General features: G+C 45.3%; 5 protein-coding genes across 5 annotated transcripts; 3 read left to right on the top strand and 2 right to left on the bottom strand.

The window, feature by feature from the left end:
- The first annotated feature begins 8,985 nt into the window (after positions 1 to 8,985).
- On the top strand, positions 8,986 to 16,773 carry cbx1a (chromobox homolog 1a (HP1 beta homolog Drosophila)). Its single transcript, XM_080522547.1, has 6 exons — positions 8,986 to 9,178; positions 11,413 to 11,548; positions 13,416 to 13,590; positions 14,168 to 14,351; positions 14,479 to 14,573; positions 16,591 to 16,773. The coding sequence occupies exons 2-6, from the start codon at positions 11,470 to 11,472 to the stop codon at positions 16,751 to 16,753; spliced, it is 696 nt and encodes a 231-aa protein (XP_080378673.1). The 5' UTR covers positions 8,986 to 9,178; positions 11,413 to 11,469; the 3' UTR covers positions 16,754 to 16,773.
- A 3,422-nt stretch (positions 16,774 to 20,195) lies between these two features.
- Positions 20,196 to 21,447, bottom strand: LOC308150765 (endoplasmic reticulum membrane sensor NFE2L1-like; the record flags this gene model as incomplete). The annotated part of the gene is made up of 1 exon (XM_080523562.1): positions 20,196 to 21,447. One exon carries the CDS (start codon positions 21,445 to 21,447, stop codon positions 20,299 to 20,301), a length of 1,149 nt encoding a protein of 382 aa, XP_080379688.1. The 3' UTR covers positions 20,196 to 20,298.
- A 12,074-nt stretch (positions 21,448 to 33,521) lies between these two features.
- On the top strand, positions 33,522 to 42,070 carry LOC308150764 (uncharacterized protein; the record flags this gene model as incomplete). The annotated part of the gene is made up of 10 exons (XM_080523561.1): positions 33,522 to 33,600; positions 35,353 to 35,527; positions 36,113 to 36,296; positions 36,424 to 36,668; positions 37,254 to 37,437; positions 37,565 to 37,659; positions 39,687 to 39,944; positions 40,540 to 40,729; positions 40,857 to 40,954; positions 41,965 to 42,070. The coding sequence occupies 10 exons, from the start codon at positions 33,522 to 33,524 to the stop codon at positions 42,068 to 42,070; spliced, it is 1,614 nt and encodes a 537-aa protein (XP_080379687.1).
- Positions 42,071 to 43,668: 1,598 nt separating this feature from the next.
- On the bottom strand, positions 43,669 to 47,310 carry LOC308150763 (endoplasmic reticulum membrane sensor NFE2L1-like; the record flags this gene model as incomplete). The annotated part of the gene is made up of 4 exons (XM_080523560.1): positions 43,669 to 45,402; positions 45,576 to 46,197; positions 46,647 to 46,790; positions 47,248 to 47,310. 4 exons carry the CDS (start codon positions 47,308 to 47,310, stop codon positions 44,231 to 44,233), a joined length of 2,001 nt encoding a protein of 666 aa, XP_080379686.1. The 3' UTR covers positions 43,669 to 44,230.
- A 4,924-nt stretch (positions 47,311 to 52,234) lies between these two features.
- Positions 52,235 to 60,774, top strand: LOC308150762 (uncharacterized protein; the record flags this gene model as incomplete). Its single annotated transcript, XM_080523559.1, has 10 exons — positions 52,235 to 52,313; positions 54,069 to 54,243; positions 54,829 to 55,012; positions 55,140 to 55,384; positions 55,970 to 56,153; positions 56,281 to 56,375; positions 58,399 to 58,656; positions 59,244 to 59,433; positions 59,561 to 59,658; positions 60,669 to 60,774. 10 exons carry the CDS (start codon positions 52,235 to 52,237, stop codon positions 60,772 to 60,774), a joined length of 1,614 nt encoding a protein of 537 aa, XP_080379685.1.
- Positions 60,775 to 62,333: the final 1,559 nt, after the last annotated feature.

Genomic DNA, 62,333 nt, shown 5'->3' with positions numbered 1-62,333 from the left:
GGGGAGGCTGGTGGAGGTAGAACACCAGGGGAGGCTGGGGGAGGTAGAACACCAGGGGAGGCTGGTGGAGGTAGAACACCAGGGGAGGCTGGTGGAGGTAGTAATCGAACGCTCGTGTTTGATACCATTTCTCATTCCATTCCATGCATTACAATGAGCCCGTCCTCCGATTTCTACCTCCACCAGCCTCCCCTGGGCAGATTACACTACACTCCCAGGCAGGGCCGGTCCTAGGCATAGGCGAACTAGGCGGTCGCCTAGGGCGCCAAATGCCTGGGGGGCGCCAAATGCCCCCCCCCCCCAAAAAAAACATTTAAATAATTTTGTCTCTATGAATTTCATGTCTCTATGAAAATATGTCTCAGCCTACTGTCTATTTTTGTCTGGAAACCATATTTTTACTGTTGAATGTGTGGGTGGTGATGAGGCAGTAGGCTACTGGTGGCTTAATGTGGTGGTGGTGGTGGTGGCGCCCCTAAAGCATTTTTTTTTTGGGGTGGGGGGGCATCAAATCATACTCTGGCCTAGGGCACCTAAATGCCTAGGACCGGCCCTGCTCCCAGGGGTGCATAGGTTGAGTCAGGGGAGGCTGGTGGAGGTGGAAATCGGAGGACAGGCACATTGTAATACATCATACACACACGTCCTCCGATGTCTACCTCCAGCAGCCTCCCCTGGGCTGAGTGTACTACAGGGCAGGGGGCAGTGATGTACACTCCCAAGGGTGCATAGGCGGGGTATGCACTTCGCTGTGGTATTAAGACTATAACCCTAACCCTAACCCTTTTATCTATGAAAGCACTGATATGTACATTGGGAATTCAGTAACCCTAACCCTAACTCTACACTGTAAAAAAAAAATATGTAAAAAAAACTGTAAAAAGTCTGGCAGCAAAAGTTGCCAAACACTTACCGTCAAATTACAGTAAAATAGTGTAATTAAAATAAAGTGGAAAAGCAATTAATTTACAGAAAAATATGTTTATATTTTTTACAGAAAACCACTGTTATTTCACCCAAAAACATCCGTAAAATTCAGCAGTCAAACACTGTTATTTTACAGTTTTTTCCTAAATTATTACGATCAAACACCTTCAATAAAGTGACAGAACTTAAAGTTCAGCAGTCAAACACTGTTATTTTACAGGTTTTTCCTCAATTATTACGATCAAACACCTTCAATAAAGTGACAGTAACTTCTAACCCTAGCCCTAATCCCAACCCTAACCTTAGCTCCAGCCCTAACCTTAACCCTAACCCTAAACCTAACTTTGACCTTTTTTAGTTCTGCATTAGTGACATTGTAATTGTATTCATGAAAGCATAAATATGTACATCGGGAAACGTTAAGAGAGTGGGAATTCACAAACCCTAACCGTAACTCTAGTCCTAACCCTAGCCATAACCCTATCTCCAGCCTTAACCCTAACCCGATCCTTTAACTAAACCTATTTATCAGCTTCCTTCATGTCCTGTCATGTCTGTTTCTAGTTACCTTTCATGTATCTGAATGAATAATTATGACAGTCGTTTTTCCCATTGAAGTGCCGCCTGAGAGTACAAGTTATATTAATCCACAAGGTGGCAGCATTAGTCAACTTTTCTAACCTCCCCCTGCACAGACGCTAGTGATTATGAGAACGTTTAATGTTTTATAACATTATCATTTGCTTATGTCATGTCAGTCAAAATGAACTATACTTTTGGATGCTTAATAGTCATTCCCTATAAAACTAATAGTCCTCATTTCATTGCTTGAGTCATTACATCCAAAAATGTTGAACAAGTTGTCAAAATCTGTCAAGAAAATTCTATACATTTCTTTATCATTTTTTCCTGAAAAAACTATTTCTCTCAGCTTTCACTGATGAGGAGGAGTGTGTGAAGCATTGATTGTAACCAATGATAAGCCACTTCTCCACAGTCACTCAGAGCTGAGTCCCATGAACCCTCAATTGGCAAGCATATATGAACCGAGCAGGACATAGTGTGTACCATTTTGACAATACTGTGACACAGAAATAGAAGGTCAGCATCGTGGAAGAGGGGCGAGGATGCGGGGAGGAAGGGTAAGGGGACAAAACAGGGGAAGAGGAAGAAGAGGCCAAGTACATAGGCAGATTCCTGATGAAATTAGGGCAATTGTGGACCATGTTGTCAATCACGGCCTCACAATGGCTGAGGCTGGCCGAAGGGTGCAGCCAAATGTTGGGAGAACCACTGTAAATTCAATTATTCAAGCATTTTGTGAGGAGAACAGGTGTGTATATTGGACAGTAATTCAGCACTAAATCTGCACTACTGTCATTGTGTCATACATGAAGCTTACAGTGGGACAAGAACTTGTCACTTTTTACATTTTACATTTAGACTTACAGCGTTACTGCAGCACAGATTTACTGTACTGTAGTGTAAAGTAGTGTTACAGTAAAGAGTTGCCATATTTACCGTATGATACTGTACTGCAGCATTTTACAAGTGGGAAGCACTGTTATTGTACACTACAGTAATATGGGTTAAAGCAGTATATCTCATGTTTACTGTACATTACTGTCATTTTACTCTGCACCACATAGACAAGACAAGGCAAGACAACCTTGCAGAGGTGGAAAAGGGCCCCTTTTTACTCCACAACAAGAGGAAGCCATTTGTGCAATGGTGATTGCAAACAATGCCATACGGTTGAGAGAGATACAAAGCGCTGTTATAGAGGATGACAATATCTTTGGGAATATTGAATGTTTCAATCGCTACAATTGACAGAGTGCTCAGGAGAAATGAAATGCGCATGAAACAATTGTACAATGTGCCATTTGAACGGAACAGCGACAGAGTGAAGGAGATCCGTCACCAGTATGTACAGGTAAAACATTTATGTGTTCTATGCATACTCTAATGTCCAGTACTGTAAACTGGTTACTTTGTGTAGTGCCATGCAGTACACTTACATTACAATTCATACTGTACAATATGTTGTCCAAAATGCATTATGTTACACAGGATTAATAGTTTTTTTCTCTCTCTCTATTCTGGGATAAAGCATGTACTGGAGGTGGAGGCCAGGGAACCGCTGCACACATTCATATACGTTGATGAGGTGAGTTTCAATCTGGCAAAAGGTAGAAGGCGTGGAAGAAATCGCATTGGACAGAGAGCAACCATTGATGTCCCAGGCCAACGAGGAGGGAATATTACAATGTGTGCAGCCATCTCAGAAAACGGCGTCCTCACCCATATACCCTGTCTTGGTCCATACAACACACAACATCTGCTGACTTTTTTAGACATTCTTTACAGGGACATAATCCCTGAGAATGAGAGGGGTCTAAATGGAGACCATCTGAACAAGTATGTTGTTGGGATAATGTGCGTTTTCACCACTCAGATCTGGTCAGACAGTGGTTTGCAGCACATGAAAGGATGCTGGTGGAATATCTCCCTCCCTACTCCCCATTCCTGAATCCAATAGAGGTGTTTTTCTCTGCCTGGAGGTGGAAGGTATATGACCGGCATCCACATACCCAAATGGCCTTGCTAGCGGCCATGGATGCAGCATGTGATGACATCACAGCACAGCCCTGCAGAGGGTGGATTCGCCACTCAAGGAGATACTTTCCTCACTGCATTGTCAGGGATGATATTCGCTGTGATGTCGATGAAAATATTTGGCCAGACAGACAGGAACGTCTGGATGTGAATGAATGATTTACAGTACTGTGCATGTTGTATGTTCCAATTCAGTTCCAATATGTACTGCAATATTGTTTACAGTTGTGCATAGCTCTACCCAAAGGGTATTTCTTATGTTTGTGGTAAATAAGTTTGTATTTTTCTTTTGCACAATGCTGTGAACAAATTAGAATTGCAAAGAGCATATGCAGTAAAAATGTGAAACATAACTATTCAGTGTCTTGTACTCATTTACCTCACTAAATACAGTAATGTGTAACCCACTGTAGATTTCAAATGGCTGTGCAAATAGTGTATAGTACTGTCTTGAGCATTTTCAGGTAGTGTCACCAAGATCTGACTTTTTTGCATTGGAAAACACTTACAGAGTGAACTGTCATAATGAAAACATGACAAAGCCATTTGACTATCTTGTTCATAAACAATGGTGTCAGGACTTTTCATTTTGATGACACTGACACTTTCATTGACATGAATACTTGCTTTTGAGGAATGAACTATCCATTTTGAGCAAGTGACACGCTTTTGCAGGTTAACACCTAGGTTTTGCAGTTTGTACTAATTGTTCTGAGAAATGCACTAACTGTGGTGCAAATGTTAATAGTGATGTGAGAAATGCACCAAAGCGACTGAGAAAAACTGTAACAGGCACACTTCTTCCTGTGCTCAACCCGGTCTCTGCTAGGAACACGACTCCTCGCGACTTCTCCTCCGTCCTCCATTCATGTCCTGCTGAAAGCACATTGGAGGAGAAGCTCTCGGTCCCTCCCCTTACATATTCTCCTCCAATGCCGTTTGAGAACAAAGTGAGTTGGAGGACGGAGGAGGCCCTAGTCTCCTCCTCCCCCCATGCACCTATGGTAGGGGAGGCTGGTGGAGGTAGAAATCGGAGGACAGGGCTCATTGTAATTCACGGAATGGAATGAGGAATGATTTTCAAACGACTCATTCCATCCCATGCATTTACAAGGAGCCCGTCCTCCGATTTCTACCTCCACTAGCCTCCCCCTGGACCTATGGTAGGGAGAACTGACGGGAAAGTCTTGGTAGATTCAGAGCCTGTACTGTAGCGTTTTGCTCTGCTGTCTTGGAACAGCATGTCCTCTCTCAAGACTTAACACCGTACATCTGCGTCCCCCTGTTTAGGCAGGCCAAGGACGTTCGTTCTACGTCCATTCCTCTCCTCTTTTCTCTCGTCCTCTCTCTCTCTCTCTCTCTCTCGGCTGAGGCCGTGGCCTCTCTCTCTCTCTCTCTCGGCTGAGGCCGTGGCTGAGTGGAATACAGACAGAACATTTTTACATTTGGCATTTAGCAGACCACTTATTCCAAAGCCACTTACAACAAAGTACATTTGACTAAGTAAGTGAATCATCTATCCACCAGTCTTGGTAAGGAGGGAAAAAGTATTCTAAACTCAATCCAGGGGCCATTGTCAGTCGTCGTGGTAGAAGAAGGACATTTTCTTTCTTTCTTTCTTTCTTTTTCTCAGAAAACCATGATCAACCCTCAGTGAAGAAGATCACAGAAGTTTTCGAAAGGCTGTTTTCATTATAAACACTGTCAGTAGATGAGGCCAGGCCTCTAGACACTTGGCTACTCTGCCTGTCTCTCTCTCTCTCTCCTTATACCTCCCTCTACCCTTCTGCCCCATCTCTCTGCATCTCCTCCTCCACACTCTTATTGCTCTCTCTCTCTCTCTCTCTCAACTGTATCTCTCTCTCTCTCTCTGTCACCCAACTGTATCTCTCTCTCTCTCTGTCTCTCTCTGCCTTTGTCGTCCCCCCCCCTCCCCCCATCCCACCCTACTCCGCCGCTGTGAGTAATGGGGTAATTATCTCAATCACGCTGCAGAGACACCAGATGAATTGTGGGAACTTTTCTCCTTTGTTCTCCTCCAAGAGAAGATCAGGTTTCTTTCCTCAACATTACCCTACAGAGCCCCTCTCACCCCTCTCTCTCTCTCTCTCTCTCTCTCTCTCTCTCTCTCTCTCTCTCTCTCTCTCTCTCTCTCTCTCTCTCTCTCTCTCTCTCTCTCTCTCTCTCTATCTCTCTATCTCAAGCCTTTTTCTTTCATTCTGTTGAGAGACTTTTCTGCACTTCTCTCACTTTTCTCCCTTCTTCATTCACCACCATTGTCTCCTGGTCTCTGTCCTGGTTATGCCATGTCTCCTGGTCTGTCCTGGCTATGTCATGTCTCCTGGTCTGTCCTGGCTATACCATGTCTCCTGGTCTGTCCTGGCTATGTCATGTCTCCTGGTCTGTCCTGGCTATACCATGTCTCCTGGTCTGTCCTGGCTATGCCATGTCTCCTGGTCTCTGTCCTGGCTATGCCATGTCTCCTGGTCTCTGTCCTGGCTATGTCATGTCTCCTGGTCTCTGTCCTGGCTATGTCATGTCTCCTGGTCTGTCCTGGCTATGCCATGTCTCCTGGTCTGTCCTGGCTATGTCATGTCTCCTGGTCTCTGTCCTGGCTATGTCATGTCTCCTGGTCTGTCCTGACTATACCATGTCTCCTGGTCTCTGTCCTGGCTATACCATGTCTCCTGGTCTCTGTCCTGGCTATGTCATGTCTCCTGGTCTCTGTCCTGACTATACCATGTCTCCTGATCTCTGTCCTGGCTATGCCATGTCTCCTGGTCTCTGTCCTGACTATGCCATGTCTCCTGGTCTGTCCTGGCTATGTCATGTCTCCTGGTCTGTCCTGGCTATGTCATGTCTCCTGGTCTCTGTCCTGGTTATGTCATGTCTCCTGGTCTCTGTCCTGACTATGTCATGTCTCCTGGTTTCTGGTCTGGCTCTTCATGACTCGAGTCTGGTCTTCAGTCATCTCTGCCACCCAAGTGTGTCATGGATATAGGCCTCATACACCCTCATGGAAAATGAGAATATCTGTTTCTCTACTCTCTACTTCTCTCTATTTCTCTACTAGCACATCTTCAATGAAAAGGAAACGTATGTGCAAAATGAAACACAGGGTTCCTCTGAAGTTCCCTCCAAAGTCACCTCCACCTCCACCTCCACCTCCACCTCCACCTCCTAGTGACTTCTGTTGGGAGTGAAAAATGGGCCTCGTGTTGAAAGGGCTGCTATTGGCTAATGAAGCTGAACGTGTTGTTTGTCCCCATCCCGTCCCCCCTCCCTCCCTCCCCCATCTCCCTCCTCTCCCCACTTACTCATAACTTCTTAAGGCAGCCACTGTGTGTGTGTGTGTACTAATATTTGTGTGTGTGTGCATGCACACATGCTAATGTTTGTGTGTGTGTGCGTGTGTGTGTGTGCGTACATGCTAATATTTGTGTGTGTGTGTGTGTGTGTTTGTGTCAGACGACACGTACATTCCCCAGCCTCAGGAGACATCCAGCGTGATCACACCACTCGTCATTGTGCCCGACCTTCGTTGCTCTACCACACACACACACACACACACACACACACACACACACACACACACACACACACACACACACACACACTCAGATCTATTACCCATCTGCATATACAGGTACACATTACACTGTCCCACCTGTCCAGGTAGGCTGATGACATCATTCATCTACTCCAAACCAATCCTATTGGCTCAATCTGTGGTGTTTGTGATGACATCATTGAGGTGGATGACATCATTTGCCCACTTAAAAGGTACAGGTGGTGGTGTGTGTGTAGAACAGACTAGAAGGGTCAGTGAGGAGTGGAGGGTGGGTGTGTGTGTGTGTGTGTGTGTGTGTGTGTGTGTGTGTGTGTGTGTGTGTGTCAGTGAGGATTATAGGGGTGTGTGTGTGTGTGTGTGTGTGTGTGTGTGTGTATATGTGTGTTTCAGTGAGGAGTGGAGGGGGGTGTGTATGGGTGTGTGTGTGTATGTGTGTCAGTGAAGATTATAGGGGTGTGTGTGTGTGTGTCTGTGAGGAGTGGAGGGGGATGTGCATGGGTGAGTGTGTGTGTGTGTGTGTGTGTGTGTGTGTTTGTGTGTGTGTGTGTGTGTGTGTGTGTGTGTGCATGTGCATACGTGCTAATGTTTGTGTGTGTGTGTGTGTTCCGTTCTAATTTCATTCATTAATTTCACTCAGCTGTTGTCTTTCAAAAGCTTGTCTTAGGGACTAAGATCCTAGGGTCTTCTACCGAGGCATAACGGAGAGCATCCTGACAGGATGGAACACTGCCTGGTACAGGAACTGCACTCAGCACTCCAGTTGAGGGGGGATGGCATCCCCCCTGAAATAAAAATGGTCAAAATCATCCCCCTTCTAAAACTGCCATCCCCCCTGTCCATCCCGTATGTCATTTTATCAATGAAGGTGGTATTATATTATATTACTGGTATTTCAACTGTTAGTTTTGCACATATTGAGTAAAATACTGTGGGCGAGGAGGGGGCACGCACACATGCAATGACATTTTTACCAAGTCACTGACACTGAAGTCACTGATGCTGTAGGGATGCTAAAATTGTCCCCATATTATGATAAAAACCCTGATTTTCTTTTACAACTTGAGTACTGACTGCACTGACCAAGATCTCAAAACACTGCAAAGGGTAGTGTGGACAGCTGAGAGGATCAGCGGACATGAGCTTACCTCCAACCATGATGAATACAAGGACCGGTGTGTCAGAAAGGCCCTCAGGATTATTCGGGACCCCAGCCACCTCAATCAGAAACTGTTTGAGCTATAGCCGTCGGCGAAACGGTCCTGAAGCCTCGGGGCTGAAACCCAGAGCATGACAAACAGTTATTTCCCCCAAGCAATCAGGCTCCTAGAGAAATACACTGGTAAAAAAAATAAAACACTATTACCCTCAATCTAACCCCACGCATATTACAATAATACATATATTATATTACTTCTGGCATTGATTGTATTGTATTTTGCACAGCATTTTTTGCACTGATTAATCCACTGTAGTACAACGGGTACCACTATCACTTTATTACTTTATTTTACTTACTATTATTACTGTACTTTATTAGTGTGATCTGTATCTTGACAACGCACTGTTAATGTTGAGGAACCAAAGCCAAAGAATTGTCCTCTTGTGCACTCGTACATTGGGATGTAATAAAAGCGATTCTGATTTATCTGAACAGGAGACTGGGTTCAGATATTTCGTTTTCACAAAACGTATCACACGTTACAGTCACTATTTTAAAAAACGAAGATTGAGCAAAATATAGAAAGAAAGAAAAATAGATTTTTTTGCGACTTTTGTGCTAAAACTACAACTCCCATAAAGCCAACGCAATGACACGCTCATGTGTTATATGTCCACTGTGTCGCTGTTGGCGGGTAGGCTGTGAGGAAGACGCTGACTGGCTTTTGTCTGTTGCTAAGCTAACGGGAGAAATAGACGATTCCCTTTCAATCATTATTTACAAGTCGATATTGTACTTGCCAAGCCGCCGACTATTAACAGTTGATCTACAAACCCGCTTGCTGTTTTAAAACCGCCTCATTCCCGCGTCAGTAATCATTAAGAGCAATTCCTTTTCTCACGGTAAGTGTCGTTTTTTTAGCTCACCATATTGCTTCGGAAAGGGGCAGCGAGCAAAGTGATGCCGTGTTGAAAATGCAACATTGTATCTAACAGCGTTACAGTGTAACCTTCTACAATGTAACCTTCTACAACGACCATTAAGCCCCCCGTGTGTGTGTGTGTGTGTGTGTGTGTGTGTGTGTGTGTGTGTGTGTGTGTGTGTGTGTGTGATGCACGACGCTCGGGCTGTTTAGGACGCGGCGCGTTTGTGCAGCCTGCGGAATGGTTGCGTTCGGAGTGTTCTATTCTAGAGTGTTCTATCTAGACGAGTTCTATTCTAGACTAGTTCTATTCTAGAGTGTTCTAGGACGAATTATATTCTAGAGTGTTCTATCTAGACGAAAGAGTGTTCTATCTAGACGAGTTCTATTCTAGACGAGTTCTGTTCTAGAGTGTTCTAGACTAGAGTGTTTGTGTCGGAGGAAGATTCCAACTGCGGTGTTTTCGCGCGAGTCGTCGGTGCAGCTCGGTCGCTCGGTCGGTCGGTGCAGCTCGCGCTGCTGTGTGATCCGGGTCAACATGGAGGACTAGACGTTCTGTCTCGAGAGCCACCGGAGCTGCGAGAGACAGAGACAGAGGAGAGAAAAACAAACGTACGTCGACATCCTTTGGGATCAGAGCAGCTCTAATGTGCATCATGATTCACGACACGACAAATTGCGATCATGTTTAAACCACGGTCCCCGAAACGTGTATGTGTAGCCCCCTTTTGTTCGTTTGTAAGCAAAGAACGTAAAACCGATGTTGCACAGGACAACAGCTGCCTTGGTACACTTCTAACACGACTCCGGTGCACATAGACGTGTTACAGTACATAGCTTTGAAAAAATGGGTTTAATTAGGCTAGTTCGGTTCACAACCCATTTATGCACCCAGCAATTCTCCTCCATTTGCACGTGGTTGAAATGCACATTGGAGGATGTTGCTGTTGGTTTTTTATAGTAGTGCGTTCTGGCCACGGTGTGCACATTGTAAACAGTCGACGACCCTCAATATTACCATTAGTTAGATCCTCGCCATTGCCGTCCAATCCGATTAAACCCAATTGTTCAACGCACCTTTCCATGTGTCTCGTTTATTTGCATCTTAGAGATCTAAGCCCAGGCCAGCCAACTTTGTTTACTTTAGATATTTACCTTGTTTGTTTACACAGCAAGGCTAAATACTTTTTTCTCTCTCAAAACTTGTTTGTTATTATTAGATGTGGAAATATCTATCACCAGTTAAAATATGATAGTCTTTTGGGTCAGTATTGTGTAACCTGCTTCCCCAGTGGGAAGTGGGGGGGGCGGGGCAGGTCAGGCTTTCTGGGTAGTATGTCCTTCAGGCCCCGGCCGACCCCGCCCCCCTCCCCAAGCTATGAATAGGAGGATAACTAGTAGAAAATCGGAGGACCGGCTCATTGCATGCCTGTTTGTGTGATACCATTCCTCATTCCATTCCATTCCATGCTTTGCAAAGAGCACATCCTCCGATTTCTACCGTCACTAGCCTCTACCCCCTGGCCTGGACAACACCTAACCACCACGTGTATTGTTTATTGCGTTCTCCTGTACCCCTCCGGGTGTTTGTGTATTCAGTAGTGAAACTCCAGTAGGGAACCATCACAGTTGGCTTGACAGCATCTGGCATCACTGTGTCTAGGAACCTGCTTTTACCCAACCTCTCTTTCAGCTGACTCGTGTTCCATAGACCCACGCTGAGGTTTCTTCCTTCGTTGTAGTTTAGGGCTCTTTTTTTAGTTATTTGAGGGGGGGGGCTCCCTCAATTCACAGTACACAAGTCATTGTTCAAGCCACGTCCTCTAAAAGGTGATCACCCATGTCGCGGATGTGCCGTTTCCCTGTTGCATTATGGTTACTTTTAGTCATCATGATGTGTTAAGTCACGGCTGTTGTGAGTTCAGGTCTCAATGCTGCATACCAGGCTGAGTTAGCAAACCAGCAGCTACCAGCTGCTAGACGCTTACGAATTGCTCCGTAGACTTCAACACTGACCGCAAATTAGCCCAGCTGTAGTGGTATGTGTACTAGTATGTAGTAGTATTGACCAGTGACTAGTGACTGTGTACTATGTGTTTGTGCAATTGTCTCCTCCAGCCTTCTGTGATTTCTCCCAGGTGCCAGTTTTGATTAAATTCCTGAACCCCCCCCCCTCTTCCTCACCCGTTCCTCCCCCCCTCTCACCCTGTTTAGCCCGGGTGACGTTCGTACGTTGAGCGGGAACCGGTGTGTTCCTCGTCCAGCCTGACTATGAGTGACTCTGCCGCCACTGAAGCCCCTACTAGCGAAGCCCCCGTTGTTACGGCTACTGCTGCGGTGGCAGTTACAGGTGTTTTACTTGACTTGACTTCTACTAATATCCTCAACTGTGATCTGTGATCTATTGTTTCTGTCTCATGAATGTTGTTGTTGTTGTTGTTGTTGTTTTGGGGGTGGTGGCCATCTTAAAAAAAAAAAAAAAAAATCTTAGTTAATGGTGTTTCCATTGACTGGTGTTGTCAGTTTGAAAAAGAGAAGAGGGGTGGTAATGTACTATTTTTTGTGACTTGTTTGTTTTGATCTTTGTCTTTTTCTCCATTCTGATATTCATCAGAATGGAGGAATCAAATCAAATGTCGACTACAGTCTTCTGAGGTCAATCTAGCTGTTGGCTTTGGGGGGGGAACTATTGTGTTTTTAGAGGTCTCTGATTCACTGAGATCTGTCTCTTGAGCTCTCTGTGGTTTGACTGCAAAGGTAGTGTGCTCTTCACATCCTTTATTCATGAGTCTAGTCCCCTGAAATAGTCTGGACACACTCAGTTCCCTCTGACTGTGAAGTTTAACTTTGTAAAAAACAAAGGTTGAAAGGAGAGGAGAACCCTGTCAGAATAGTCATCCATGTCTGTGTCATGTGACTAGATCACAATTAGTTGCCTGTGTCATGTGACTAGGTCAGAATAGTTGCCTGTGTCATGTGACTAGGTCAGAATAGTTGCCTGTGTCATGTGACTAGGTCAGAATAGTCGTCTGTCATGTGACTAGGTCACAATAGTCGTCTGTCATGTGACTAGGTCACTATAGTCGTCTGTCATGTGACTAGGTCACAATAGTCGTCTGTGTCATGTAACTAGCTCACAATAGTCGTCTGTGTCATGTGACTAGGTCACAATAGTTGTCTCATGTGACTAGGTCAGAATAGTCATCTGTCATGTGACACGGTTAGAATAGTCGTCTGTGTCATGTGACTAGGTCATTATAGTCGTCTGTCATGTGACAGTCAGAATAGCCATCAACATCTCATGTGATTCTGTTTGGCCAAAGTAGTCGTGCGCATATACCATTAAAGGTAGGTGACCTCCCCGTGCAGCAGCATCCATAGGAGTGTGTTCTGTCATCTCCAGGTCTGCTCTGACAGTGGAAGAACAATGCTGCCTGACCCGAGCAGGCCACCGACTAAAATGCTTCTTCGTTTTTCTATTGAACATTTAGGGCCGGTTTCACAGACAAGGCTTAAGCCTAATCCTAGACTAAAAAACATCTTCAATGGAGATTTTACATTGAAAGTGTGATTTAGTCCAGGACTAGGCTTAAGCCTTGTCTCTGAAACCGGCCCATAGTTATTTACTCCAGGACTTGGCTTAAGCTGTGTACTGGAAACCGGCCCCAAGTGAGCTAACTTTAAAGTAGGAGTGGGCTATAAATGGGTCATTTTTTGTTTTGCATAGGTTTTCTTTTTTTTGCTATTCCATTTGCCCTATCTCGACATGAAATGAAAAAAAAATCGGCTTCAGGTCCAAGAAAACAGTGTGCAGGGCACAAATCCAAAATGACCGCCGTTTTCCTGGAAAATCTCATTTGTAGGTCTTTTTACTTGGTTGTAAAGTAAAATGTACCCTTTTTACCTCAATTCTGAATCATGCCCGTAGACCTAATATTTATTGGTAAATTCTAGAAAAAACAGCTAGACAACAGGTTACATGTGACATATGCTAATTAAGGTGAACAAATAGGTGAATTTGGTCAAAAAACATTAACTCAACATCTGAATGTCATTTTTCAGGCCGAAATGTTGTCATTTCATGTTGAGATAGGGCAAATAGAATACAAAAAAACTGAGACCTAATAAAAATAACTGGATAGCTCACTCCTATTTAAAGCTTTGAACCAGAGTAACACTGTCCCGTCCCCCCCCCCGCTTACTCCTGCTCTCCCCAGAGCCCCCCAAAGAAGAGGTCAAGCTGGTGCCCACTGCGGGGAAGAAGCAGAACAAGAAGAAGGTGGAGGAGGTGGCAGAGGAGGAGGAGGAAGAGTATGTGGTGGAGAAGGTTCTAGACCGCAGGGTGGTCAAGGGTCGGGTGGAGTTCCTGCTCAAGTGGAAAGGCTTCTCAGAGTGAGTACTGACATGAAGTGTGGGGACATGAGGAAGTGACCAAAAAAAGGAAGTTCTAAAAAATCAACCCCTGATAATGACTACAGTTTGTGGTTACCCACAGAAATAAGTCTTGAAGGAACCTATTTGCACAGGACTAGTATTATCTGGGGACCTCTAGTAATTTGTAATAATTACGGAGGTCGTCTGTGATCTTAATCCCGTGCGAATCTGCCATATCCGTAATTTGTAAAGAAAAAATTCCACCTCAAATTACCCTGTGAGAATAGGGCTTAGGTCTGTGAATGTCTGTTTGTCTGTGATTGTGTCTGTGTCTATGACTGTCTCTACAGCTTCTCTACTGTAAATAAAATATATTTTAAAAATGGTATATACCGTATATATAAAATAAAATCCTAATTCTTAGGATACATTTTTCTTGCGATGACTGTGGTGGATAGATGATTCGCTTACTTAGATATAGAACGTATTGGTTTTAAGTCGCTTTGGATAAAGGTGTCTGCTAAATGCCAAAAATGTAAATTATTCTGGCTCTGTCTGATTGTGACTGTCTGTCTGTCTGTCTGTCTGTGTGTAGCGATGACAACACGTGGGAGCCGCAGGACAACCTGGACTGCCCGGACCTCATCGCCGAGTACATGCAGAACCACAAGCCCACCGAGAGCGACAACAAGAAAGAGACCGCGGGAGGGAAGAGGAAGACGACGGACCCTGAGGAGGCGGGAGGAGAGGAGAGCCGGCCCAAGAAGAGGAAAGACGAGGTGAGGGAGGAGACCGCTTCTTGGTTTCATTGTATTTGATTGTATTTGATTGTATAATTATGCGCTTAAACTCGTACGTTTCCTCCCAGCGACCAAGCCCCTCTCTTCTCTCTGTCGTCTCCCTCAGGCAGAGAAACCGCGGGGCTTCGCCAGAGGCCTTAATCCGGAACGCATCATAGGAGCCACAGACTCCAGCGGAGAGCTCATGTTCCTCATGAAATGGTAAGTGATTCTGTTCTAGACCACCTCTGTGTTCTCGTCTTCTCGACTCTTTTGACTTCTGGACCCCTCTGTCTTCTTATTTTTTCGATTAATCGGATACAAAAAAAGCGGGGGGAAAAGATTTATTTTGCAAATTTTATTTTATGTTTTCTAAATCAGCCAGGCCTATACATATACATGTGCAAAATGAACAAGTATTAATAAAAAATAATAAATAATATAAATAAAAAAGGCTTTGCTACATCAAATAGGTTTAACAACAGGCCATGGACTATGGCGGTAGATTGTTTCAATAAAGTAGTTGAACTCTAGCTCAATACATGCATTGTTTTAGGTAATAACTTTGCTTAATGTAAAGGTCAGTAACCCAAAGTGCAATATAGGCTACAGACAAGACACTAATGTTTTTATATAACAGATATGCTCCAATGCAATGCGTCCTCTCACTCCATACAATAGGCTAGGCGACAGTCAGTGCCTCACTCTAACTCACGGGTAGCTTGGTAGGCTACCACTAGCTAGCCTTTAGCTTATCACCTCTGCTCTACCACTGACGTTAGCCAGCTAGCTAATACACTTGTCATGCAATATTGAATTCATGAATGCGAGCAAACACTCACTGGCTATCGCATCGCATTACATTACAGTCATTTAGCTGACGCTTCGCCAGAACTCACACTAACGCATTTGCATGGAGAGCAGGAGACCATGGAAGGGCTGAGCCCAGCAGGACTTGTATAATAAAACAATAGGAAGTCAGCTGTAACCTCCTCTATAGAAACATAGTTACTGCTCTGGTTCTCAGCACAGCTACGCAGACTACAGCTGGACGTGCAGCGTAGTGAAAGTCAGCTAGCGGCAGCAGCGAGCTAACCCTGCTAGCTAACTCACTAGCATGTCCTGACAGCAGACAGCAGACAGCTTCACTCTCAAGGCTTTTGAGTAGCATGATTTAAATGTAGCCGCCGCGCCGGTGTAGGTACCGGATTTTCCCACTTTTCCGGTTCCGGTCATAGGTTCTGCCCTTTCCGGCCATATGATTCGCTATGATTCACGATGCCTACACCGGCCGCAAGACAGCGTGGCGTGCGTCAACAGGAAGTAGGTTTGTTATGGAAACAAAACCCGAAAAGAAAAAAAAACGACGAATCGATAATGGCATTCGTCGCCAACGAATTTCATTATCGATTTTTAGCGATTTCATCTATTCGTTGTTGCAGGCCTAGCGGTTATACCGTAAACCAGGGTTTTTGAAAATAGCAACGGTATTTGTCATAAAACCATCATAAATTCCTATATATAATAAACGCCTTAGAGTGTTTGTCCACCACCTCTATCTGTGTGGTTGAAGATGCTATGAAAGTGATGACAGAACTTTTTGTAAACAATGTAATCTGTCAAATAAATAACCTGTCAAAAAAGACATCTGTCATATGACAGTTTCTCAGAACCGCCCCTAAGACAAAAAAGAAGAAGAAAAAAAAGCAACTACTGCAATTTGGAAACATCTTGTCAAATCTTGACATGGCTGTGTGTAAGATTTGCATGAAGAAGGTGACAGCTAAAGTGGAGCGACCAGAATCAGAGATGTCTGTAGATAGATATATATATATATATATATATATATATATATATATCTATATATGTGTGCGCCTCTGTGTGTGTGTGTGTATGCGTGTATCAGAATCAGAAGACTTTATTGCCATGACATGTAAACATGTTAGGAATTTGGTTTGGGACAGTGGAGCACGGTTTACAGCAGGACAGGTGCAAGACAGGACAAGACAGGACAAGACAGTGCAAACCAACATCATAGTGCAAGAGTCATAGATAATATAAATATAAGAAGTGCAAAGATCAAGTGTTCATGTCCAGACAGTCCAAAGCTCTCTGGGTGGGGGTGGAGGAAGGGTAGATAGATAGGGAGGTATGCGTGTGTGTGTGTGTGTGTCTCTGTGTGCGTGCGTGTTGCTTCCTGGACAACTTTAACCATCTCCCCTCCTCCCCCCCCTAACAGGAAGAACTCTGACGAGGCGGACCTGGTCCCGGCCAAGGAGGCCAACATCAAGTGTCCCCAGGTGGTCATCTCCTTCTACGAGGAACGGCTGACGTGGCACTCCTACCCCACAGAGGAGGAGGAGAAGAAAGACGACAGCGCAGACAAGGAGGACAAGAACTAGAAAAGTGGAAGGAGGGGAGTGGGTCGTCCGCGGGTGGGCGGAGGGGGAGGGGTTGGGGGGAGGGGTGTGGCTTCTTTCATTACCTCCTGTCTTCTTTACTGCAAACTTGGACTTTTGCAAGGAGTTGTGTGGGTGGTGGGGTGGGGTGGTCTGGTTGTCAGGGAGGGGGGTGGGTTGTGGGGGGGACAGGACGGACGGACGGACGGACGGACGGACGGACGGACGGACGGACGGACGGACGGACGGACATCACCGAATACGCTTGTCTCATCAGATCCTTCCTAAGTACTTGTTCGGCATTGCTAGATTTGCGTGGGGCTGTGTGACAGAGTGGAGGGAATGGCGGTGGTAGAATGTCATCTTAAAAGGCCATGAGGGATACCTGTGATAAAACATCATCAGCCATCAGGGAATGAGGTCGCGGGATAAACGGGCGCTGACCTTTGCCTGCTACCCTTTGGTTGTTTACACGGATGTGTTGCACCTTTAAAAACAACATTGACTTGTAAAACATACCTGTGACTTACTGCCAGCAGAAAGGGATGATGGGTAATGATGGGCCACGTACGACGGAGGTGGAACGCACAGTGGAGGCCCATGGGTTTTTGTTTTGACTAATCTATTAGATTATTACTTTGATCTGTCGTGTATTTTTTGTACTTAATAAATAGTAAAATTCCGACTTTTAAAGATAAATGTGAATATCTACAATCATTTTTTTTTCTTCCCCTTTGTTTATTTTTTCATCATGCACCAGGCTCAATCATGTCATGTTTCCGGCTAACATCCACAGGGGGGGAGAAATAAGTTTTTTTTAAAATATATCAGTCTTTCGGGGGGGTAGGGTGATCTTCAGGTCTTCAAAGACGGACTCCGTAGATCTGACTTCATTTCACGCTACACAGTATTCATTTGACGTTTATTGGTTCTTAGTAAAGTGTTACATTGACTCAAAATTGATTGAGCTGTTACATCAAGCAGACCAGTATTGAGCAGTTCAGCTCCAGAGCCGGTTCTTCTCAATAGATGTGGGAAAACTACAGATCCCATTTGTTTTTAAACAGGTATAACTAACAAAGCTTGATTCATTAAGGCTTTTAGGCTGCGGTCCGATTCTCTACTGGCAACGTGAACACTCTTTCCCTCACCTGGGCATGTGTGAAGTATTAGAAAGCTTAAGCATAAACTGGGTGAGAAAGTTACACTTCAAGCTGACAGCTAGAGCATCAGACCACAGCCCTTGTTGATAACCGGAACACATGTCCTCATCATGGCTCATTTTAACATGAGACTCATGTTAAAAATGAAATCCAACTCTGTGATGAACCTTTTCTAAAAAAATCAATAAGAAAAAAGGACATGATCTTAAGATTTCTAAGAACTGTTTAATGTTAGTTTAGTGGCTCATACATGTAACCCTTTCTTTAGTTTTTGCCTTTTTTTTCTCTCGTCTCTAGAAGATAGTTCTACCTTCTTGTTGTTGCATGTCTCTCGGTTTATGGCGTCACGGTTTTCCAGGGGTTACTTTTAATTGTTTGATGTTTTTGGACAATAAATATTTTTTTTTGTTAACATATGGTCGAATTGTGTCATTTATTTTGTCGTATGGAAGTGTTGGAGTTGTCTGTACTATCGGTTTTTAGTATGCTTACCGTTATGAGGTAGAGGATTTTTCTCTATTCTAAGGTGGCTAGAACAGGCTCACACACACACACACACTCCCCGCAAGAAGCGCCTGATTTACATTGACTCACAACCTAATCACTTTTATTGATCTATCAACTGACTCTGAGCTCGATGTCATCAGTTAAGACTTTCCCTCAGCCTTGCTTAATGCTTACACGTTGTAGAATACACCATGTACAAGTCACGTACACCACGACTGGGACTCTCAAAGGCAAACACATGGAAAATAAGCGTTTTATTTATCCAAAAGGTAAACGCAAGTATTCAAAAACATTAGAACACCTCATAAAATAATAATAAAAAAAAAAAAATCAAACTTGAATTAAACATAAATCCCAGTGTATCTCTTCTTTACATCATGTGTCTGTTATGAAGTTATAATAAGGCTTTCAATACATTCACACATAACATACAAATGAGTCCACATAGTAACTCAGAAGTTATTGATGATGCACCTGTTCTATTACACGATATTCATTTTGGATGGAATCCTAACTCGATCGGTGCATGTAAATGAAATCATCAAGCACATTTCCCGTTGACATGAATGCCAGATTTACGTAGGGAGTTAGAACTACCCCCTGTAACATTGCCTGATAATACATATGTAACCCAGGCAGTTTCACCTGGCTATTACCTGATCGTCATTGTATACGCTGTATAACGTATTGTCGTCATGTCCAGTAGTCATATGTGACAGCAGCTGGTGAAATCGCTAACTACTAACTACCTAGTTAGTGTACAATAGTGGGGATTACTCACCGAATACATTGCATTGCAATGTTTTGGCTTGACTAGCGAGTGTGTCATTGATTTTCAACAACGCTGAAATTTGTTTACATTTTTCAGAATAAAAGTCTGAACATTTGATTGGCTGCCGTCACATCCTGAGGCCTACAGACAGCAGTGTGGAGAACTAAGGCTTTGCTGAAGGCACTAGGCAACACCTCCACTTCCGGACAACCTTAGTGTAGGCCTACCTGTGTGTTGCTGAGCCTTTAGCTTAGCTGACTAACACAGTCTTTGATGGCACAGACGAGCCGAGTTTTGAACAAATCCAGGAGTTCATATCAGAATACTGCAATGTGCCAGCTCTGCTCAAAGGGCTAGATCTCGCAGGCCTCTTTTAGCTAACAACCAACATCTAAGCCTCCCTACTGGTCACCTGACCGTGGCCACCTGACCTTAGTTCAGGGGTCAACATCTCTCTCTCTCTCTCTCTCTCTCTCTCTCTCTCTCTCTCTCTCTCTCTCTCTCTCTCTCTCTCTCTCTCTCTCTCTCTCTCTCTCTCTTCTCAGCCTTCTCTCTAGCCCTGTTCCCACAGAGATAACGGTCAAATGCCTGAAATTATTTCCCAGTATTTCCTGTCCGACCCCTGCTTACCCAGGCTCTGATTTACCTGGGTCACCCTGTTCACACACATCAGTGCAATGCAGGTACAATTGGAAGGGTGGAATTCCATTGCAACCACAAATGAGCATACCTGCATTTCACTCTTGGTCTGCCACAGGTAAAAGATTTAACGGTATGCCCTAACCCCCAGGTCAGTTTACACAGATAACAGTACCAGTAAATTACTGTGAAAAGTGGGCTTCTGACAGTAATTTCAGTCCCTTTTTCCAACACATCACAAACACACATCTCTTGTACGGCCTGATTAGTGTCTCTAGTCTTTGACGTTGAAGACCCTGAGATCTGAGAACGTGAAGGAGATACTTCAGGAAGAGCAGTTGTACCATGTTCACCTCCAGTCCCCTTCAGAAGAGAAGTTATTGAACTGTCAAACCATTAATCTGATCAATCAAGTCACTGGTTAATTAATCCAACTGATCGATCAACATCCCTACGATCGCGTCTTTTCACTTCTTTTTATCCCTCTGTTTCTTGCCGGGCCTGCGGCTGTGCGGTCCGCTAGCTGCCCCGTCGTGGCGTGACGCCAGCACCACCTCCCCGTCGCTGCCGTACTGAAGCGTGTAGTCGCTCTCGGCCAACGGCCTTCCTTCCTCGTCCCGCAGGCGGGAAAACACTTCCTGGTACAGCCCGCTGAGCCTCTGCTTCATCTCTCGGACCGAGCGCAGAGTCTCCACCTTCTCCTTGAGCAGCCGCGCCCGGCGACGCCTCAGCCCTTCCACGCCGTCCTCCAGCCCCAGCAGGACGTCCAGCTTCCGGCGCCGGCAGTTCTGGGCGGCCATCTTGTTCTTGCCGCGCCGGCGGATGTCCCGCACCAGGTTGAGCTGGGCGTCGGAGAGGTGGTGTTTGGTCAGCAGCTGGTTGAAGTCGTCCACGGGGAGGTTGACGATGACCTCGTTGGAGAGGGGGATCTTCATGGCGCGCGCGCGCCGTTCGTCGCGACCCCACATCAGCTTGCTTTCCTCGTCGGCGTAGGGTTTGCTGAAGCGTGACGAACCGTGGGACTTGGGGGCTTTCCCCTTGTGGGACGAGGTGGAGGTGGAGGTGGGGCCGGGGGTGGGGTCGGGGGTGGACCAGGGATGGTTGTAGGTGTGGTCGTGGTTGATTTGCTCCAGCCATGGGAGGTGGTTGAAGCGTTGAGGCTCCTGGTAGCTCATGGAACACATCTTGCTGACCTCGGTGGGGTAACCGCCCCCCACCGCCCCCTCCTCCTCCTCCTCCTTCACCACTACCTCCATGTCCAAGCTGTACCCCCCTACAGCCGCCGCCTCCTCCTCCTCCTCCTCCTCCTCCTCCTCCTCAGAGAACAGGCTGGAACCAGAGTCAGAGGAAGAGGAGGAAGAAGAGGAGGAGGAGGAAGAGGAGTAGGAGGCCTCAGAGCCGGTGGGGGAGGCAGGACTGTGGCTGAAGTCCAGGGAGAGGCCAGAGTCGGAGTCCAGCTCCTCTTCCAACCTGGAGGTCTGGGCGGGGCTGAAACCCTCCTCCAACGCCAGGCTCAGCAGGCTGATCTCACCCAACATGGCGTGGTCCAGGAGGGAGGCCAGGCCGCTGGGTAAGGCAGGTTCCTCCGGGAAGACAGTTGACTGAACAGACGCCATGTCGCCATTGTTGCCAGCTGAGGTGGCTGTGAATTAGAATAGAACAGAAGGACAGGGGAAGATCAACATTCGAGAAAAGAAACAAGAATAATAGCACTTAATTCGTTTATTTGTTACTAAAGAAATTGTCCTAAGATCTCTCTCTAACCCCCCCCCCCCCCCGCGCGCCTCAGTCCCCCAGAGAACAAACATCAAACATACCATGTGTATGGAAGCTCATGTCCGGAGGGCACGGGGAGTGCGTGAGCGGGGCCGGCTGGTGGAGGTGGGGGGGCTCCTGGATCTCAGGGCCCCCCAGGGCAGGGCTGAGGGGGTAGTCCAGGCTGTCGCTGGGCATGAGGGTAGCCTGGTGCATGGAGGAGGGGTCCAGGAGCTCAGGGTCCCCCAGGACAGAGACAGGGCTGACAGGCGTCAGACAGGGGTAGTGCAGGCCATCACTGGGCCTCCGGTTAGCCTGCTGCGGGTAGGGGGGCTCCACGGCCCCCAGGAGGGGGGCAGGGCTGAGGGGGTAGTCCAGGCTGTCGCTGGGCATGAGGGTAGCCTGGTGCATGGAGGAGGGCTCTAAGAGCTCAGGGCCCCCCAGGACAGGGGTCAGACAGGGGTAGTCCAGGCAGTCACTGGGCCTCAGGTTAGCCTGGTGCAGGTAGGGGGGCTCCAGGTCCCCCAGGAGGGGGACAGGGCTGAGGGGGTAGTCAAGCCTGTCGCTGGGCATGAGGGTAGCCTGGTGCAGGCTCCCATCCAGGTGACCTGGGTTAGCATTAGCATTGTGGCCTAGCGAGGTGGAACTCTGGAGGGTTCCCTCTGGAGAGTCCACGTCCATGTCCTGGAAGAGATCGAGGCACACGAGGCTAGAGGTTAGAGGTTAGAGTGAACTTGTTCCTAATGAAGTGAAGGCTGCACAGAGAAGGAGGAGAGTGCTAATGTGAAAAGAACTTTGGCCTTTCTAATGTACTGCAACTGTAACTGAGAGGAGAGGTAAGGAGAGAGGAGGTGGAGAGGAGAGACGAGGGGGAGGAGAAGAGAGACGAGGGGCGGGGTGGAGAGGAGAGATGAGGGGAGGGGAGGAGAAGAGAGACGAGGGGAGGGGAGGGGTGGAGAGGAAAAGGGAGGAGAGGGGAGGGGAGGAGAAGAGAGATGAGGAGAGGGGAGGAGAGAAGATGGGAGGAGAGAAGAGGGGGGGAGAGGAGAAGGGAGGTGGGGACAGGAGAAGGGAGGAGAGAGAAGGAGAGGGAGGGGAGGAAAAGGGAGGAGAGGGGAGGAGAGGGGACGTACCTCAGGTTCCATGATAGCCAGCAGGTCCTGCCACTGCTGCTCCAGGTCCAGAGAAGGGTCCTGATTGGACAGCAGGGGTGAGAGGCGGGGCTCGCGGTCCTCAACGCCGCTCCCTCTCAGATCTAGACCATCCGGGTCAGACAGCTGAGAACACACACATCACACCGTCAGCTGACCACAACAACCATCTAACTCACTAACTAACTCGCTAACTAACTCACTGACTAACTCACTAACTGTCAGCTGGCCACAACAACTCTGTAACTAACTAACTAACTAACTAACTGTCAACTGTCTAGTCGAATAGAAAATAGAGACTAGACTAGAATAGAATAAAATAGTAGCAGTACCAACAACTATAAAATAGAACAAATTAGAATAGAATAGAATAAATTATATAAAACCGAATGAATTCAAACAGAATAGAATCAAATAGAATAGAATAAAATAGAATGAATTAGAATAGAATAGAATAGAATAGAATAGATCAGAACAATAGAATAGAATACATTAGAATAGAATAGAATACATTAGAATAGAATAGAATACATTACAATAGAATAGAATACATTACAATAGAATAGAATACATTAGAATAGAATAGAATACATTAGAATAGAATGGACTCAGTACCTGGGCTTCCTGTCCAAAGGGGAAGGTGTCCTCCAGCAGACGCAGACACTCCTGCAGGGACATGGACGTCTGGGCCTCCAGGCTGGCAAACTGTCCACAGAGACACACAACAACATGTCAGTATAAGGCCTTGTCCACACTACACCGTTTTTTTTGTAACCAGGGTTTTCCCTAAAAAAAGAATCGCGTCCACACAATCACAGTTATAAAAAAAACACCATCCACACAAAACCGCGAACATTGTTTAAACCGCGCCAAAAATAACCAATAGAGTCTGGCTGCGCCCCTTGGCGAATCAGAAGTCTGGAAAACAGCTACCATTTCCGGTCCTATTATTATTATTATTATTATTCAAACTTCCTAAACATTTTGAAACATATTATGTCTGTGTACATTAAAAACTGTAGTCGTCATCACAAGTTAGAAAATGATATTGGGCCCCCAAATCAGTTTACAACTTGTTGTAATTATATTACGATGTTTCTGTCAGTAAAGGTATGCAAGCAATGCAGGGTGCGTTCGTAAATCCGCTCTGGGAGCGCCGGAGCGCACACTGGGTTCAACGTCCCGTCCCGTAATTTGATTGGACAAGACCCAGCCAGCACGCCCACGTGGATCCCATATGGTTTCAAGGTGGGCTAACACATATGGGCCTCATGTCGGCAATGTTAGCGGGATCCACTTGGGTCCCAACTGAGATGCCCATGTGGGCTTTAGGTGGGTTCTACCTGGGCCCTAGGTGGGCCCCAACCAGGCAAGTCTATATGGGACCGAGGTGGGTCCTAACTGGGATGCCCATGTGGGCTTTAGGTGGGTTCTACCTGGGCCCTAGGTGGGCCCCAACCAGGCAAGTCTATATGGGACCGAGGTGGGTCCTAACTGGGATGCCCATGTGGGCTTTAGGTGGGTTCTACCTGGGCCCTAGGTGGGCCCCAACCAGGCAAGTCTATATGGGACCGAGGTGGGTCCTAACTGGGTTTGGTTGTGCAATGGTTCCTTTGATTTCCAATGTGGGTCCTAATAAGATTTAAATATACATAAAATAGATTAAGCAGTATTTGACATGAACCGTGTTCATTCTTGTAAACACACCTAAAATAAAAATTGGGTATAACATTTTACACGTCTTAAGTTTTACCAGGATGAAAATAGACAATATATATTTTGACAAATTTATTAAAAACAATATTACAACAAGATAATAAAAGTTCAGTTCAGACACGTCCATACACTCAGTACACTCAGTGACTCAGTTAGGTTCAGTTCAGTTCAGTACAGTACAGTTGAGTTGCAGTTACAGTAGTGTTCCTGAAGTGTTCGTATGTTCAGGTCACGGCCGTTCACTCAGTGACTCAGTTCAGTTCGGTACAGTTCCAGTTCGGTGGGGGTGTGGCAGGGTAGGGGGGGGGGGAGGGGGGCGGAGGTGGGTGGTTGGTGGTGATGGTGGGGGTAGTGGTGGAGTCACCACCCGCCACCCTGCCCCAAGCCTGCAACCTGCAACCTGCTGCCCACCGAGCAGTTGTACAGTTTAATGGCTGATGGGACAAAGGAGTTATTGAACCGCTTCGTACCTGCTGGCAGTGCGATGAGCCACCAGCTGTGGCTGCTCTTCCGCCCCGCGAGGATGGGGTGGTGTGGTGTGGTGTGTCCAAGCAGTGCAATAAAAAAAAAAATATTGGGCCCTCTGTGCGTGTCTCTTCAGCCTTTCGGTTTTAATCCCCAGTGACAGAACCAACCACAGGGCAGCATTGTAGAGAAAGAGAGACAGAGACTTTGCCTACTGGGTTGGTGCATCATCCAGTTGTAGAAGCTGCATGTGTCTGAGGTCTAACTCTTTTTCCACCTCTATCGCGAGCTCCAGTGAACCACTTGGAGAGAGCCTTTTCTGCATCCTTGTGGTTGGTTTCTTGAGTGAGGGTATTTTTCTTTAGTCCCCCTAATAGAAATGACAAGAGGCCAACTGTTAGAAATTATAGCATTATGGAACTTTCTTGAGTGACATCAGTTTAAATGTTTTGAAGATTTGTTGTGCCCCGTTTCCATTGCTGTATATACTGTCTTTGCTGTGGCATACCTTCTATTGGTATACATCAAATGTGTTGCCAAATTAAAAATGTAAAAGTTAGACTGAGCAATTCAACACTCAAACTTACCATATATGACATCATAAAGGCGCATTTCTCTGAACTTCCTCTTGCTGTGACGTCCATGAAGGTTGAACTGGACTGCCAGATCATTTGAGAGGAGGTATGGCATCATTCTTCTGGTAGCATCATCCAGTGAAGTACCTCCGATATCTCCAACCATGGCAACCTGAGTGTATGGGGGGAAAAAATCACAGGAAGGAAAAGCTGTAAGTGAACAGCAAGATATACATTTCAAGCAGTCATTCTATCTTTAAACACACTTATGTCCCCATTCTACCAGTTTTCAGTGGGACGTCTGCTCCTGCAGGTGGTTCCAGCTACGACACAGCCTTGCCCCATTTCCCCCAACTCACATGTACAAACACAATACAAGCACATTTTCAAGTGAATAAAAGATTCAAACTTACAACTCCAGACATGAACGCAGAGTCACTCAGCTTCTCGTTCATGGAATCGACGTCTTCATTCGTTTTCAGTGGGAAGTCTGCTCCTGCAGGTGGTTCCAGCAACGACACAGCCAGAGGCGGAGCCTGTTGCTTCAGCACCAGGTTCAACATAGTCTTTATCACTCGTATGTCTTCGGCCTGTTTCTCCATGTGGTCTATCAGGCTTCGATAAACTGTTGGTCCAGGGCAATTGGGACAGGTCGGACCCTGGCTTCCACTGGAGCACCTCACTCGGTACTCACTTGCACTGCTTGGACTCTGGCTTCCACTGGAGCGCCTCATGCTCGGGGACTTCCTCACACCGATTGGACTCTGACGTCCACTGTGGTGCCTTTTGGGGGATGCACTTGGGGGGACAGTGGAGTGCCTCCCTCCCTGGGAGACACTAGGCGTAAGTCCATGGGGGGGTTTAGGGGGCAAGTCATCCTCACCACAAGAGTCAGATTCGTCTTCACTTGAATGACGCTGGTATTTGCTTGATGGCCTATTCAGATAAAAGCATACATTTTAGCACATTAAACATGAAACATGAAAAGTTAACTTAAGGGAGCACATCAGCCATTTTCAAACGTGTAATTACTAATACTCAGATGGCTCAATTTCTGTCTACTAGTGACATAGTGTGTAGACAGAAATTGTCATTAGAAGAGGTCCCCCAAAGATGAAACCTGGATTTAGTTATCCTAAAAATAATGAGAACAGAAACTTTAGTGAAACTTTATTTCACTGAAAACTACCAAATGGGAAAAAAATAGAAAGAAAGTGGCTTGTGTACTCTCAAAAACGGGACATGTCTTTTTGCTTTTGCTGTAAGCTTTTCAACATAAAGGATAGGCCTACATGGTGGTGAGTAACATCTCTATTCATGTCAATAAATGGCTTGTGCGTATTTAATGTTGGGTATGATGACTGCTTTATCCTAAATCCTAATCCTTTACGAGTATAAAAGGTTTGAAATGAAACAAACAAGGTTGTAAACTATCTAAATAAGTAGATATTCTATTGTCTATCAGCACAGCATGTGAGCGCATTTCTTGCAATATATCGGTGCGTGCGTGTCGCGCGGTTATAATAGTAGCCGACATCATTAAAAGGCCTCGCAAATCTGACTTCGCACAGGGCCTCGCATATCTCGCAAACGGCCCTGGCTACATACATATGATATGACAAATATAATTTCACAAGTTTCTTACCTTAATTAAATGTGTTTCCAATGGTCAATAAATGAAGAAAAGACAGTAAAAGAGTCCGTGTTCTGTTGATGGCGCAAAGCAGCAGGACGAGCGGTGTGTGTGTGTGTGTGTGTGTGTCGTGTATATAACCGCCCTGGATATTTAAACTTTAAACAAAGAGGATAGACTGTCTTACATGTAACGATGAATTGAAAATCAAGGACCCCAATTGAAATAAGCCAGTGGCTTTCTTGGGTTTTTATCCTTTTAGTTGACCTTGTATGTAATATGTACTTTCATGTACCTACTTCTGCAAACCTTCTAATAAAGTTTTCAATCAATCAATCAGACTCGCGCAATTGGCTCGCGCAATTGGTGACTGTCGTCATGACCAGCCAGTTCCTTCCCCCCACCTCTCTCTCTCTCTCTCTCTCTCTCTCTCTCTCTCTCTCTCTCTCTCTCTCTCTCTCTCTCTCTCTCTCTCTCTCTCTCTCTCTCTTTCTCTCTCACTCATACAGGTCACCGAAATTCAAACTCATTGAGTTTGAATAACAATGACATTGGCTTCACATGTATTCTAGAGAAGCTATTTTGCATCTGTATGCTGTAGTCGTTGCACCCTATGGTTGCCCCCCCCCCCCCCCCCCCCCCCCACACACACACACACACACACACACACACACACACACACACACACACACACACACACACACACCGTTTTGTAAGCCCACACACATGATAAATAAATTAGACTTGGATGAATTTAGTGGTATTTTAACAAAGGTAAACAGTTGACTGATGTATGTTGAAAATGGAGAGAGATTTTAGTTGTATGGGAGTATGTTATTACAATTTAACTTATACAATTGGTGGGCTGAATTTTGTCTCCCTTCTATTGAGACATATTTAGATTGTGTCAAAGGTTATGTGAAAAAAAAGCAATCATAATTGTTTTCTTTTGCCTAAATAAAGAAGAAGTTGTCCATTTACTTCCGACGCCCTGAGGGGCAAAAAATCATATCCGCCATCCGTTGGCCATACATTGACACACATTTAGAATTTAAAATGTTGCTCAATATTACAATAGAGCAGGCCAGGCCGAATATGGCTGACCCCTTGCCTAGAGCAAGAACAAGAATTCTAACAATTGACTGTGAAGTTGATTGCATGGCAGAAAAATAAATTATTATTCATTATTATTATCTGGGTTGATCATGTTCAACCCAGATTTGACTCAACAATTAAGGGAATGAACTCGTTCTCATGCTATTCAACAAAAATGTGGAATGCCCTACCCAAAGGAGTAAAGGAGTGTAAAACTCTACTCACTTTCAAAACTTCGAAAATGGCCCCCTGTCAAAGTCTTAACTTAACCCCCCCCTTCCAACCCATGCCAGTGAGCCCACATGTAGCCCACGTGGGACACACATGGGCTTGCCCACTTCCAACCCGTGCCAGTTAGCCCACATGTAGACCACGTGGGAACCACATGGGCTTGCCCACTTCCAACCCATGACAGTTAGCCCACATGTAGACCACGTGGGAACCACATGGGCTTGCTCACTTCCATCCCATGCCCAGTTAGCCCATATGCAGACCATGTGGGACCCTCATAATTTGCCCAGTTCCAGCCCATGCCCACTTGGTACCCAAGTAGCCCGCATTGAACCCATATGGGTCCCACGTGGGCGTGCTGGCTGGGGAGGCATTCCATGAGTGCTGATCAGATTTCCAGGGCGAATTTACAAACGCAGACGTAATATAGCTAGTTAACAGAAGACGGAAAGAAACGTCAGATCAGATATATAAACGGGTTATTTTGATAAACTGGACACATTTTGGGAATATATAGGGTTACTTTCTCGCCTGAAAACATATTAAAACTTCATAAAATGACATGTTAACACTTGTAGAGGCAAAAGTACAGATTTTAGCCAATGGAGGTTTAAAATGGAGGATTTAAATTGTCTTTGTTTACAAGTAGCCTAATGCCTAATGGCGCATATTCTGACGTCATAGATGTCGCACAATTGACGTTCAAGCCGAAAACCCCGGTTTTCCCGTATACACCTCTCCGCTGAAACCGGAGTTTCTACAAAAGCTCACCCTGGCCGGAGTTCTCAAGAAAGCACGGTTTCAGTAACCGCGAACGCCGGGTGCGTGTGGATGGAAGGCAAAACCGGGTAGAAAAACGCCCGGTTTAAAAAAAAAACGGAGTAGTGTGTACAGGGCCTAAGAGTTCCACTTCTACACCACTATACTACTGCATTCTGGGTCGAACAGGTTGAAAGAGAACGCTAGAAAGAGAAAACGTTCGGCTTTCATAAAGCAGCAAGTTATGGCAGGAGACTGAAACAGCAACATGTTTGCATTTGGAGCCAGTGTCGTATATTTTCTACTTAAACACACACATGCATAGATAGTATGATAGGGGCCCATATATGTGCAATGGCTCTTGTAATCTGACCAGCCCTCGGACTTGGGGCCATGGTGACATCACAGGGGACGGCCCTCATGGCCATCTGGATAAGGTGATAGGCTGTGGCCTGTGACTGTATTTGCATATTGTTGATGAATAGGGTTGAGACCCAAGGGGGGGCCTCTTTTACCAGCCCGGCCCAGCGGAGGACAGACACAAGGCTCCGCTGTTGGTATATGTATACCCTGTTTTTGTACTTTAATTAAATCGTCTTAAACTCAATAACTGTTCTTTGATTCATAACTAATAAGAGAAATACACAACACCAGCTTGGCTTCTCATATCATTCTCACTATCTCAAGCGTCTCTCTTCTATTTCCTTCCACTATCTCTCAATCTCTCTGTGTCAGTTGGAGGCAGGTGGAGGTAGACATCGGAGGACGTGTTTGACAGCGTTCCTCGTTCCTCCTCCACTGCCCCCTGTCTGTCCAGGCATCTCCCAGGCATCAGACACCTGTCGCTGGGCAGAACGAGTTCTAGTCTGTCTCCATCTGTCTATCTGTCTGTCTGTCTGTATGTATGTATGTATGTCTGTCTGTATGTCTGTTTTCAAGTTTTAAGTTTCAAGTTTTATTGTTACGTCACATTACACAAGTGTAAGAGAGTAAAATTCTTAGGGTTCGGTTCCTGTCTGTCTGTCTGTCTCCCTGTTCTGCTTGCCTGTCTGTCTGTCTCCCTGTTCTGCCTGCCTGCCTGTCTGTCTGTCTGAACCCCCTGTTCTCCCAAGACAGGCCAAACATCAGAGCTAATGCTGAGACGCTTCACATGTATGTGTGTGTGCAGTGGACAGTAGAGACATGTGGGTTGGCATCCTCCTCCTCCTCTATAGATCATGTTATCCCATCTCCTGTGATAATGGGTCTGTCGCTATGAGGTTGCTATGAGGTTGCTATGAGGGTGGACTGTGTCAGCAGATTAGCAGTGGTCTCAGGTCTCTCATACACACACACACACACACACACACACACACACACACACACACACACACACAAAGCTTTGCGATGCACAGCCAGGGTGGAAAGCGCAATTCGGTTTCAGATGACTGGAGCGTCCCACGCTTTTCCCAGAGTGCACCTGTGGTGGCTTGTCTCAAACAGCTGAGTGGGCTACTCTCCAATGTATCTTTAGACAAGACACACACACACAGCCCAGCCCAGTACAGCCCAGTACAGCCCAGCCCAGTACAGCCCAGCCCAGCCCAGTACAGCTCAGTACAGCCCAGCCCAGTACAGCCCAGTACAGCCCAGCCCAGTACAGCCCAGCCCAGCCCAGTACAGCTCAGTACAGCCCAGCTCAGTACAGCCCAGCCCAGCCCATCTCAGTACAGCCCAGCCCAGCCCAGCCCATCTCAGTACAGCCCAGCCAAGAGAAATGTGGGGATGAAGAATGTCAAGGCTATCCACACCTGGGGACTTTTTGGGATTATGAATGTGCTTAAAGAAACTGCCATTCAGTTTACTGTTAACAATAATTGACTAGCACTAATAGTAGAATGTAATGTCTTCAATTTATTTCACTTAACTAAGCTACTACGCAATGTGTAAGCCTACATTATAGGCATATGAATTACCACGTAGGCTACTGTTTAAGATGTATAATGTTGGCATGAAATTATGGATTTATGTGAATAAAAGAAAGCATTTGTCAAGGTTTTCTGTGTGTAAATAGATATTTATTGATTGATTGTTGGTCATTATTCATAACTGAATAACTGTATACGTTGCATAGCTGCAACGTTTGCAGGAAAAGTGCTAGACAAATAAAGGTTATTACCGTATTATTATTATTATTATTGTTTAAAAGTAATTATCCCGCCCTTTAGACTCCAAACACACGCTGATTGGCTGAATCGCGTCCAGGACTTCTCGCGCTATCGACGTCATTCAGCGCTAATCTGTCAATTGTCAAACGAGATACTGCCACCTAGTGGACAGGCGGTATACCCTTCATCAATCAGCGTGTGTTTGCAGTCAACGGCGCGAATTACTTCATCAAGAATAATAATACGGTAATAACCTTTATTTCATCTGCTCAACGACATTTTCTGCTCAAATTAGACAACTGTTATCTAAAGCAAGTATTATATCGAGTTAATATATATAACAGATCGTATAAGAGTTAACCTAACTGTGAGCCTAAGTAGCTAGCTAACTGTAGCTAGCTAAGTAGCTAACTGTAGCTAACTGTAGCTAGCTAACTGTAGTAGCTAACTGTAGCTACTACTAACTACTACTAACTGTACTAACTGTACTAACTGTACTACTAACTACTACTAACTGTAGTAGCTAACTGTAGCTAGCTAAGTAGTAGCTAACTGTTAGCCTAAGTAGCTAGCTGTTCAAGCCAGTTCGCCATGTCGCATATTCTGCTGAGCACCGGAGAGAACGCTATGAATGAATGAATGAATTAATTAATTAATTAATTAATGAATGAATGGTCTTTATTGTCATTGATATAGTACAGGTACCAAACAACGAAATTTGGCGACCTAGCTAGTTGTGTTATAATGCTGAGTCATGAACAGTTCTAAGCTACTGTAGTTAACACGGTAACCAGAGCACCCTAGCCACCTGCCTAGCTAGTGATGTTATAACTGTTATGAGCTAGTGTACGTCATCACATAACCAGTTATGTTATAACTAGAACAGTTTGAACCTACTGTAGTTATAACAAGGTCATCACATGACTAGTAGTATATAAACCACTGTCAATAACCAGGTCAATCAGATATTAGCTATCTAACCACATGAACCGTTCGCTTTGTGAGTGGACTGTGTGGACATGCCTGTAGCCGGTCGTAGCTCCGGTTGTTAGTGAACGTGAATGTTTAACACCGCTGAAAACTATTCCTCTGGTCGTTCCCGTCGTTTTTTTTTTTTTTGATTGAAAACTTTATTAGAAGATTTGCAGAAGTAGGTACATGAAAGTACATATTACATACAAGGTCAACTAACAGGATAAAAACCCAAGAAAGCCACTGGCTTATTTCAATTGGGGTCCTTGATTCTCAATTCATCGTTACATGTAAGACCGACAAAAAAACTAGTACTATCTACAAGATAATACAGACAAATAACTAGTACTATCTACAAGATAAACATACATCCAACATGGGAAGAACAATACAACAAAACATAAGGTATGTACAGCGGGTAGGACAGGTGGGGACATACACCACAGGTGGGGGCGGGGGACAAAACACAAAGTATGTACAGTGGGTAGTTCGGGCAGGGGGACAGACATATAATATGTACAATGGGTAGTTCGGGCGGGGGGACAAAACAGCAAGTATGTACAGTTTTTGATTTAGAGGGTCCAGTTACGGATTGCAGCCTCCTGTAAATGTTTTTTGAGAGTGGTTTTGAAGGTGGGCAGTGTTTTGCACTCCTTTAAGATTATAGGAAGGGCGTTCCACATTTTTACTGCATAGTTTGCAAACGAGTTTAACCCCTTGTTTGTGGTGCAACGCGGTTGAACGTGGTTCGTGGAGCTTCCTCTGGTATTGTATGTGTGGACGTTGTTCACTTTTTGGAAGTATGTTGACAGGTACTTGGGTGTCTTTGTGGTGTAGCGTATCTTGAAGACCAGGCCCAGTGCAAGCGGCTGCACTCTGTCAACTACTCGTAGCCAATCAAGATGGTCGAATTGCTCCGTAGACTTCAACACTGACCGCAAATTAGCCCAGCTGTAGTGGTATGTGTACTAGTATGTAGTAGTATTGACCAGTGACTAGTGACTGTGTACTATGTGTTTGTGCAATTGTCTCCTCCAGCCTTCTGTGATTTCTCCCAGGTGCCAGTTTTGATTAAATTCCTGAACCCCCCCCCCTCTTCCTCACCCGTTCCTCCCCCCCTCTCACCCTGTTTAGCCCGGGTGACGTTCGTACGTTGAGCGGGAACCGGTGTATTCCTCGTCCAGCCTGACTATGAGTGACTCTGCCGCCACTGAAGCCCCTACTAGCGAAGCCCCCGTTGTTACGGCTACTGCTGCGGTGGCAGTTACAGGTGTTTTACTTGACTTGACTTCTACTAATATCCTCAACTGTGATCTTTGATCTATTGTTTCTGTCTCATGAATGTTGTTGTTGTTGTTGTTTTGGGGGTGGTGGCCATCTTAAAAAAAAAAAAAAAAAAATCTTAGTTAATGGTGTTTCCATTGACTGGTGTTGTCAGTTTGAAAAAGAGAAGAGGGGTGGTAATGTACTATTTTTTGTGACTTGTTTGTTTTGATCTTTGTCTTTTCCTCCATTCTGATATTCATCAGAATGGAGGAATCAAATCAAATGTCGACTACAGTCTTCTGAGGTCAATCTAGCTGTTGGCTTTGGGGGGGGAACTATTGTGTTTTTAGAGGTCTCTGATTCACTGAGATCTGTCTCTTGAGCTCTCTGTGGTTTGACTGCAAAGGTAGTGTGCTCTTCACATCCTTTATTCATGAGTCTAGTGCCCTGAAATAGTCTGGACACACTCAGTTCCCTCTGACTGTGAAGTTTAACTTTGTAAAAAACAAAGGTTGAAAGGAGAGGAGAACCCTGTCAGAATAGTCATCCATGTCTGTGTCATGTGACTAGATCACAATTAGTCGCCTGTGTCATGTGACTAGGTCAGAATAGTTGCCTGTGTCATGTGACTAGGTCAGAATAGTCGTCTGTGTCATGTGACTAGGTCACAATAGTCGTCTGTCATGTGACTAGGTCACAATACATTTACATTTTTGCAGTAATAGTCGTCTGTCATGTGACTAGGTCACAATAGTCGTCTGTGTCATGTAACTAGCTCACAATAGTCGTCTGTGTCATGTGACTAGGTCACAATAGTTGTCTCATGTGACTAGGTCACAATAGTCATCTGTCATGTGACACGGTTAGAATAGTCGTCTGTGTCATGTGACTAGATCATAATAGTCGTCTGTCATATGACTAGGTCATAATAGTCGTCTGTCATGTGACACAGTCAGAATAGCCATCAACATCTCATGTGATTCTGTTTGGCCAAAGTAGTCGTGCGCATATACCATTAAAGGTAGGTGACCTCCCCGTGCAGCAGCATCCATAGGAGTGTGTTCTGTCATCTCCAGGTCTGCTCTGACAGTGGAAGAACAATGCTGCCTGACCCGAGCAGGCCACCGACTAAAATGCTTCTTCGTTTTTCTATTGAACATATAGTTATTTACTCCAGGACTTGGCTTAAGCTGTGTACCGGAAACCGGCCCCAAGTGAGCTAACTTTAAAGTAGGAGTGGGCTATAAATGGGTCATTTTTTGTTTTGCATAGGTTTTCTTTTTTTTGGTATTCCATTTGCCCTATCTCGACATGAAATGAAAAAAAAATCGGCTTCAGGTCCAAGAAAACAGTGTGCAGGGCACAAATCCAAAATGACCGCAGTTTTCCTGGAAAATCTCATTTGTAGGTCTTTTTACTTGGTTGTAAAGTAAAATGTACCCTTTTTACCTCAATTCTGAATCATGCCCGTAGACCTAATATTTATTGGTAAATTCTAGAAAAAACAGCTAGACAACAGGTTACATGTGACATATGCTAATTAAGGTGAACAAATAGGTGAATTTGGTCAAAAAACATATTAACTCAACATCTGAATGTCATTTTTCAGGCCGAAATGTTGTCATTTCATGTTGAGATAGGGCAAATAGAATACAAAAAAACTGAGACCTAATAAAAATAACTGGATAGCTCACTCCTATTTAAAGCTTTGAACCAGAGTAACACTGTCCCCCCCGCTTACTCCTGCTCTCCCCAGAGCCCCCCAAAGAAGAGGTCAAGCTGGTGCCCACTGCGGGGAAGAAGCAGAACAAGAAGAAGGTGGAGGAGGTGGCAGAGGAGGAGGAGGAAGACTATGAGGTGGAGAAGGTTCTAGACCGCAGGGTGGTCAAGGGTCGGGTGGAGTTCCTGCTCAAGTGGAAAGGCTTCTCAGAGTGAGTACTGACATGAAGTGTGGGGACATGAGGAAGTGACCAAAAAAAGAAAAAAAGGAAGTTCTAAAAAATCAACCCCTGATAATGACTACAGTTTGTGGTTACCCTCAGAAATAAGTCTTGAAGGAACCTATTTGCACAGGACTAGTATTATCTGGGGACCTCTAGTAATTTGTAATAATTACGGAGGTCGTCTGTGATCTTAATCCCGTGCGAATCTGCCATATCCGTAATTTGTAAAGAAAAAATTCCACCTCAAATTACCCTGTGAGAATAGGGCTTAGGTCTGTGAATGTCTGTTTGTCTGTGATTGTGTCTGTGTCTATGACTGTCTCTACAGCTTCTCTACTGTAAATAAAATATATTTTAAAAATGGTATATACCGTATATATAAAATAAAATCCTAATTCTTAGGATACATTTTTCTTGCGATGACTGTGGTGGATAGATGATTCGCTTACTTAGATATAGAACGTATTGGTTTTAAGTCGCTTTGGATAAAGGTGTCTGCTAAATGCCAAAAATGTAAATTATTCTGGCTCTGTCTGATTGTGACTGTCTGTCTGTCTGTCTGTCTGTGTGTAGCGATGACAACACGTGGGAGCCGCAGGACAACCTGGACTGCCCGGACCTCATCGCCGAGTACATGCAGAACCACAAGCCCACCGAGAGCGACAACAAGAAAGAGACCGCGGGAGGGAAGAGGAAGACGACGGACCCTGAGGAGGCGGGAGGAGAGGAGAGCCGGCCCAAGAAGAGGAAAGACGAGGTGAGGGAGGAGACCGCTTCTTGGTTTCATTGTATTTGATTGTATTTGATTGTATAATTATGCGCTTAAACTCGTACGTTTCCTCCCAGCGACCAAGCCCCTCTCTTCTCTCTGTCGTCTCCCTCAGGCAGAGAAACCGCGGGGCTTCGCCAGAGGCCTTAATCCGGAACGCATCATAGGAGCCACAGACTCCCCAGAGCCCCCCAAAGAAGAGGTCAAGCTGGTGCCCACTGCGGGGAAGAAGCAGAACAAGAAGAAGGTGGAGGAGGTGGCAGAGGAGGAGGAGGAAGACTATGAGGTGGAGAAGGTTCTAGACCGCAGGGTGGTCAAGGGTCGGGTGGAGTTCCTGCTCAAGTGGAAAGGCTTCTCAGAGTGAGTACTGACATGAAGTGTGGGGACATGAGGAAGTGACCAAAAAAAGAAAAAAAGGAAGTTCTAAAAAATCAACCCCTGATAATGACTACAGTTTGTGGTTACCCTCAGAAATAAGTCTTGAAGGAACCTATTTGCACAGGACTAGTATTATCTGGGGACCTCTAGTAATTTGTAATAATTACGGAGGTCGTCTGTGATCTTAATCCCGTGCGAATCTGCCATATCCGTAATTTGTAAAGAAAAAATTCCACCTCAAATTACCCTGTGAGAATAGGGCTTAGGTCTGTGAATGTCTGTTTGTCTGTGATTGTGTCTGTGTCTATGACTGTCTCTACAGCTTCTCTACTGTAAATAAAATATATTTTAAAAATGGTATATACCGTATATATAAAATAAAATCCTAATTCTTAGGATACATTTTTCTTGCGATGACTGTGGTGGATAGATGATTCGCTTACTTAGATATAGAACGTATTGGTTTTAAGTCGCTTTGGATAAAGGTGTCTGCTAAATGCCAAAAATGTAAATTATTCTGGCTCTGTCTGATTGTGACTGTCTGTCTGTCTGTCTGTCTGTGTGTAGCGATGACAACACGTGGGAGCCGCAGGACAACCTGGACTGCCCGGACCTCATCGCCGAGTACATGCAGAACCACAAGCCCACCGAGAGCGACAACAAGAAAGAGACCGCGGGAGGGAAGAGGAAGACGACGGACCCTGAGGAGGCGGGAGGAGAGGAGAGCCGGCCCAAGAAGAGGAAAGACGAGGTGAGGGAGGAGACCGCTTCTTGGTTTCATTGTATTTGATTGTATTTGATTGTATAATTATGCGCTTAAACTCGTACGTTTCCTCCCAGCGACCAAGCCCCTCTCTTCTCTCTGTCGTCTCCCTCAGGCAGAGAAACCGCGGGGCTTCGCCAGAGGCCTTAATCCGGAACGCATCATAGGAGCCACAGACTCCAGCGGAGAGCTCATGTTCCTCATGAAATGGTAAGTGATTCTGTTCTAGACCACCTCTGTGTTCTCGTCTTCTCGACTCTTTTGACTTCTGGACCCCTCTGTCTTCTTATTTTTTCGATTAATCGGATACAAAAAAAGCGGGGGGAAAAGATTTATTTTGCAAATTTTATTTTATGTTTTCTAAATCAGCCAGGCCTATACATATACATGTGCAAAATGAACAAGTATTAATAAAAAATAATAAATAATATAAATAAAAAAGGCTTTGCTACATCAAATAGGTTTAACAACAGGCCATGGACTATGGCGGTAGATTGTTTCAATAAAGTAGTTGAACTCTAGCTCAATACATGCATTGTTTTAGGTAATAACTTTGCTTAATGTAAAGGTCAGTAACCCAAAGTGCAATATAGGCTACAGACAAGACACTAATGTTTTTATATAACAGATATGCTCCAATGCAATGCGTCCTCTCACTCCATACAATAGGCTAGGCGACAGTCAGTGCCTCACTCTAACTCACGGGTAGCTTGGTAGGCTACCACTAGCTAGCCTTTAGCTTATCACCTCTGCTCTACCACTGACGTTAGCCAGCTAGCTAATACACTTGTCATGCAATATTGAATTCATGAATGCGAGCAAACACTCACTGGCTATCGCATCGCATTACATTACAGTCATTTAGCTGACGCTTCGCCAGAACTCACACTAACGCATTTGCATGGAGAGCAGGAGACCATGGAAGGGCTGAGCCCAGCAGGACTTGTATAATAAAACAATAGGAAGTCAGCTGTAACCTCCTCTATAGAAACATAGTTACTGCTCTGGTTCTCAGCACAGCTACGCAGACTACAGCTGGACGTGCAGCGTAGTGAAAGTCAGCTAGCGGCAGCAGCGAGCTAACCCTGCTAGCTAACTCACTAGCATGTCCTGACAGCAGACAGCAGACAGCTTCACTCTCAAGGCTTTTGAGTAGCATGATTTAAATGTAGCCGCCGCGCCGGTGTAGGTACCGGATTTTCCCACTTTTCCGGTTCCGGTCATAGGTTCTGCCCTTTCCGGCCATATGATTCGCTATGATTCACGATGCCTACACCGGCCGCAAGACAGCGTGGCGTGCGTCAACAGGAAGTAGGTTTGTTATGGAAACAAAACCCGAAAAGAAAAAAAAACGACGAATCGATAATGGCATTCGTCGCCAACGAATTTCATTATCGATTTTTAGCGATTTCATCTATTCGTTGTTGCAGGCCTAGCGGTTATACCGTAAACCAGGGTTTTTGAAAATAGCAACGGTATTTGTCATAAAACCATCATAAATTCCTATATATAATAAACGCCTTAGAGTGTTTGTCCACCACCTCTATCTGTGTGGTTGAAGATGCTATGAAAGTGATGACAGAACTTTTTGTAAACAATGTAATCTGTCAAATAAATAACCTGTCAAAAAAGACATCTGTCATATGACAGTTTCTCAGAACCGCCCCTAAGACAAAAAAGAAGAAGAAAAAAAAGCAACTACTGCAATTTGGAAACATCTTGTCAAATCTTGACATGGCTGTGTGTAAGATTTGCATGAAGAAGGTGACAGCTAAAGTGGAGCGACCAGAATCAGAGATGTCTGTAGATAGATATATATATATATATATATATATATATATATATATATATATATATCTATATATGTGTGCGCCTCTGTGTGTGTGTGTGTATGCGTGTATCAGAATCAGAAGACTTTATTGCCATGACATGTAAACATGTTAGGAATTTGGTTTGGGACAGTGGAGCACGGTTTACAGCAGGACAGGTGCAAGACAGGACAAGACAGGACAAGACAGTGCAAACCAACATCATAGTGCAAGAGTCATAGATAATATAAATATAAGAAGTGCAAAGATCAAGTGTTCATGTCCAGACAGTCCAAAGCTCTCTGGGTGGGGGTGGAGGAAGGGTAGATAGATAGGGAGGTATGCGTGTGTGTGTGTGTGTGTCTCTGTGTGCGTGCGTGTTGCTTCCTGGACAACTTTAACCATCTCCCCTCCTCCCCCCCCTAACAGGAAGAACTCTGACGAGGCGGACCTGGTCCCGGCCAAGGAGGCCAACATCAAGTGTCCCCAGGTGGTCATCTCCTTCTACGAGGAACGGCTGACGTGGCCGGTCAAGCTGGTGCCCACTGCGGGGAAGAAGCAGAACAAGAAGAAGGTGGAGGAGGTGGCAGAGGAGGAGGAGGAAGAGTATGTGGTGGAGAAGGTTCTAGACCGCAGGGTGGTCAAGGGTCGGGTGGAGTTCCTGCTCAAGTGGAAAGGCTTCTCAGAGTGAGTACTGACATGAAGTGTGGGGACATGAGGAAGTGACCAAAAAAAGGAAGTTCTAAAAAATCAACCCCTGATAATGACTACAGTTTGTGGTTACCCACAGAAATAAGTCTTGAAGGAACCTATTTGCACAGGACTAGTATTATCTGGGGACCTCTAGTAATTTGTAATAATTACGGAGGTCGTCTGTGATCTTAATCCCGTGCGAATCTGCCATATCCGTAATTTGTAAAGAAAAAATTCCACCTCAAATTACCCTGTGAGAATAGGGCTTAGGTCTGTGAATGTCTGTTTGTCTGTGATTGTGTCTGTGTCTATGACTGTCTCTACAGCTTCTCTACTGTAAATAAAATATATTTTAAAAATGGTATATACCGTATATATAAAATAAAATCCTAATTCTTAGGATACATTTTTCTTGCGATGACTGTGGTGGATAGATGATTCGCTTACTTAGATATAGAACGTATTGGTTTTAAGTCGCTTTGGATAAAGGCGTCTGCTAAATGCCAAAAATGTAAATGATTCTGGCTCTGTCTGATTGTGACTGTCTGTCTGTCTGTCTGTCTGTCTGTCTGTCTGTCTGTGTGTGTAGCGATGACAACACGTGGGAGCCGCAGGACAACCTGTCTTGTGACTGCCCGGACCTCATCGCCGAGTACATGCAGAACCACAAGCCCACCGAGAGCGACAACAAGAAAGAGACCGCGGGAGGGAAGAGGAAGACGACGGACCCTGAGGAGGCGGGAAGAGAGGAGAGCCGGCCCAAGAAGAGGAAAGACGAGGTGAGGGAGGAGACCGCTTCTTGGTTTCATTGTATTTGATTGTATTTGATTGTATAATTATGCGCTTAAACTCGTACGTTTCCTCCCAGCGACCAAGCCCCTCTCTTCTCTCTGTCGTCTCCCTCAGGCAGAGAAACCACCGCGGGGCTTCGCCAGAGGCCTTAATCCAGAACGCATCATAGGAGCCGATGAGTTCAGCGGAGAGCTCATGTTCCTCATGAAATGGTAAGTGATTCTGTTCTAGACCACCTCTGTGTTCTCGACTCTTTTGACTTCTGGACCCCTCTGTCTTCTGGACTCCTTATAATAATTAGGGCTGCACCGATACCAGTACTCATACCATGCTCATGTACTCATACTCATACCATGCTCATGTACTCTAAAACTACCCTGATACACCCACCCCCCACGATACCACTTTATCGCAACGTAACCTTACATCACATAGGGTTGGGCGGTTATACCGTAAACCAGGGTTTTTGAAAATAGCAACGGTATTTGTCATAAAACCATCATAAATTCCTATATATAATAAACGCCTTAGAGTGTTTGTCCACCACCTCTATCTGTGTGGTTGAAGATGCTATGAAAGTGATGACAGAACTTTTTGTAAACAATGTAATCTGTCAAATAAATAACCTGTCAAAAAAGACATCTGTCATATGACAGTTTCTCAGAACCGCCCCTAAGACAAAAAAGAAGAAGAAAAAAAAAAAACTACTGCAATTTGGAAACATCTTGTCAAATCTTGACATGGCTGTGTGTAAGATTTGCATGAAGAAGGTGACAGCTAAAGTGGAGCGACCAGAATCAGAGATGTCTGTAGATATATATATATGTATATATCTAGTCTGTGTGTGTGCGCCTCTGTGTGTGTGTGTGTATGCGTGTATCAGAATCAGAAGACTTTATTGCCATGACATGTAAACATGTTAGGAATTTGGTTTGGGACAGTGGAGCACGGTTTACAGCAGGACAGGTGAAAGACAGGACAAGACAGTGCAAACCAACATCATAGTGCAAGAGTCATAGATAATATAAATATAAGAAGTGCAAAGATCAAGTGTTCAAGTGTTCATGTCCAGACAGTCCAAAGCTCTCTGGGTGGGGGTGGAGGAAGGGTAGATAGATAGGGAGGTATGCGTGTGTGTGTGTCTCTGTGTGCGTGTGTGTGCGTGCGTGCGTGTTGCTTCCTGGACAACTTTAACCATCTCCCCTCCTCCCCCCCCTAACAGGGAGAACTCTAACGAGGCGGACCTGGTCCCGGCCAAGGAGGCCAACATCAAGTGTCCCCAGTTGGTCATCTCCTTCTACCAGGAACGGCTGACTAAATGTGACTAAAGTGGAAGGAGGGGAGTGGGTCGTCCGCGGGGGGGCGGATGAGGGGTTGGGGGGAGGGGTGTGGCTTCTTTCATTACTACTCTTTCACGCTACACAGTATTAATATGACGTTTATTGGTTCTTAAAGTGTTACATTGACTCATGTCTCTCGGTTTATGGCGTCACGGTTTTCCAGGGGTTACTTTTAATTGTTTGATGTTTTTGGACAATAAATCTTTTTTTTATTTTTACATATGGTCGAATTGTGTCATTTATTTTGTCGTATGGAAGTGTTGGAGTTGTCTGTACTCACGGTTTTTAGTATGCTTACCGTTATGAGGTAGAGGATTTTTCTCTATTCTAAGGTGGCTAGAACAGGCTCACACACACACACACACACGCAAGAAGCGCCTGATTTACATTGACTCACAACCTAATCACTTTTATTGATCTATCAACTGACTCTGAGCTCGATGTCATCAGTTAAGACTTTCCCTCAGCCTTGCTTAATGCTTACACGTTGTAGAATACACCATGTACAAGTCACATACACCACGACTGGGACTCTCAAAGGCAAACACATGGAAAATAAGCGTTTTATTTATCCAAAAGGTAAACGCAAGTATTCAAAAACATTAGAACACCTCATAAAATAATACAAAAAAAACAACAAATCAAACTTGAATTAAACATAAAGCCCAGTGTATCTCTTCTTTGCATCATGTGTCTGTTATGAAGTTATAATAAGGCTTTCAATACATTAACACATAACATACAAATGAGTCCACATAGTAACTCAGAAGTTATTGATGATGCACCTGTTCTATTACACGATATTCATTTTGGATGGAATCCTAACTCGATCGGTGCATGTAAATGAAATCATCAAGCACATTTCCCGTTGACATGAATGCCAGATTTACGTAGGGAGTTAGAACTACCCCCTGTAACATTGCCTGATAATACATATGTAACCCAGGCAGTTTCACCTGGCTATTACCTGATCGTCATTGTATACGCTGTATAACGTATTGTCGTCATGTCCAGTAGTCATATGTGACAGAAGCTGGTGAAATCGCTAACTACTAACTACCTAGTTAGTGTACAATAGTGGGGATTACTCACCGAATACATTGCATTGCAATGTTTTGGCTTGACTAGCGAGTGTGTCATTGATTTTCAACAACGCTGAAATTTGTTTACATTTTTCAGAATAAAAGTCTGAACATTTGATCGGCTGCCGTCACATAGGCTACATCCTGAGGCCTACAGACAGCAGTGTGGAGAACTAAGGCTTTGCTGAAGGCACTAGGCAACACCTCCACTTCCGGACAACCTTAGTGTAGGCCTACCTGTGTGTTGCTGAGCCTTTAGCTTAGCTGACTAACACAGTCTTTGATGGCACAGACGAGCCGAGTTTTGAACAAATCCAGGAGTTCATATCAGAATACTGCAATGTGCCAGCTCTGCTCAAAGGGCTAGATCTCGCAGGCCTCTTTTAGCTAACAACCAACATCTAAGCCTCCCTACTGGTCACCTGACCGTGGCCACCTGACCTTAGTTCAGGAGTCAACATCTCTCTCTCTCTCTCTCTCTCTCTCTCTCTCTTCTCAGCCTTCTCTCTAGCCCTGTTCCCACAGAGATAACGGTCAAATGCCTGAAATAATTTCCCAGTATTTCCTGTCCGACCCCTGCTTACCCAGGCTCTGATTTACCTGGGTCACCCTGTTCACACACATCAGTGCAATGCAGGTACAATTGGAAGGGTGGAATTCCATTGCAACCACAAATGAGCATACCTGCATTTCACTCTTGGTCTGCCACAGGTAAAAGATTTAACGGTATGCCCTAACCCCCAGGTCAGTTTACACAGATAACAGTACCAGTAAATTACTGTGAAAAGTGGGCTTCTGACAGTAATTTCAGTCCCTTTTTCCAACACATCACAAACACACATCTCTTGTACGGCCTGATTAGTGTCTCTAGTCTTTGACGTTGAAGACCCTGAGATCTGAGAACGTGAAGGAGATACTTCAGGAAGAGCAGTTGTATCATTACCATGTTCACCTCCAGTCCCCTTCAGAAGAGAAGTTATTGAACTGTCAAACCATTAATCTGATCAATCAAGTCACTGGTTAATTAATCCAACTGATCGATCAACATCCCTACGATCGCGTCTTTTCACTTCTTTTTATCCCTCTGTTTCTTGCCGGGCCTGCGGCTGTGCGGTCCGCTAGCTGCCCCGTCGTGGCGTGACGCCAGCACCACCTCCCCGTCGCTGCCGTACTGAAGCGTGTAGTCGCTCTCGGCCAACGGCCTTCCTTCCTCGTCCCGCAGGCGGGAAAACACTTCCTGGTACAGCCCGCTGAGCCTCTGCTTCATCTCTCGGACCGAGCGCAGAGTCTCCACCTTCTCCTTGAGCAGCCGCGCCCGGCGACGCCTCAGCCCTTCCACGCCGTCCTCCAGCCCCAGCAGGACGTCCAGCTTCCGGCGCCGGCAGTTCTGGGCGGCCATCTTGTTCTTGCCGCGCCGGCGGATGTCCCGCACCAGGTTGAGCTGGGCGTCGGAGAGGTGGTGTTTGGTCAGCAGCTGGTTGAAGTCGTCCACGGGGAGGTTGACGATGACCTCGTTGGAGAGGGGGATCTTCATGGCGCGCGCGCGCCGTTCGTCGCGACCCCACATCAGCTTGCTTTCCTCGTCGTCGTAGGGTTTGCTGAAGCGTGACGAACCGTGGGACTTGGGGGCTTTCCCCTTGTGGGACGAGGTGGAGGTGGAGGTGGGGCCGGGGGTGGGGTCGGGGGTGGACCAGGGATGGTTGTAGGTGTGGTCGTGGTTGATTTGCTCCAGCCATGGGAGGTGGTTGAAGCGTTGAGGCTCCTGGTAGCTCATGGAACACATCTTGCTGACCTCGGTGGGGTAACCGCCCCCCACCGCCCCCTCCTCCTCCTCCTCCTTCACCACTACCTCCATGTCCAAGCTGTACCCCCCTACAGCCGCCGCCTCCTCCTCCTCCTCCTCCTCCTCCTCCTCAGAGAACAGGCTGGAACCAGAGTCAGAGGAAGAGGAGGAAGAAGAGGAGGAGGAGGAAGAGGAGTAGGAGGCCTCAGAGCCGGTGGGGGAGGCAGGACTGTGGCTGAAGTCCAGGGAGAGGCCAGAGTCGGAGTCCAGCTCCTCTTCCAACCTGGAGGTCTGGGCGGGGCTGAAACCCTCCTCCAACGCCAGGCTCAGCAGGCTGATCTCACCCAACATGGCGTGGTCCAGGAGGGAGGCCAGGCCGCTGGGTAAGGCAGGTTCCTCCGGGAAGACAGTTGACTGAACAGACGCCATGTCGCCATTGTTGCCAGCTGAGGTGGCTGTGAATTAGAATAGAACAGAAGGACAGGGGAAGATCAACATTCGAGAAAAGAAACAAGAATAATAGCACTTAATTCGTTTATTTGTTACTAAAGAAATTGTCCTAAGATCTCTCTCTAACCCCGCCCCCCCCCCGCGCCTCAGTCCCCCAGAGAACAAACATCAAACATACCATGTGTATGGAAGCTCATGTCCGGAGGGCACGGGGAGTGCGTGAGCGGGGCCGGCTGGTGGAGGTGGGGGGGCTCCTGGATCTCAGGGCCCCCCAGGACAGGGCTGAGGGGGTAGTCCAGGCTGTCGCTGGGCATGAGGGTAGCCTGGTGCATGGAGGAGGGGTCCAGGAGCTCAGGGTCCCCCAGGACAGAGACAGGGCTGACAGGCGTCAGACAGGGGTAGTGCAGGCCATCAGTGGGCCTCCGGTTAGCCTGCTGCGGGTAGGGGGGCTCCAGGGCCCCCAGGAGGGGGGCAGGGCTGAGGGGGTAGTCCAGGCTGTCGCTGGGCATGAGGGTAGCCTGGTGCATGGAGGAGGGCTCTAAGAGCTCAGGGCCCCCCAGGACAGGGGTCAGACAGGGGTAGTCCAGGCAGTCACTGGGCCTCAGGTTAGCCTGGTGCGGGTAGGGGGGCTCCAGGTCCCCCAGGAGGGGGACAGGGCTGAGGGGGTAGTCAAGCCTGTCGCTGGGCATGAGGGTAGCCTGGTGCAGGCTCCCATCCAGGTGACCTGGGTTAGCATTAGCATTGTGGCCTAGCGAGGTGGAACTCTGGAGGGTTCCCTCTGGAGAGTCCACGTCCATGTCCTGGAAGAGATCGAGGCACACGAGGCTAGAGGTTAGAGGTTAGAGTGAACTTGTTCCTAATGAAGTGAAGGCTGCACAGAGAAGGAGGAGAGTGCTAATGTGAAAAGAACTTTGGCCTTTCTAATGTACTGCAACTGTAACTGAGAGGAGAGGTAAGGAGAGAGGAGGTGGAGAGGAGAGACGAGGGGGAGGAGAAGAGAGACGAGGGGCGGGGTGGAGAGGAGAGATGAGGGGAGGGGAGGAGAAGAGAGACGAGGGGAGGGGAGGGGTGGAGAGGAAAAGGGAGGAGAGGGGAGGGGAGGAGAAGAGAGATGAGGAGAGGGGAGGAGAGAAGACGGGAGGAGAGAAGAGGGGGGGAGAGGAGAAGGGAGGTGGGGACAGGAGAAGGGAGGAGAGAGAAGGAGAGGGAGGGGAGGAAAAGGGAGGAGAGGGGAGGAGAGGGGACGTACCTCAGGTTCCATGATAGCCAGCAGGTCCTGCCACTGCTGCTCCAGGTCCAGAGAAGGGTCCTGATTGGACAGCAGGGGTGAGAGGCGGGGCTCGCGGTCCTCAACGCCGCTCCCTCTCAGATCTAGACCATCCGGGTCAGACAGCTGAGAACACACACATCACACCGTCAGCTGACCACAACAACCATCTAACTCACTAACTAACTCACTAACTAACTCACTAACTAACTCACTAACTGTCAGCTGGCCACAACAACTCTGTAACTAACTAACTAACTAACTAACTAACTAACTGTCAACTGTCTAGTCGAAGAGAAAATAGAGACTAGACCAGAATAGAATAAAATAGTAGCAGTACCAACAACTATAAAATAGAACAAATTAGAATAGAATAGAATAAATTATACAAAACCGAATGAATTCAAACAGAATAGAATCAAATAGAATGAATTAGAATAGAATAGAATAGAATAGATCAGAACAATAGAATAGAATACATTAGAATAGAATAGAATACATTACAATAGAATACAATACATTACAATAGAATACAATACATTAGAATAGAATAGAATACATTAGAATAGAATGGACTCAGTACCTGGGCTTCCTGTCCAAAGGGGAAGGTGTCCTCCAGCAGACGCAGACACTCCTGCAGGGACATGGATGTCTGGGCCTCCAGGCTGGCAAACTGTCCACAGAGACACACAACAACATGTCAGTATAAGGCCTTGTCCACACTACACCGTTTTTTTTGTAACCGGGGTTTTCCCTAAAAAAAGAATCGCGTCCACACAATCACAGTTATAAAAAAACACCATCCACACAAAACCGCGAACATTGTTTAAACCGCGCCAAAAATAACCAATAGCGTCTGGCTGCGCCCCTTGGCGAATCAGAAGTCTGGAAAACAGCTACCATTTCCGGTCCTATTATTATTATTATTATTCAAACTTCCTAAACATTTTGAAACATATTAGGCCGGTTTCACAGACAAGGCTTAAGCCTAATCCTAGACTAAAAAGCATATTCAATGGAGATTTTCATGGAAAGTGTGGTTTTGTCCAGGACTAGGCTTAAGCCTTGTCTGTGAAACCCGCCCATTATGTCTGTGTACATTAAAAACTGTAGTCGTCATCACAAGTTAGAAAATGATATTGGGCCCCCAAATCAGTTTACAACTTGTTGTAATTATATTACGATGTTTCTGTCAGTAAAGGTATGCAAGCAATGCAGGGTGCGTTCGTAAATCCACTCTGGGAGCGCCGGAGCGCACACTGGGTTCAACGTCCCGTCCTGTAATTTGATTGGACAAGAGGCATTCCATGAGTGCTGATCAGATTTCCAGGGCGAATTTACGAACGCAGACGTAATATAGCTAGTTAACAGAAGACGGAAAGAAACGTCAGATCAGATATATAAACGGGTTATTTTGATAAACTGGACACATTTTGGGAATATATATGGTTACTTTCTCGCCTGAAAACATATTAAAACTTCATAAAATGACATGTTAACACTTGTAGAGGCAAAAGTACAGATTTTAGCCAATGGAGGTTTAAAATGGAGGATTTAAATGGTCTTTGTTTACAAGTAGCCTAATGCCTAATGGCGCATATATTCTGACGTCATAGATGTCGCACAATTGACGTTCAAGCCGAAAACCCCGGTTTTCCCGTATACACCTCTCCGCTGAAACCGGAGTTTCTACAAAAGTTCACCCTGGCCGGAGTTCTCAAGAAAGCACGGTTTCAGTAACCGCGAACGCCGGGTGCGTGTGGATGGAAGGCAAAACCGGGTAGAAAAACGCCCGGTTTAAAAAAAAACGGAGTAGTGTGTACAGGGCCTAAGAGTTCCACTTCTACACCACTATACTACTGCATTCTGGGTCGAACAGGTTGAAAGAGAACGCTAGAAAGAGAAAACGTTCGGCTTTCATAAAGCAGCAAGTTATGGCAGGAGACTGAAACAGCAACATGTTTGCATTTGGAGCCAGCTTGGCTTCTCATATCATTCTCACTATCTCAAGCGTCTCTCTTCTATTTCCTTCCACTATCTCTCAATCTCTCTGTGTCAGTTGGAGGCAGGTGGAGGTAGACATCGGAGGACGTGTTTGACAGCGTTCCTCGTTCCTCCTCCACTGCCCCCTGTCTGTCCAGGCATCTCCCAGGCATCAGACACCTGTCGCTGGGCAGAACGAGTTCTAGTCTGTCTCCATCTGTCTATCTGTCTGTCTGTCTGTATGTATGTATGTCTGTCTGTATGTCTGTTTTCAAGTTTTAAGTTTCAAGTTTTATTGTTACGTCACATTACACAAGTGTAAGAGAGTAAAATTCTTAGGGTTCGGTTCCTGTCTGTCTGTCTGTCTCCCTGTTCTGCTTGCCTGTCTGTCTGTCTCCCTGTTCTAACTGCCTGCCTGTCTGTCTGTCTGAACCCCCTGTTCTCCCAAGACAGGCCAAACATCAGAGCTAATGCTGAGACGCTTCACATGTATGTGTGTGTGCAGTGGACAGTAGAGACATGTGGGTTGGCATCCTCCTCCTCCTCTATAGATCATGTTATCCCATCTCCTGTGATAATGGGTCAGTCACTATGAGGTTGCTATGAGGTTGCTGTGAGGTTGCTGTGAGGGTGGACTGTGTCAGCAGATTAGCAGTGGTCTCAGGTCTCTCATACACACACACACACACACACACACACACACACACACACACAAAGCTTTGCGATGCACAGCCAGGGTGGAAAGCGCAATTCGGTTTCAGATGACTGGAGCGTCCCACGCTTTTCCCAGAGTGCACCTGTGGTGGCTTGTCTCAAACAGCTGAGTGGGCTACTCTCCAATGTATCTTTAGACAAGACACACACACACAGCCCAGCCCAGTACAGCCCAGTACAGCCCAGCCCAGTACAGCCCAGCCCAGCCCAGTACAGCTCAGTACAGCCCAGCTCAGTACAGCCCAGCCCAGCCCATCTCAGTACAGCCCAGCTCAGTACAGCCCAGCCCAGCCCATCTCAGTACAGCCCAGCCAAGAGAAATGTGGGGATGAAGAATGTCAAGGCTATCCACACCTGGGGACTTTTTGGGATTATGAATGTGCTTAAAGAAACTGCCATTCAGTTTACTGTTAACAATAATTGACTAGCACTAATAGTAGAATGTAATGTCTTCAATTTATTTCACTTAACTAAGCTACTACGCAATGTGTAAGCCTACATTATAGGCATATGAATTACCACGTAGGCTACTGTTTAAGATGTATAATGTTGGCATGAAATTATGGATTTATGTGAATAAAAGAAAGCATTTGTCAAGGTTTTCTGTGTGTAAATAGATATTTATTGATTGATTGTTGGTCATTATTCATAACTGAATAACTGTATACGTTGCATAGCTGCAACGTTTGCAGGAAAAGTGCTAGACAAATAAAGGTTATTACCGTATTATTATTATTATTATTATTGTTTAAAAGTAATTATCCCGCCCTTTAGACTCCAAACACACGCTGATTGGCTGAATCGCGTCCAGGACTTCTCGCGCTATCGACGTCATTCAGCGCTGATCTGTCAATTGTCAAACGAGATACTGCCACCTAGTGGACAGGCGGTATACCCTTCATCAATCAGCGTGTGCTTGGAGTCAAAGGCGCGAATTACTTCATCAAGAATAATAATACGGTAATAACCTTTATTTCATCTGCTCAACGACATTTTCTGCTCAAATTAGACAACTGTTATCTAAAGCAAGTATTATATCGAGTTAATATATATAACAGATCGTATAAGAGTTAACCTAACTGTGAGCCTAAGTAGCTAGCTAACTGTAGCTAGCTAAGTAGCTAACTGTAGCTAACTGTAGCTAGCTAACTGTAGTAGCTAACTGTAGCTACTACTAACTACTACTAACTGTACTAACTGTACTAACTGTACTACTAACTACTACTAACTGTAGTAGCTAACTGTAGCTAGCTAAGTAGTAGCTAACTGTTAGCCTAAGTAGCTAGCTGTTCAAGCCAGTTCGCCATGTCGCATATTCTGCTGAGCACCGGAGAGAACGCTATGAATGAATGAATGAATTAATTAATTAATTAATGAATGAATGGTCTTTATTGTCATTGATATAGTACAGGTACCAAACAACGAAATTTGGCGACCTAGCTAGTTGTGTTATAATGCTGAGTCATGAACAGTTCTAAGCTACTGTAGTTAACACGGTAACCAGAGCACCCTAGCCACCTGCCTAGCTAGTGATGTTATAACTGTTATGAGCTAGTGTACGTCATCACATAACCAGTTATGTTATAACTAGAACAGTTTGAACCTACTGTAGTTATAACAAGGTCATCACATGACTAGTAGTATATAAACCACTGTCAATAACCAGGTCAATCAGATATTAGCTATCTAACCACATGAACCGTTCGCTTTGTGAGTGGACTGTGTGGACATGCCTGTAGCCGGTCGTAGCTCCGGTTGTTAGTGAACGTGAATGTTTAACACCGCTGAAAACTATTCCTCTGGTCGTTCCCGTCGTTTTTTTTTTTTTTGATTGAAAACTTTATTAGAAGATTTGCAGAAGTAGGTACATGAAAGTACATATTACATACAAGGTCAACTAACAGGATAAAAACCCAAGAAAGCCACTGGCTTATTTCAATTGGGGTCCTTGATTCTCAATTCATCGTTACATGTAAGACCGACAAAAAAACTAGTACTATCTACAAGATAATACAGACAAATAACTAGTACTATCTACAAGATAAACATACATCCAACATGGGAAGAACAATACAACAAAACATAAGGTATGTACAGCGGGTAGGACAGGTGGGGACATACACCACAGGTGGGGGCGGGGGACAAAACACAAAGTATGTACAGTGGGTAGTTCGGGCAGGGGGACAGACATATAATATGTACAATGGGTAGTTCGGGCGGGGGGACAAAACAGCAAGTATGTACAGTTTTTGATTTAGAGGGTCCAGTTACGGATTGCAGCCTCCTGTAAATGTTTTTTGAGAGTGGTTTTGAAGGTGGGCAGTGTTTTGCACTCCTTTAAGATTATAGGAAGGGCGTTCCACATTTTTACTGCATAGTTTGCAAACGAGTTTAACCCCTTGTTTGTGGTGCAACGCGGTTGAACGTGGTTCGTGGAGCTTCCTCTGGTATTGTATGTGTGGACGTTGTTCACTTTTTGGAAGTATGTTGACAGGTACTTGGGTGTCTTTGTGGTGTAGCGTATCTTGAAGACCAGGCCCAGTGCAAGCGGCTGCACTCTGTCAACTACTCGTAGCCAATCAAGATGGTCGAATTGCTCCGTAGACTTCAACACTGACCGCAAATTAGCCCAGCTGTAGTGGTATGTGTACTAGTATGTAGTAGTATTGACCAGTGACTAGTGACTGTGTACTATGTGTTTGTGCAATTGTCTCCTCCAGCCTTCTGTGATTTCTCCCAGGTGCCAGTTTTGATTAAATTCCTGAACCCCCCCCCCTCTTCCTCACCCGTTCCTCCCCCCCTCTCACCCTGTTTAGCCCGGGTGACGTTCGTACGTTGAGCGGGAACCGGTGTATTCCTCGTCCAGCCTGACTATGAGTGACTCTGCCGCCACTGAAGCCCCTACTAGCGAAGCCCCCGTTGTTACGGCTACTGCTGCGGTGGCAGTTACAGGTGTTTTACTTGACTTGACTTCTACTAATATCCTCAACTGTGATCTTTGATCTATTGTTTCTGTCTCATGAATGTTGTTGTTGTTGTTGTTGTTTTGGGGGTGGTGGCCATCTTAAAAAAAAAAAAAAAAAAATCTTAGTTAATGGTGTTTCCATTGACTGGTGTTGTCAGTTTGAAAAAGAGAAGAGGGGTGGTAATGTACTATTTTTTGTGACTTGTTTGTTTTGATCTTTGTCTTTTCCTCCATTCTGATATTCATCAGAATGGAGGAATCAAATCAAATGTCGACTACAGTCTTCTGAGGTCAATCTAGCTGTTGGCTTTGGGGGGGGAACTATTGTGTTTTTAGAGGTCTCTGATTCACTGAGATCTGTCTCTTGAGCTCTCTGTGGTTTGACTGCAAAGGTAGTGTGCTCTTCACATCCTTTATTCATGAGTCTAGTCCCCTGAAATAGTCTGGACACACTCAGTTCCCTCTGACTGTGAAGTTTAACTTTGTAAAAAACAAAGGTTGAAAGGAGAGGAGAACCCTGTCAGAATAGTCATCCATGTCTGTGTCATGTGACTAGATCACAATTAGTCGCCTGTGTCATGTGACTAGGTCAGAATAGTTGCCTGTGTCATGTGACTAGGTCAGAATAGTCGTCTGTGTCATGTGACTAGGTCACAATAGTCGTCTGTCATGTGACTAGGTCACAATACATTTACATTTTTGCAGTAATAGTCGTCTGTCATGTGACTAGGTCACAATAGTCGTCTGTGTCATGTAACTAGCTCACAATAGTCGTCTGTGTCATGTGACTAGGTCACAATAGTTGTCTCATGTGACTAGGTCACAATAGTCATCTGTCATGTGACACGGTTAGAATAGTCGTCTGTGTCATGTGACTAGATCATAATAGTCGTCTGTCATATGACTAGGTCATAATAGTCGTCTGTCATGTGACACAGTCAGAATAGCCATCAACATCTCATGTGATTCTGTTTGGCCAAAGTAGTCGTGCGCATATACCATTAAAGGTAGGTGACCTCCCCGTGCAGCAGCATCCATAGGAGTGTGTTCTGTCATCTCCAGGTCTGCTCTGACAGTGGAAGAACAATGCTGCCTGACCCGAGCAGGCCACCGACTAAAATGCTTCTTCGTTTTTCTATTGAACATATAGTTATTTACTCCAGGACTTGGCTTAAGCTGTGTACCGGAAACCGGCCCCAAGTGAGCTAACTTTAAAGTAGGAGTGGGCTATAAATGGGTCATTTTTTGTTTTGCATAGGTTTTCTTTTTTTTGGTATTCCATTTGCCCTATCTCGACATGAAATGAAAAAAAAATCGGCTTCAGGTCCAAGAAAACAGTGTGCAGGGCACAAATCCAAAATGACCGCAGTTTTCCTGGAAAATCTCATTTGTAGGTCTTTTTACTTGGTTGTAAAGTAAAATGTACCCTTTTTACCTCAATTCTGAATCATGCCCGTAGACCTAATATTTATTGGTAAATTCTAGAAAAAACAGCTAGACAACAGGTTACATGTGACATATGCTAATTAAGGTGAACAAATAGGTGAATTTGGTCAAAAAACATATTAACTCAACATCTGAATGTCATTTTTCAGGCCGAAATGTTGTCATTTCATGTTGAGATAGGGCAAATAGAATACAAAAAAACTGAGACCTAATAAAAATAACTGGATAGCTCACTCCTATTTAAAGCTTTGAACCAGAGTAACACTGTCCCCCCCGCTTACTCCTGCTCTCCCCAGAGCCCCCCAAAGAAGAGGTCAAGCTGGTGCCCACTGCGGGGAAGAAGCAGAACAAGAAGAAGGTGGAGGAGGTGGCAGAGGAGGAGGAGGAAGACTATGAGGTGGAGAAGGTTCTAGACCGCAGGGTGGTCAAGGGTCGGGTGGAGTTCCTGCTCAAGTGGAAAGGCTTCTCAGAGTGAGTACTGACATGAAGTGTGGGGACATGAGGAAGTGACCAAAAAAAGAAAAAAAGGAAGTTCTAAAAAATCAACCCCTGATAATGACTACAGTTTGTGGTTACCCTCAGAAATAAGTCTTGAAGGAACCTATTTGCACAGGACTAGTATTATCTGGGGACCTCTAGTAATTTGTAATAATTACGGAGGTCGTCTGTGATCTTAATCCCGTGCGAATCTGCCATATCCGTAATTTGTAAAGAAAAAATTCCACCTCAAATTACCCTGTGAGAATAGGGCTTAGGTCTGTGAATGTCTGTTTGTCTGTGATTGTGTCTGTGTCTATGACTGTCTCTACAGCTTCTCTACTGTAAATAAAATATATTTTAAAAATGGTATATACCGTATATATAAAATAAAATCCTAATTCTTAGGATACATTTTTCTTGCGATGACTGTGGTGGATAGATGATTCGCTTACTTAGATATAGAACGTATTGGTTTTAAGTCGCTTTGGATAAAGGTGTCTGCTAAATGCCAAAAATGTAAATTATTCTGGCTCTGTCTGATTGTGACTGTCTGTCTGTCTGTCTGTCTGTGTGTAGCGATGACAACACGTGGGAGCCGCAGGACAACCTGGACTGCCCGGACCTCATCGCCGAGTACATGCAGAACCACAAGCCCACCGAGAGCGACAACAAGAAAGAGACCGCGGGAGGGAAGAGGAAGACGACGGACCCTGAGGAGGCGGGAGGAGAGGAGAGCCGGCCCAAGAAGAGGAAAGACGAGGTGAGGGAGGAGACCGCTTCTTGGTTTCATTGTATTTGATTGTATTTGATTGTATAATTATGCGCTTAAACTCGTACGTTTCCTCCCAGCGACCAAGCCCCTCTCTTCTCTCTGTCGTCTCCCTCAGGCAGAGAAACCGCGGGGCTTCGCCAGAGGCCTTAATCCGGAACGCATCATAGGAGCCACAGACTCCCCAGAGCCCCCCAAAGAAGAGGTCAAGCTGGTGCCCACTGCGGGGAAGAAGCAGAACAAGAAGAAGGTGGAGGAGGTGGCAGAGGAGGAGGAGGAAGACTATGAGGTGGAGAAGGTTCTAGACCGCAGGGTGGTCAAGGGTCGGGTGGAGTTCCTGCTCAAGTGGAAAGGCTTCTCAGAGTGAGTACTGACATGAAGTGTGGGGACATGAGGAAGTGACCAAAAAAAGAAAAAAAGGAAGTTCTAAAAAATCAACCCCTGATAATGACTACAGTTTGTGGTTACCCTCAGAAATAAGTCTTGAAGGAACCTATTTGCACAGGACTAGTATTATCTGGGGACCTCTAGTAATTTGTAATAATTACGGAGGTCGTCTGTGATCTTAATCCCGTGCGAATCTGCCATATCCGTAATTTGTAAAGAAAAAATTCCACCTCAAATTACCCTGTGAGAATAGGGCTTAGGTCTGTGAATGTCTGTTTGTCTGTGATTGTGTCTGTGTCTATGACTGTCTCTACAGCTTCTCTACTGTAAATAAAATATATTTTAAAAATGGTATATACCGTATATATAAAATAAAATCCTAATTCTTAGGATACATTTTTCTTGCGATGACTGTGGTGGATAGATGATTCGCTTACTTAGATATAGAACGTATTGGTTTTAAGTCGCTTTGGATAAAGGTGTCTGCTAAATGCCAAAAATGTAAATTATTCTGGCTCTGTCTGATTGTGACTGTCTGTCTGTCTGTCTGTCTGTGTGTAGCGATGACAACACGTGGGAGCCGCAGGACAACCTGGACTGCCCGGACCTCATCGCCGAGTACATGCAGAACCACAAGCCCACCGAGAGCGACAACAAGAAAGAGACCGCGGGAGGGAAGAGGAAGACGACGGACCCTGAGGAGGCGGGAGGAGAGGAGAGCCGGCCCAAGAAGAGGAAAGACGAGGTGAGGGAGGAGACCGCTTCTTGGTTTCATTGTATTTGATTGTATTTGATTGTATAATTATGCGCTTAAACTCGTACGTTTCCTCCCAGCGACCAAGCCCCTCTCTTCTCTCTGTCGTCTCCCTCAGGCAGAGAAACCGCGGGGCTTCGCCAGAGGCCTTAATCCGGAACGCATCATAGGAGCCGAAGACTCCAGCGGAGAGCTCATGTTCCTCATGAAATGGTAAGTGATTCTGTTCTAGACCACCTCTGTGTTCTCGTCTTCTCGACTCTTTTGACTTCTGGACCCCTCTGTCTTCTTATTTTTTCGATTAATCGGATACAAAAAAAGCGGGGGGAAAAGATTTATTTTGCAAATTTTATTTTATGTTTTCTAAATCAGCCAGGCCTATACATATACATGTGCAAAATGAACAAGTATTAATAAAAAATAATAAATAATATAAATAAAAAAGGCTTTGCTACATCAAATAGGTTTAACAACAGGCCATGGACTATGGCGGTAGATTGTTTCAATAAAGTAGTTGAACTCTAGCTCAATACATGCATTGTTTTAGGTAATAACTTTGCTTAATGTAAAGGTCAGTAACCCAAAGTGCAATATAGGCTACAGACAAGACACTAATGTTTTTATATAACAGATATGCTCCAATGCAATGCGTCCTCTCACTCCATACAATAGGCTAGGCGACAGTCAGTGCCTCACTCTAACTCACGGGTAGCTTGGTAGGCTACCACTAGCTAGCCTTTAGCTTATCACCTCTGCTCTACCACTGACGTTAGCCAGCTAGCTAATACACTTGTCATGCAATATTGAATTCATGAATGCGAGCAAACACTCACTGGCTATCGCATCGCATTACATTACAGTCATTTAGCTGACGCTTCGCCAGAACTCACACTAACGCATTTGCATGGAGAGCAGGAGACCATGGAAGGGCTGAGCCCAGCAGGACTTGTATAATAAAACAATAGGAAGTCAGCTGTAACCTCCTCTATAGAAACATAGTTACTGCTCTGGTTCTCAGCACAGCTACGCAGACTACAGCTGGACGTGCAGCGTAGTGAAAGTCAGCTAGCGGCAGCAGCGAGCTAACCCTGCTAGCTAACTCACTAGCATGTCCTGACAGCAGACAGCAGACAGCTTCACTCTCAAGGCTTTTGAGTAGCATGATTTAAATGTAGCCGCCGCGCCGGTGTAGGTACCGGATTTTCCCACTTTTCCGGTTCCGGTCATAGGTTCTGCCCTTTCCGGCCATATGATTCGCTATGATTCACGATGCCTACACCGGCCGCAAGACAGCGTGGCGTGCGTCAACAGGAAGTAGGTTTGTTATGGAAACAAAACCCGAAAAGAAAAAAAAACGACGAATCGATAATGGCATTCGTCGCCAACGAATTTCATTATCGATTTTTAGCGATTTCATCTATTCGTTGTTGCAGGCCTAGCGGTTATACCGTAAACCAGGGTTTTTGAAAATAGCAACGGTATTTGTCATAAAACCATCATAAATTCCTATATATAATAAACGCCTTAGAGTGTTTGTCCACCACCTCTATCTGTGTGGTTGAAGATGCTATGAAAGTGATGACAGAACTTTTTGTAAACAATGTAATCTGTCAAATAAATAACCTGTCAAAAAAGACATCTGTCATATGACAGTTTCTCAGAACCGCCCCTAAGACAAAAAAGAAGAAGAAAAAAAAGCAACTACTGCAATTTGGAAACATCTTGTCAAATCTTGACATGGCTGTGTGTAAGATTTGCATGAAGAAGGTGACAGCTAAAGTGGAGCGACCAGAATCAGAGATGTCTGTAGATAGATATATATATATATATATATATATATATATATATATATATATCTATATATGTGTGCGCCTCTGTGTGTGTGTGTGTATGCGTGTATCAGAATCAGAAGACTTTATTGCCATGACATGTAAACATGTTAGGAATTTGGTTTGGGACAGTGGAGCACGGTTTACAGCAGGACAGGTGCAAGACAGGACAAGACAGGACAAGACAGTGCAAACCAACATCATAGTGCAAGAGTCATAGATAATATAAATATAAGAAGTGCAAAGATCAAGTGTTCATGTCCAGACAGTCCAAAGCTCTCTGGGTGGGGGTGGAGGAAGGGTAGATAGATAGGGAGGTATGCGTGTGTGTGTGTGTGTGTCTCTGTGTGCGTGCGTGTTGCTTCCTGGACAACTTTAACCATCTCCCCTCCTCCCCCCCCTAACAGGAAGAACTCTGACGAGGCGGACCTGGTCCCGGCCAAGGAGGCCAACATCAAGTGTCCCCAGGTGGTCATCTCCTTCTACGAGGAACGGCTGACGTGGCCGGTCAAGCTGGTGCCCACTGCGGGGAAGAAGCAGAACAAGAAGAAGGTGGAGGAGGTGGCAGAGGAGGAGGAGGAAGAGTATGTGGTGGAGAAGGTTCTAGACCGCAGGGTGGTCAAGGGTCGGGTGGAGTTCCTGCTCAAGTGGAAAGGCTTCTCAGAGTGAGTACTGACATGAAGTGTGGGGACATGAGGAAGTGACCAAAAAAAGGAAGTTCTAAAAAATCAACCCCTGATAATGACTACAGTTTGTGGTTACCCACAGAAATAAGTCTTGAAGGAACCTATTTGCACAGGACTAGTATTATCTGGGGACCTCTAGTAATTTGTAATAATTACGGAGGTCGTCTGTGATCTTAATCCCGTGCGAATCTGCCATATCCGTAATTTGTAAAGAAAAAATTCCACCTCAAATTACCCTGTGAGAATAGGGCTTAGGTCTGTGAATGTCTGTTTGTCTGTGATTGTGTCTGTGTCTATGACTGTCTCTACAGCTTCTCTACTGTAAATAAAATATATTTTAAAAATGGTATATACCGTATATATAAAATAAAATCCTAATTCTTAGGATACATTTTTCTTGCGATGACTGTGGTGGATAGATGATTCGCTTACTTAGATATAGAACGTATTGGTTTTAAGTCGCTTTGGATAAAGGCGTCTGCTAAATGCCAAAAATGTAAATGATTCTGGCTCTGTCTGATTGTGACTGTCTGTCTGTCTGTCTGTCTGTCTGTCTGTGTGTGTAGCGATGACAACACGTGGGAGCCGCAGGACAACCTGTCTTGTGACTGCCCGGACCTCATCGCCGAGTACATGCAGAACCACAAGCCCACCGAGAGCGACAACAAGAAAGAGACCGCGGGAGGGAAGAGGAAGACGACGGACCCTGAGGAGGCGGGAAGAGAGGAGAGCCGGCCCAAGAAGAGGAAAGACGAGGTGAGGGAGGAGACCGCTTCTTGGTTTCATTGTATTTGATTGTATTTGATTGTATAATTATGCGCTTAAACTCGTACGTTTCCTCCCAGCGACCAAGCCCCTCTCTTCTCTCTGTCGTCTCCCTCAGGCAGAGAAACCACCGCGGGGCTTCGCCAGAGGCCTTAATCCAGAACGCATCATAGGAGCCGATGAGTTCAGCGGAGAGCTCATGTTCCTCATGAAATGGTAAGTGATTCTGTTCTAGACCACCTCTGTGTTCTCGACTCTTTTGACTTCTGGACCCCTCTGTCTTCTGGACTCCTTATAATAATTAGGGCTGCACCGATACCAGTACTCATACCATGCTCATGTACTCATACTCATACCATGCTCATGTACTCTAAAACTACCCTGATACACCCACCCCCCACGATACCACTTTATCGCAACGTAACCTTACATCACATAGGGTTGGGCGGTTATACCGTAAACCAGGGTTTTTGAAAATAGCAACGGTATTTGTCATAAAACCATCATAAATTCCTATATATAATAAACGCCTTAGAGTGTTTGTCCACCACCTCTATCTGTGTGGTTGAAGATGCTATGAAAGTGATGACAGAACTTTTTGTAAACAATGTAATCTGTCAAATAAATAACCTGTCAAAAAAGACATCTGTCATATGACAGTTTCTCAGAACCGCCCCTAAGACAAAAAAGAAGAAGAAAAAAAAAAAACTACTGCAATTTGGAAACATCTTGTCAAATCTTGACATGGCTGTGTGTAAGATTTGCATGAAGAAGGTGACAGCTAAAGTGGAGCGACCAGAATCAGAGATGTCTGTAGATATATATATATGTATATATCTAGTCTGTGTGTGTGCGCCTCTGTGTGTGTGTGTGTATGCGTGTATCAGAATCAGAAGACTTTATTGCCATGACATGTAAACATGTTAGGAATTTGGTTTGGGACAGTGGAGCACGGTTTACAGCAGGACAGGTGAAAGACAGGACAAGACAGTGCAAACCAACATCATAGTGCAAGAGTCATAGATAATATAAATATAAGAAGTGCAAAGATCAAGTGTTCAAGTGTTCATGTCCAGACAGTCCAAAGCTCTCTGGGTGGGGGTGGAGGAAGGGTAGATAGATAGGGAGGTATGCGTGTGTGTGTGTCTCTGTGTGCGTGTGTGTGCGTGCGTGCGTGTTGCTTCCTGGACAACTTTAACCATCTCCCCTCCTCCCCCCCCTAACAGGGAGAACTCTAACGAGGCGGACCTGGTCCCGGCCAAGGAGGCCAACATCAAGTGTCCCCAGTTGGTCATCTCCTTCTACCAGGAACGGCTGACTAAATGTGACTAAAGTGGAAGGAGGGGAGTGGGTCGTCCGCGGGGGGGCGGATGAGGGGTTGGGGGGAGGGGTGTGGCTTCTTTCATTACTACTCTTTCACGCTACACAGTATTAATATGACGTTTATTGGTTCTTAAAGTGTTACATTGACTCATGTCTCTCGGTTTATGGCGTCACGGTTTTCCAGGGGTTACTTTTAATTGTTTGATGTTTTTGGACAATAAATCTTTTTTTTATTTTTACATATGGTCGAATTGTGTCATTTATTTTGTCGTATGGAAGTGTTGGAGTTGTCTGTACTCACGGTTTTTAGTATGCTTACCGTTATGAGGTAGAGGATTTTTCTCTATTCTAAGGTGGCTAGAACAGGCTCACACACACACACACACACGCAAGAAGCGCCTGATTTACATTGACTCACAACCTAATCACTTTTATTGATCTATCAACTGACTCTGAGCTCGATGTCATCAGTTAAGACTTTCCCTCAGCCTTGCTTAATGCTTACACGTTGTAGAATACACCATGTACAAGTCACATACACCACGACTGGGACTCTCAAAGGCAAACACATGGAAAATAAGCGTTTTATTTATCCAAAAGGTAAACGCAAGTATTCAAAAACATTAGAACACCTCATAAAATAATACAAAAAAAACAACAAATCAAACTTGAATTAAACATAAAGCCCAGTGTATCTCTTCTTTGCATCATGTGTCTGTTATGAAGTTATAATAAGGCTTTCAATACATTAACACATAACATACAAATGAGTCCACATAGTAACTCAGAAGTTATTGATGATGCACCTGTTCTATTACACGATATTCATTTTGGATGGAATCCTAACTCGATCGGTGCATGTAAATGAAATCATCAAGCACATTTCCCGTTGACATGAATGCCAGATTTACGTAGGGAGTTAGAACTACCCCCTGTAACATTGCCTGATAATACATATGTAACCCAGGCAGTTTCACCTGGCTATTACCTGATCGTCATTGTATACGCTGTATAACGTATTGTCGTCATGTCCAGTAGTCATATGTGACAGAAGCTGGTGAAATCGCTAACTACTAACTACCTAGTTAGTGTACAATAGTGGGGATTACTCACCGAATACATTGCATTGCAATGTTTTGGCTTGACTAGCGAGTGTGTCATTGATTTTCAACAACGCTGAAATTTGTTTACATTTTTCAGAATAAAAGTCTGAACATTTGATCGGCTGCCGTCACATAGGCTACATCCTGAGGCCTACAGACAGCAGTGTGGAGAACTAAGGCTTTGCTGAAGGCACTAGGCAACACCTCCACTTCCGGACAACCTTAGTGTAGGCCTACCTGTGTGTTGCTGAGCCTTTAGCTTAGCTGACTAACACAGTCTTTGATGGCACAGACGAGCCGAGTTTTGAACAAATCCAGGAGTTCATATCAGAATACTGCAATGTGCCAGCTCTGCTCAAAGGGCTAGATCTCGCAGGCCTCTTTTAGCTAACAACCAACATCTAAGCCTCCCTACTGGTCACCTGACCGTGGCCACCTGACCTTAGTTCAGGAGTCAACATCTCT

This window comes from Nansenia antarctica, assembly GCF_963989245.1.
Source record: "Nansenia antarctica genome assembly, chromosome: 2".
Classification (NCBI taxonomy): Eukaryota; Metazoa; Chordata; class Actinopteri; order Argentiniformes; family Microstomatidae; genus Nansenia; species Nansenia antarctica.
Note: the sequence above shows the minus strand (reverse complement) of the source record. Positions and strands in the feature narration are given on the sequence as shown.

Excerpts from the sequence above, each read along its gene's own strand:
- cbx1a (XM_080522547.1), top strand. The coding sequence starts at position 11,470 with ATGAGTGACTCTGCCGCCACTGAAGCCCCTACTAGCGAAGCCCCCGTT. Across the intron at positions 13,591-14,167 it reads AAGTGGAAAGGCTTCTCAGA|CGATGACAACACGTGGGAGC; the intron begins GTGAGTACTGAC and ends GTCTGTGTGTAG. Across the intron at positions 14,352-14,478 it reads CCAAGAAGAGGAAAGACGAG|GCAGAGAAACCGCGGGGCTT; the intron begins GTGAGGGAGGAG and ends CGTCTCCCTCAG.